This window comes from Mya arenaria, chromosome 8 (assembly GCF_026914265.1).
Source record: "Mya arenaria isolate MELC-2E11 chromosome 8, ASM2691426v1".
Lineage (NCBI taxonomy): Eukaryota > Metazoa > Mollusca > Bivalvia > Myida > Myidae > Mya > Mya arenaria.
Window position 1 is genome coordinate 1,697,364 of NC_069129.1, and position 72,089 is coordinate 1,769,452.

The window sequence follows — 72,089 nt, forward strand, 5'->3', positions numbered from 1 at the left end:
GAAAATGGCCATATTTATGCACTAGGTTGGTTGAGATATATATGGGTTGTATTTCTTAGTAATCTTGGGGAAAATGGCCATATTTATGCACTAGGTTGGTTGAGATATATATGGGTTGTATTTCTTAGTAATCTTGGGGAAAATGGCCATATTTATGCACTAGGCTGGTTGAGATATATATGGGTTGTATTTCTTAGTAATCTTGGGGACAATGGCCATATTTATGCACTAGGTTGGTTGAGATATATATGGGTTGTATTTCTTAGTAATCTTGGGGACAATGGCCATATTTATGCACTAGGTTGGTTGAGATATATATGGGTTGTATTTCTTAGTAATCTTGGAAAAAATGGCCATATTTATGCACTAGGTTGGTTGAGATATATATGGATTGTATTTCTTAGTAATCTAGGGGAAAATGGCCATATTTATGCGCTAGGTTGGTTGAGATATATATGGGTTGTATTTCTTAGTAATCTTGGGGAAAATGGCCATATTTATGCGCTAGGTTGGTTGAGATATATATGGGTTGTATTTCTTAGTAATCTTGGGGACAATGGCCATATTTATGCGCTAGGTTGGTTGAAATATATATGGGTTGTATTTCTTAGTAATCTTGGGGACAATGGCCATATTTATGCACTAGGTTGGTTGAGATATATATGGGTTGTATTTCTTAGCAATCTTGGGGACAATGGCCATATTTATGCACTAGGTTGGTTGAGATATATATGGGTTGTATTTCTTAGTAATCTTGGGGACAATGGCCATATTTATGCACTAGGTTGGTTGAGATATATATGGGTTGTATTTCTTAGAAATCTTGGGGAAAATGGCCATATTTATGCACTAGGTTGGTTGAGATATATATGGGTTGTATTTCTTAGTAATCTTGGGGAAAATGGCCATATTTATGCGCTAGGTTGGTTGAGATATATATGGGTTGTATTTCTTAGTAATCTTGGGGACAATGGCCATATTTATGCGCTAGGTTGGTTGAGATATATATGGGTTGTATTTCTTAGTAATCTTGGGGAAAATGGCCATATTTATGCACTAGGTTGGTTGAGATATATATGGGTTGTATTTCTTAGTAATCTTGGGGAAAATGGCCATATTTATGCACTAGGCTGGTTGAGATATATATGGGTTGTATTTCTTAGTAATCTTGGAGAAAATGGCCATATTTATGCACTAGGTTGGTTGAGAAATGGCCATATTTATGCACTAGGTTGGTTGAGATATATATGGGTTGTATTTCTTAGTAATCTTGGGGACAATGGCCATATTTATGCACTAGGTTGGTTGAGATATATATGGGTTGTATTTCTTAGTAATCTAGGGGACAATGGCCATATTTATGCACTAGGTTGGTTGAGATATATATGGGTTGTATTTCTTAGTAATCTAGGGGACAATGGCCATATTTATGCACTAGGTTGGTTGAGATATATATGGGTTGTATTTCTTAGTAATCTTGGGGAAAATGGCCATATTTATGCACTAGGCTGGTTGAGATATATATGGGTTGTATTTCTTAGTAATCTTGGAGAAAATGGCCATATTTATGCACTAGGTTGGTTGAGAAATGGCCATATTTATGCACTAGGTTGGTTGAGATATATATGGGTTGTATTTCTTAGTAATCTTGGGGACAATGGCCATATTTATGCACTAGGTTGGTTGAGATATATATGGGTTGTATTTCTTAGTAATCTAGGGGACAATGGCCATATTTATGCACTAGGTTGGTTGAGATATATATGGGTTGTATTTCTTAGTAATCTTGGGGACAATGGCCATATTTATGCACTAGGTTGGTTGAGATATATATGGGTTGTATTTCTTAGTAATCTTGGGAAAAATGGCCATATTTATGCACTAGGTTGGTTGAGATATATATGGGTTGTATTTCTTAGTAATCTTGGGGACAATGGCCATATTTATGCACTAGGTTGGTTGAGATATATATGGGTTGTATTTCTTAGCAATCTTGGGGAAAATGGCCATATTTATGCACTAGGCTGGTTGAGATATATATGGGTTGTATTTCTTAGTAATCTTGGGGACAATGGCCATATTTATGCACTAGGTTGGTTGAGATATATATGGGTTGTATTTCTTAGTAATCTTGGGGACAATGGCCATATTTATGCGCTAGGTTGGTTGAGATATATATGGGTTGTATTTCTTAGTAATCTTGGGGAAAATGGCCATATTTATGCACTTGGTTGGTTGAGATATATATGGGTTGTATTTCTTAGTAATCTTGGGGAAAATGGCCATATTTATGCGCTAGGTTGGTTGAGATATATATGGGTTGTATTTCTTAGTAATCTTGGGGAAAATGGCCATATTTATGCACTAGGTTGGTTGAGATATATATGGGTTGTATTTCTTAGTAATCTTGGGGAAAATGGCCATATTTATGCACTAGGCTGGTTGAGATATATATGGGTTGTATTTCTTAGTAATCTTGGGAAAAATGGCCATATTTATGCACTAGGTTGGTTGAGATATATATGGGTTGTATTTCTTAGTAATCTAGGGGACAATGGCCATATTTATGCACTAGGTTGGTTGAGATATATATGGGTTGTATTTCTTAGTAATCTTGGGGACAATGGCCATATTTATGCACTAGGTTGGTTGAGATATATATGGGTTGTATTTCTTAGTAATCTTGGGGACAATGGCCATATTTATGCACTAGGTTGGTTGAGATATATATGGGTTGTATTTCTTAGTAATCTTGGGGACAATGGCCATATTTATGCACTAGGTTGGTTGAGATATATATGGGTTGTATTTCTTAGTAATCTTGGGGAAAATGGCCATATTTATGCACTAGGTTGGTTGAGATATATATGGGTTGTATTTCTTAGTAATCTTGGGGACAATGGCCATATTTATGCGCTAGGTTGGTTGAGATATATATGGGTTGTATTTCTTAGTAATCTTGGGGAAAATGGCCATATTTATGCACTAGGTTGGTTGAGATATATATGGGTTGTATTTCTTAGTAATCTTGGGGAAAATGGCCATATTTATGCGCTAGGTTGGTTGAGATATATATGGGTTGTATTTCTTAGTAATCTTGGGGAAAATGGCCATATTTATGCACTAGGTTGGTTGAGATATATATGGGTTGTATTTCTTAGTAATCTTGGGGACAATGGCCATATTTATGCACTAGGTTGGTTGAGATATATATGGGTTGTATTTCTTAGTAATCTTGGAAAAAATGGCCATATTTATGCACTAGGTTGGTTGAGATATATATGGGTTGTATTTCTTAGTAATCTAGGGGACAATGGCCATATTTATGCACTAGGTTGGTTGAGATATATATGGGTTGTATTTCTTAGTAATCTTGGGAAAAATGGCCATATTTATGCACTAGGTTGGTTGAGATATATATGGGTTGTATTTCTTAGTAATCTTGGGGACAATGGCCATATTTATGCACTAGGTTGGTTGAGATATATATGGGTTGTATTTCTTAGCAATCTTGGGGAAAATGGCCATATTTATGCACTAGGCTGGTTGAGATATATATGGGTTGTATTTCTTAGTAATCTTGGGGAAAATGGCCATATTTATGCGCTAGGTTGGTTGAGATATATATGGGTTGTATTTCTTAGTAATCTTGGGGACAATGGCCATATTTATGCGCTAGGTTGGTTGAGATATATATGGGTTGTATTTCTTAGTAATCTTGGGGAAAATGGCCATATTTATGCACTTGGTTGGTTGAGATATATATGGGTTGTATTTCTTAGTAATCTTGGGGAAAATGGCCATATTTATGCGCTAGGTTGGTTGAGATATATATGGGTTGTATTTCTTAGTAATCTTGGGGAAAATGGCCATATTTATGCACTAGGTTGGTTGAGATATATATGGGTTGTATTTCTTAGTAATCTTGGGGAAAATGGCCATATTTATGCACTAGGCTGGTTGAGATATATATGGGTTGTATTTCTTAGTAATCTTGGGAAAAATGGCCATATTTATGCACTAGGTTGGTTGAGATATATATGGGTTGTATTTCTTAGTAATCTAGGGGACAATGGCCATATTTATGCACTAGGTTGGTTGAGATATATATGGGTTGTATTTCTTATTAATCTTGGGGACAATGGCCATATTTATGCACTAGGTTGGTTGAGATATATATGGGTTGTATTTCTTAGTAATCTAGGGGACAATGGCCATATTTATGCACTAGGTTGGTTGAGATATATATGGGTTGTATTTCTTAGTAATCTTGGGGACAATGGCCATATTTATGCACTAGGTTGGTTGAGATATATATGGGTTGTATTTCTTAGTAATCTTGGGGAAAATGGCCATATTTATGCACTAGGTTGGTTGAGATATATATGGGTTGTATTTCTTAGTAATCTTGGGGACAATGGCCATATTTATGCGCTAGGTTGGTTGAGATATATATGGGTTGTATTTCTTAGTAATCTTGGGGACAATGGCCATATTTATGCACTAGGTTGGTTGAGATATATATGGGTTGTATTTCTTAGTAATCTTGGGGAAAATGGCCATATTTATGCGCTAGGTTGGTTGAGATATATATGGGTTGTATTTCTTAGTAATCTTGGGGAAAATGGCCATATTTATGCACTAGGTTGGTTGAGATATATATGGGTTGTATTTCTTAGTAATCTTGGGGACAATGGCCATATTTATGCACTAGGTTGGTTGAGATATATATGGGTTGTATTTCTTAGTAATCTTGGGGACAATGGCCATATTTATGCACTAGGCTGGTTGAGATATATATGGGTTGTATTTCTTAGTAATCTTGGAAAAAATGGCCATATTTATGCACTAGGTTGGTTGAGATATATATGGGTTGTATTTCTTAGTAATCTAGGGGACAATGGCCATATTTATGCACTAGGATGGTTGAGATATATATGGGTTGTATTTCTTAGTAATCTTGGGGACAATGGCCATATTTATGCACTAGGTTGGTTGAGATATATATGGGTTGTATTTCTTAGTAATCTAGGGGACAATGGCCATATTTATGCACTAGGTTGGTTGAGATATATATGGGTTGTATTTCTTAGTAATCTAGGGGACAATGGCCATATTTATGCACTAGGTTGGTTGAGATATATATGGGTTGTATTTCTTAGTAATCTTGGGGACAATGGCCATATTTATGCACTAGGTTGGTTGAGATATATATGGGTTGTATTTCTTAGTAATCTTGGGAAAAATGGCCATATTATGCACTAGGTTGGTTGAGATATATATGGGTTGTATTTCTTAGCAATCTTGGGGACAATGGCCATATTTATGCACTAGGTTGGTTGAGATATATATGGGTTGTATTTCTTAGCAATCTTGGGGAAAATGGCCATATTTATGCACTAGGCTGGTTGAGATATATATGGGTTGTATTTTTTAGTAATCTTGGGGACAATGGCCATATTTATGCGTAAGGTTGGTTGAGATATATATGGGTTGTATTTCTTAGTAATCTTGGGGACAATGGCCATATTTATGCGCTAGGTTGGTTGAGATATATATGGGTTGTATTTCTTAGTAATCTTGGGGAAAATGGCCATATTTATGCACTTGGTTGGTTGAGATATATATGGGTTGTATTTCTTAGTAATCTTGGGGAAAATGGTCATATTTATGCGCTAGGTTGGTTGAGATATATATGGGTTGTATTTCTTAGTAATCTTGGGGAAAATGGCCATATTTATGCACTAGGTTGGTTGAGATATATATGGGTTGTATTTCTTAGTAATCTTGGGGAAAATGGCCATATTTATGCACTAGGCTGGTTGAGATATATATGGGTTGTATTTCTTAGTAATCTTGGGGAAAATGGCCATATTTATGCATTAGGTTGGTTGAGATATATATGGGTTGTATTTCTTAGTAATCTAGGGGACAATGGCCATATTTATGCACTAGGTTGGTTGAGATATATATGGGTTGTATTTCTTAGTAATCTTGGGGAAAATGGCCATATTTATGCACTAGGTTGGTTGAGATATATATGGGTTGTATTTCTTAGTAATCTAGGGGACAATGGCCATATTTATGCACTAGGTTGGTTGAGATATATATGGGTTGTATTTCTTAGTAATCTTGGGGACAATGGCCATATTTATGCACTAGGTTGGTTGAGATATATATGGGTTGTATTTCTTAGTAATCTTGGGGACAATGGCCATATTTATGCACTAGGTTGGTTGAGATATATATGGGTTGTATTTCTTAGTAATCTTGGGGAAAATGGCCATATTTATGCACTAGGTTGGTTGAGATATATATGGGTTGTATTTCTTAGTAATCTTGGGAAAAATGGCCATATTTATGCGCTAGGTTGGTTGAGATATATATGGGTTGTATTTCTTAGTAATCTTGGGGAAAATGGCCATATTTATGCGCTAGGTTGGTTGAGATATATATGGGTTGTATTTCTTAGTAATCTTGGGGAAAATGGCCATATTTATGCACTAGGTTGGTTGAGATATATATGGGTTGTATTTCTTAGTAATCTTGGGAAAAATGGCCATATTTATGCACTAGGTTGGTTGAGATATATATGGGTTGTATTTCTTAGTAATCTTGGGAAAAATGGCCATATTTATGCACTAGGTTGGTTGAGATATATATGGGTTGTATTTCTTAGTAATCTTGGGGACAATGGCCATATTTATGCACTAGGTTGGTTGAGATATATATGGGTTGTATTTCTTAGTAATCTTGGGGACAATGGCCATATTTATGCACTAGGTTGGTTGAGATATATATGGGTTGTATTTCTTAGTAATCTTGGGGACAATGGCCATATTTATGCACTAGGTTGGTTGAGATATATATGGGTTGGATTTCTTAGTAATCTTGGGGAAAATGGCCATATTTATGCACTAGGTTGGTTGAGATATATATGGGTTGTATTTCTTAGTAATCTTGGGAAAAATGGCCATATTTATGCACTAGCTGGGTTGAGATATATATGGATTGTATTTCTTAGTAATCTTGGGAAAAATGGCGATATTTATGCACTAGGTTGGTTGAGATATATATGGGTTGTATTTCTTAGTAATCTTGGGGAAAATGGCCATATTTATGCACTAGGTTGGTTGAGATATATATGGGTTGTATTTCTTAGTAATCTTGGGGAAAATGGCCATATTTATGCACTAGGTTGGTTGAGATATATATGGATTGTATTTCTTAGTAATCTTGGGAAAAATGGCCATATTTATGCACTAGGTTGGTTGAGATATATATGGGTTGTATTTCTTAGTAATCTTAGGGACAATGGCCATATTTATGCACTAGGTTGGTTGAGATATATATGGGTTGTATTTCTTAGTAATCTTGGGGAAAATGGCCATATTTATGCACTAGGTTGGTTGAGATATATATGGGTTGTATTTCTTAGTAATCTTGGGGAAAATGGCCATATTTATGCGCTAGGTTGGTTGAGATATATATGGGTTGTATTTCTTAGTAATCTTGGGAAAAATGGCCATATTTATGCGCTAGGTTGGTTGAGATATATATGGGTTGTATTTCTTAGTAATCTTGGGAAAAATGGCCATATTTATGCACTAGGTTGGTTGAGATATATATGGGTTGTATTTCTTAGTAATCTTGGGAAAAATGGCCATATTTATGCACTAGGTTGGTTGAGATATATATGGGTTGTATTTCTTAGTAATCTTGGGGAAAATGGCCATATTTATGCACTAGGTTGGTTGAGATATATATGGGTTGTATTTCTTAGTAATCTTGGGGAAAATGGCCATATTTATGCACTAGGTTGGTTGAGATATATATGGGTTGTATTTCTTAGTAATCATGGGAAAAATGGCCATATTTATGCACTAGGTTGGTTGAGATATATATGGGTTGTATTTCTTAGTAATCTAGGGGACAATGGCCATATTTATGCACTAGGTTGGTTGAGATATATATGGGTTGTATTTCTTAGTAATCTTGGGAAAAATGGCCATATTATGCACTAGGTTGGTTGAGATATATATGGGTTGTATTTCTTAGCAATCTTGGGGACAATGGCCATATTTATGCACTAGGTTGGTTGAGATATATATGGGTTGTATTTCTTAGCAATCTTGGGGAAAATGGCCATATTTATGCACTAGGCTGGTTGAGATATATATGGGTTGTATTTTTTAGTAATCTTGGGGACAATGGCCATATTTATGCGTAAGGTTGGTTGAGATATATATGGGTTGTATTTCTTAGTAATCTTGGGGACAATGGCCATATTTATGCACTTGGTTGGTTGAGATATATATGGGTTGTATTTCTTAGTAATCTTGGGGAAAATGGCCATATTTATGCACTTGGTTGGTTGAGATATATATGGGTTGTATTTCTTAGTAATCTTGGGGAAAATGGTCATATTTATGCGCTAGGTTGGTTGAGATATATATGGGTTGTATTTCTTAGTAATCTTGGGGAAAATGGCCATATTTATGCACTAGGCTGGTTGAGATATATATGGGTTGTATTTCTTAGTAATCTTGGGGAAAATGGCCATATTTATGCACTAGGCTGGTTGAGATATATATGGGTTGTATTTCTTAGTAATCTTGGGAAAAATGGCCATATTTATGCACTAGGTTGGTTGAGATATATATGGGTTGCATTTCTTAGTAATCTTGGGGACAATGGCCATATTTATGCACTAGGTTGGTTGAGATATATATGGGTTGTATTTCTTAGTAATCTTGGGGAAAATGGCCATATTTATGCACTAGGTTGGTTGAGATATATATGGGTTGTATTTCTTAGTAATCTAGGGGACAATGGCCATATTTATGCACTAGGTTGGTTGAGATATATATGGGTTGTATTTCTTAGTAATCTTGGGGAAAATGGCCATATTTATGCACTAGGTTGGTTGAGATATATATGGGTTGTATTTCTTAGTAATCTTGGGGAAAATGGCCATATTTATGCACTAGGTTGGTTGAGATATATATGGGTTGTATTTCTTAGTAATCTTGGGGAAAATGGCCATATTTATGCGCTAGGTTGGTTGAGATATATATGGGTTGTATTTCTTAGTAATCTTGGGGAAAATGGCCATATTTATGCGCTAGGTTGGTTGAGATATATATGGGTTGTATTTCTTAGTAATCTTGGGGAAAATGGCCATATTTATGCGCTAGGTTGGTTGAGATATATATGGGTTGTATTTCTTAGTAATCTTGGGGAAAATGGCCATATTTATGCACTAGGTTGGTTGAGATATATATGGGTTGTATTTCTTAGTAATCTTGGGGAAAATGGCCATATTTATGCACTAGGTTGGTTGAGATATATATGGGTTGTATTTCTTAGTAATCTTGGGAAAAATGGCCATATTTATGCACTAGGTTGGTTGAGATATATATGGGTTGTATTTCTTAGTAATCTTGGGGACAATGGCCATATTTATGCACTAGGTTGGTTGAGATATATATGGGTTGTATTTCTTAGTAATCTTGGGGACAATGGCCATATTTATGCACTAGGTTGGTTGAGATATATATGGGTTGTATTTCTTAGTAATCTTGGGGACAATGGCCATATTTATGCACTAGGTTGGTTGAGATATATATGGGTTGTATTTCTTAGTAATCTTGGGAAAAATGGCCATATTTATGCACTAGCTGGGTTGAGATATATATGGATTGTATTTCTTAGTAATCTTGGGAAAAATGGCCATATTTATGCACTAGGTTGGTTGAGATATATATGGGTTGTATTTCTTAGTAATCTTGGGGAAAATGGCCATATTTATGCACTAGGTTGGTTGAGATATATATGGGTTGTATTTCTTAGTAATCTTGGGAAAAATGGCCATATTTATGCACTAGGTTGGTTGAGATATATATGGATTGTATTTCTTAGTAATCTTGGGAAAAATGGCCATATTTATGCACTAGGTTGGTTGAGATATATATGGGTTGTATTTCTTAGTAATCTTAGGGACAATGGCCATATTTATGCACTAGGTTGGTTGAGATATATATGGGTTGTATTTCTTAGTAATCTTGGGGAAAATGGCCATATTTATGCACTAGGTTGGTTGAGATATATATGGGTTGTATTTCTTAGTAATCTTGGGGAAAATGGCCATATTTATGCACTAGGTTGGTTGAGATATATATGGGTTGTATTTCTTAGTAATCTTGGGGAAAATGGCCATATTTATGCACTAGGTTGGTTGAGATATATATGGGTTGTTATCGATCGCTAAATAACATTTTGTTTAAATGTGTTCGCGGTTGTCTCCCTTTAATGTTTCAAATGTTCAGTAAGTTGAAATATGGAACACCGTGATTACGCCGGTAGCCATTTTATTACTAAAATTTTCGCTCTCGTATTGGGGCGAGGCCTGACATCCAAAGAAATCCATTGCAAGTATCCCGTATTTGGCGTTTTAATAGTTCAAGAAAAGGGTAGAAACTCGTTTAAGCTGACTTTGCCTCGTATTTAGTGAGGTGTAGTGTTTATTATTGTTAGTAGCTTGTATTAGCGCTTTGCTGTTGAAGTACATACTTTTGTTAGTATCTTCCATAAGCGCTTTGTTGTTGTAGTAAATATTATTGTCAATAGCTCTCTTTTTACAGTAAATATCATTGTTAGTATCTTGTATAAGATATCTGTTGTTGTAATACATATTCCAGTTAGTAACATGTATAAGCACCCTGTTCTTGTGGATGTAATATATATTCCAGTTAGTAACATGTATAAGCACCCTGTTCTTGTGGATGTAATACATATTCCAGTTAGTAACATGTATAAGCACCCTGTTCTTGTGGATGTAATATATTTTCCAGTTAGTAACATGTATAAGCACCCTGTTCATGTGGATGTAATGTATATTCCAGTCAGTAACATGTATAAGCGCCCTGTTCTTGTGGATGTAATATATATTCCAGTCAGTAACATGTATAAGTGCTCTGTTCATGTGGATGTAATATATATTCCAGTTAGTAACATGTATAAGCGCCCTGATCTTGTGGATGTAATATATTTTCCAGTTAGTAACATGTATAAGCACCCTGTTCTTGTGGATGTAATGTATTTTCCAGTTAGTAACATGTATAAGCACCCTGTTCATGTGGATGTAATGTATATTCCAGTCAGTAACATGTATAAGTGCCCTGTTCTTGTGGATGTAATATATATTCCAGTCAGTAACATGTATAAGCGCCCTGTTCTTGTGGATGTAATATATATTCCAGTTAGTAACATGTATAAGCGTCCTGTTCTTGTGGATGTAATATATATTCCAGTTAGTAACATGTATAAGCGCCCTGTTCTTGTGGATGTAATATATATTCCAGTTAGTAACATGTATAAGCGCCCTGTTCTTGTGGATGTAATATATATTCCAGTTAGTAACATGTATAAGCGCCCTGTTCTTGTGGATGTAATATATATTCCAGTTAGTAACATGTATAAGCGCCCTGTTCTTGTGGATGTAATATATATTCCAGTTAGTAACATGTATAAGCGCCCTGTTCTTGTGGATGTAATATATTCCAGTTAGTAACATGTATAAGCGCCCTGTTCTTGTGGATGTAATATATATTCCAGTTAGTAACATGTATAAGCGCCCTGTCCTTGTGGATGTAATATATATTCCAGTTAGTAACATGTATAAGCGTCCTGTCCTTGTGGATGTAATATATATTCCAGTTAGTAACATGTATAAGCGCTCTGTTCTTGTGGATGTAATATATATTCCAGTTAGTAACATGTATAAGCGCCCTGTTCTTGTGGATGTAATATATATTCCAGTTAGTAACATGTATAAGCGCTCTGTTCTTGTGGATGTAATATATATTCCAGTTAGTAACATGTATAAGCGCTCTGTTCTTGTGGATGTAATATATATTCCAGTTAGTAACATGTATAAGCGCTCTGTTCTTGTGGATGTAATATATATTCCAGTTAGTAACATGTATAAGCGCTCTGTTCTTGTGGATGTAATATATATTCCAGTAAGTAACATGTATAAGCGCTCTGTTCTTGTGGATGTAATATATATTCCAGTTAGTAACATGTATAAGCGCCCTGTTCTTGTGGATGTAATATATTTTCAGTTAGTATCTTGAATTAGCTCTCCGTTGTTGTAGTTTTTATGCTTTGCTCTTATTTTGTATTAGCTCTTTGTTGATTGAAACTAAGGAAACCATGATATAGTATATATTTATTTGAAACATTGTATAAGCGCTATGTTTCCTTTTAGTATCTTTCATTAAGCTCTTTGTTGTACTATATATTCTTGTTAGTATATTGTATGAGCGGTCTGTTGGTGCGGTATATACTTTTGTTGTTTCTTGAATTAGAGTTCTGCTGGGATAAAGACTTGACTGTGTATCGCATACCTCGGATAAACAATTTTTCGACCTGGGATATAATTACATCTGTTTCAATTAGCGAACGAATGTGCCCATGGAAGACGATTATTGCATGTTCGCTCGGAAGGTTACAGTGGTCAGTGTAAGCAACGGTTTTATGAATACCATACTTTCGATAAGAAAATGACACTTGTTTGACCTGGGATAAAATACCTCATTTGTATTTTATATTAGAAATGTTTTAATGTGCCCGTATTAAGCACCACCATCAGCGGTTAGATAATAATAAATTTGGTACGCATAGCATCATCCCTCTGATGTACTAGAATGGATTTAAGACGAGCATAATTATGTATTCGACAGTATGGTAGCAGCCATCTGAGTTCAAGAAAGACAAGGGAATTTTTTATATTGAATAGGCAAACCACACTGTCGTAAAAAACAGTCGTTTGAGATAGGATGAAATAACCTCATTAAAATTACGTGACCAACATACCCGCCTACGACGAGTTTTCATGCTCGAACGCATGGTAACAGCCATCCAAGTGTGAGACAGACTTGTGACTGATTTTGAATCTTTTGATTTTAATTCAGGCATCATATACTTTCAATGAAAACAATATTTTACTTTGGATGGAATAACCAAATTTGCATTTAGCTACCAAATGTGTCCACAGAACGAATGTTGCTTGTTCGCACGCATGGAACAGCCAGCCGAGTGTGTAATTGGCTTCAGGCCGGTTCGACTCTCGTCTAGGCATTACAATCGTTCGGTAAAAGAAAATCGTAATGACCTTAAATGGAAATATATAAATTGCATTGAACGACCAAAGCTGCTCTCGTAAAACGAATGTTCGCACAAATAATGAAATCCATGCGAGACGGACAGGGACTTTGTTTAATCTCGTTTAGGCATCACATGAATTCGATAAGATCAATCGTTTGATCAGAATTTGAATGAAATAACCACACATAATGTGCACTGATAACAGGATTGGTGACTGATCGTAAGATAGCTAACATGTATTTTATTCAGAAACAAATGTAGCTATAATGTCCATGAGTATACATTTGTGAAAATATATAAATATATACCAGCAGTCAATACATCAATGCTGTATTAGTAATATGCATATAAAGAAAATATAACTTTGCATGGTTTACAAAATCAAATGAGTATTATATGTAGAGATATATACAAAACAAAACATGTCAATATATCAAGTATTGACAGTGCAAAAAACCAGCGTGCATTACGTTTTATATAGTTTATCCATAATAGTAATGGCACGTTTTTCCTAAATTAAATACATAATTAATATACATAGAATTTTCTTTTCACTTTTTCGGATTGCATTTATTCAACAAACTCTGTTATAGTTAAAGACATGAAGTAAATTCTTAATGAACAAGAATGGGATGAAATAGCGAAGCGAACGAGACCTTCTTATTCATTAAAAAAATTCTTTAGGCCATCTAACTGACTTAGAATACAACCTCATTTGTATCATTTATTCTGGTCTTTAATAAAGACAAGATATGATTTCATCACCAACATATTGATTTAACCAAGAAAAATGGAAGCATAGAGATATCTGAGCTAAGAAGTTGTAATAAAGTACACACAGATGTTGCCACTGACTTACAAATCGGTCTTGTTTATAGGTAACTACATACATGAGTGTAAACTCCATTTACATATTAACGAACCTCTAATTTAGTTATTTTCAACCAGTATCTGATTACAATTGCAGCTCTTCTACTAACTAATGAGGATTTACCAAGTTCTCCACTGGTGGAATTATTCTGAGTTTGAATTTTAACACCTTAGAGGGTTTTTTTAAAAATGGACTCAACTCAACTCAACTCAACATCTTTATTTCCCCCATGGCTGGAGATATTCATGGTATATACAAACATTTATAGACATAGAACCTATATAATATATGTATAATAATAGTACAGTTCTAAATTATTGCGTATTGGTGTCAAAATATTTATACAAACATTGCAGGATATAGCTTCATATCTAAGTATAAATAGAAAGCTTATATTCTACATGCAAATAAGATTAGTCTATTTGACTTCCATGATAGTATAGTTGTATGTGATTCGCCGCTTGGATGCAAAAATCTTGTCAAAACGAAATACAAGAGATTTGCAGCAGCGAGTTATAGCATACATAATTTTGTTTACGTTAGAAGGATAACATGAGCATAGATTAATTGATAAGAGTAATCCATAAATTGCCTAGCAGTTTTATATGAAAAATGTCACTATGTTGACTCCCGCCTAGACGAAACAGCACTATCGTCTCATAAGGTAGAAATACCGTGTTTTCTGCACCTTTCTTTCAAATTAAACTCGGTATACTTCAAAAGAAACATTGTTTCCGACATTTATTTATCCATGTTATTGCATATATACAATTGTAGAAATTGAGATACATCTTATTTTGGAGTAAAAGTGCATCTTTAAACAAGACCTGAGTATGTCAAATTTATGAAAACTGTTTCTAAAATTTCTCCCTTATATAAGAAACTAATATTGTTCTTTAACCGTCCACATGTGTTAAACATCATTACTTTTGTCTTGGTATGGTTAACACTTTAACTTCAAGTAACACTTAACCTTTCTTTAATGTATATCAACAGAAACAGCTCTAACATACCCATATCTATACCATTGTAACCATTCAGAATATAATGCTCTTCTAAATCATTTAAATACGTAGGAATAAACGTCCCTCACACCTCAGCAGGATGTGGAAAATCTTCAATACGTTTTGTTTTATTAATTTTATTTCGTAATTTAACGTTTTAATACATAGATTTTAAAACATTAAACATGTTTCCTCTCACTCGCTGTTTCGAAAATGTATACCATACGATATATCTCACCAAAGATCGAACGCCTTCGTAACATCAAAATAAACTGCAAACAATCTCGTTATATTCTTTAATAAATAATAATAAATCCATGAAGAATTAAAAAGAGTGTCAACAGTATCCATATTATGCCAAAAACCTGCATGAACATCAATATACACATGGTACCTTTCAGCCCAACCATTTTAATCTATTTTTATCACTTAAATAAACAATTTACCGAAAGTACTTATTTATGAAGTTGCCCTATAATTATTAGTATTATCTTTATCCTCTTTCTTGCGTAAAGGAACTATGAAGCCTTCTGTCCATGCCTTTGGAAAATACCTACTATAAATAAAATGCATACAACAGTCAAAAAGCTATTACAATTAATACCATACTTAAAATCAAAGCGCGAGGCGCTGAAAGACTATCTGGGGGCATATATGTGAGAGTTTCAAATTTTATTTGAACTATGGGAATGGGTGAAGGGCACATAGATAAAAGATAAAACTGTGCCGAGGGCCAAGAGCGCTTGTGCCCACACTGGGCGAAGAAACAAACATATCTATATCTATTTTATGACGTCTTGTGTCATTTTGTTTATGTAAATGTCACTTCAATGGTCGTAATCTCCCATCCCCATGTAATTAATGTTCTAATGTATGCCCCTTTCAATCGTTTATAAAGGTTTTTCGTTGCTTTGATTAGATATCATACGATAGGAAAATACAATACATCATATATATCATTTCCTTTTATGAACATACTGGGCAGTTGCCTAATTCCGGATTTGCCTAAAAAATCGGAAATCGTTAAAAAAAAAAACGTTTCGACGACCGTGATTAATATAGAAAGATCCCAGTCAATGAAACTGACCTCCATAGCAACAGAAACAACACAAAGGTGCAGCTATGTGAGTATAATCACAGAATAAATACCTCATTAATGTCGCTTTTCTGAATGTCAATATTAAGTCACGTGGGGATGACGTCATACAGCGCGAGCTTTTATATTGAGGTTCCGTAGGGGTATCTTTGAATACGAGACCTACTATACGATGTTTGTGACATATCTTCAATCACGAAATGCAAAAATAAAAAATAAGTAAATAAACTGCTGATACCATTGTGTTTGTGTTGTGTAGCATTTGATATGAAAACGAAGAAAATATGTAACAGATTTGTACTTTCGAAATATTGCAAATTCGGACAAAAGAGTAGTTCGGATAGGCCGAAAATATACATACAAATAATTCGGAGACGTATAAAATATATATACAGGTTAAACATTGAATGCCTGCTTTTCAATTAAATAGCATTTAAATATTTGTATATTGACTTGATGATGTTTTCTATGTTCTTTAAAAAATCCGAATTTTTAGGCACTAAATGCATGTTTTCGGACCTCGTTTATGTCCTCATTTCGTACTGAATATTATATTATAACTAATTGATTTTTTCTTTGATTCGCTGTTTATTTCAGTTAATGTAGGACCCAATATTTTTTCTGTCAAAATTTCATGCACTTATGTTTAGTAATTCCGACAGAATTTTAAGACAACTGCAAGATTGATCCGGAATTAGGCAACTGCCCAGTACACGTTTTGTTTAAGGAATATCATTTTTTTTACAAACAACTTCAGCAATAATTCCATTCAAAATGCACAGCTTATCACTTCAGTCGACGTATCCCCATGTATTTAAAGTTACAATGCATGCCCCGGTCAATCGCTTCTAAAGGTTTTTCGGTGCTTTGAATAGATATCATACGTTAGGCAAGTTTTTTTAACATACACGTTTTAATGGTTTAAGGAAAATTATTTTATTTTTGCGAGCAACTTAAGCAATTATTCCTATCAAAATGCAGAGCTTATCAGATGGTCGTTTTTCCGCGGTGAGGACAAACATGTGGTCAGTTAATGTATGTTGAAACTATTTGTAGAAAATCGGTCAGTTAATGTAGTTGAAACTATTTTTAGATTATCGGAACTTGTCTGTTCTAAGAAAGGGAATATGATTGTGCTTTTTTAAGTTTTATTGATAAATAAATGTTTATTTATGTTTTATGTAAGTATCTGTGTAGAAATAATACTAGTGCTGTTATGAATGCTTCGCACTCTTTGGATGTTTTACAGGTTAAATCCAAACTACTTTGCTTCATCAAACGTATGCATAACTCACTGTCGTATCAGGGCATGGGTGTTAGAATAAACTGAAAGCTGATGTCCAAAACTATGCCAAGAATACACCGGAACGAAGCTTTTACACAAAAAATGAAAACATCTTATTAGAAAAGTATACGCCTAAAAATCATAGAAAGAATAGTATTTTGTTATTGTATAGCAGGCAAATCATAGTTTTTGAAGCATTAGCAACGCGAAACCGGAGATACAACTATTTTGACTTTCAGACAATCATTTATGTTTATTATCTGATAAAAGTAATATCAAAAATACACAATTACAAATAAGCGTGCTTAAGGGTCACACCAGGTTATAATAACAAACCTTGCAGGCGAAGGGACACTTGCGGTCGGTTATAATTTCTAGAACATCTTGGGCTAAACTCAGAGTGAATATCAGTATGTTACCTTCCTACCAGAGCTTCCATTATTTTGACCCACATTAATCTGATAAATATAACGATCTAAAAATAGTTATATTTTGCTAAAAATAAAACGCCGGGATACAGAAATACAGCGCGGAAATAGCCGAAAAAGCAAGAACTCATACTTGGACCGCAATACAACTAATCTATTTTTATTATTTTGTCGTCATTCTGCTAAATATAGAGCGCATTGAGACAAAAAATGGGTTAAAACGACATGAAAAGAAGTAGTTCTTTGGATTTTGTGGTCTTACGACTACCTGCGCGCATGCGCAGATAGTCTAAAAACCTCATTTATCAAAAAATCAGGCCCGTTAACATAACCATTATTGAATTGCTTGCATGTCTTGACAATTTCAGCATTAGTAAGTCATTGTCAATGTATGTTACCAACAATAAATAATCATTCCGATTATTAAAGACATGCCCATTAAAATTATACCTGTTACTTTTAACAAACTCATAGTCTTATAAGACAATAATTATTATGTGTTAATACTTAAAGACATTAGGAAAAGTTATATAAGCAAGTATTCCACCAGTAACGCAAGTATGTGGAAATTGATTAAGCTGTTTTTCTCAAATAAAAAATCGGTGTTAAATCGATTGTGTAATTATATAAGCAAAGCTAATGATATAAGAAGTTTAAAAAATACTATCCTTTAATTACACTTGTATGTCTTAATATATTTTGTTTCTGTATTATTTGTATTTATTTATCAACCTTTTGTGTTTTGTGGATGAGAAACAATATGTTTAAATCCAAATAAATCATCTTTCTGTTTCTTTAAGTCTAAAGTCTGACACTCAGGACATACATGAATTTTGACCCTGTTTTATCACGTTAATGTTATAATTTGACATCCGAATCCATGTTTTAAAGACACACTTTTGACATGCACCGATTTCAATTTCAAAATATAACAAAAACGTGACATGAAAGGGTTACAATTCATTTGTTATTCTTATGTTACTCTAATATCCTGTCGTTTGTTAAGTTTAAAATATCGTAATTGTTTTTTCTGTGAGTATTTCAGAAATATTCTTCTTTAATGTCTTTTGATTATCCGCTTTACTTCGGAGCCAGAGATGAATCCATTTATGTCCTGTAAATGCCAGAAAGTTCATTTGTCTTTTCATCTCCCTGTTTAGAAAGTGGCCACAAGCTTGTCTCACAAGATTAGAGGAATCGGAGACATTTTTACAGACTTTATGAAATATTTTATGCTGCAAAGTAGAATCAATCTCATCAATAAAGAATGCAACATTTGGGACGAAAATGTTGAGAACAAAGTCTTCTTCTGATACATGTGACACAGAAGTACCGCTGCTGTCATTGTTAATGATGACAGATTCGTTTAATATACGTACGTTTACATAGGAATTAAACATGCTCTCATCGCCCTCCTACTTCGCGGCAGCTGGCTTCTGATTGGCTGTCTCTGTTCCCACACCTATCACCTTGTCCAGTTTTTCGTTTCCCAAACCATTACGCGAAGTATTTTCCTGGGACCACTGGGACAGTTCCTCGCTCCCAAACTTTTTTTTACCACTTACACGCTGTTTATTGTTTTCGCGCGACGAAGTTAGTTTCCCACTGACATTTTTGGGTGTTGTTGATATAGTTGAAGGCATTCGGGGGTGGGGGCATAGTTTCCAAGTGTTATACTTGCTGTTCTTCTAATCGACATTGATTGTAGCCGAATATGTGGTGATTAAATAGATTGCTCGTGATTCGGAATGTTTCTACTTAATTTAATGGCAATGCTACTAACCGGTAAGTCCTCGTTTACTTTGTGTACATCATTAATGACGTTGCTCATACTCATTGACTCAGTTTCATTCCGAATGTTTCCATCTGTATGGGCATGTTTGTTTTGGTTTGTTCATTATTTTTTTCATTGCCCCATTCGGTTTGTGCCTAATACTTTTAACCAGTCTAGGGATTCGATTTTCACACATTTGCCATCAAAGCATTGTTTGGTAACGAGTTTCGACCTTCCTCCTCACATATCTTGCCTAAACCACTTCTGCTGGCGTGTATTATGCAGATCGCGAATTTGATGTGGCCTTGAGGTATTTCTATTTTTCACAAATCTTCTGTTTTAAAACAGGTACGCTTTCTTCGTAATAGTTCCTGTGTCATAATAGTCTCTTAACCGTGTCTGAAATCATTTTATATCCAAAATTCCCGATTTCTATTAAATGACATTCTTCCCAGACTATGTGCCCTATCAATTCAAATATCGTCATTATCTAGATTTCTCCGTAATGCCATAGAAAATAATGTTGTTCCTCGTTCTTCGGCCTCACTGAAACTTTATCTTACAAACAATAAGTTATTCCAATTATAAAAGACATGCCCATTAGAGCAAAATTTCCCTTTTGAGTATAGAGTCTGACACTCTTAAAATACATGTCACGTTTTTTATATTTCGAAATGGAAATCGATGCTCAAAAAACATTGGCGTTTAAAATATATCGATATTTATGTAAAAAATAACTACAGAAACAAGTTCCGTAGCCAAAATTTCAACATAAACACCGTTTAATGGCACTGGGTAAACGCCAAAGACATAAAACACAAAAAACAAAACAATCACAAACAAGAAACATGGAACAACAGCACAAAACTCCACAAGCAGCACAGTGCATATAATTTATACTATATAAAGAAAATAGGTATGTTTATCAAGGATTGTTAGAAACCGCCTTGGAGCGGTCAGTAATATGTTTAATTTACTGGGGGTTTAAACCAGTTTAAATGCACACACTTTACTCTTATCCTTACATTCCGGAATAAAATTTCGATTTCAAGTTATAACATGAACACGACAAAAAAAAGTTACAATTCATTTGTTATTCTTATTTTTACAATACAACGTGTCTAATATCCTTCTACCGTTTGCATTAGATGTACAGGGTTTAAAATATCGTAATGGTTTTTTCTGCGAGTATTTCAGAAATATTCTTCTTTGATGTCTTCTGATTATCCGCTTTACTTCGGAGCCAGAGATGAATCCATTTATGTCCTGTAAATGCCAGAAAGTTCATTTGTCTTTTCATCTCCCTGTTTAGAAAGTGGCCACAAGCTTGTCTCACAAGATTAGAGGAATCGGAGACATTTTTACAGGTTTGTTGAAAACCTTTATTCTGCAAAGTATAGTCAATCTCATCATTAAAGAATGCAACATTTGGGATGTAAATGTCGACAATATAGGCTTCTCCTGATACATGGAAAACAGTAGTACCGCTGCTGTCATTGTTAATGATGACAGATTTGTTCAATATACGTTCGTTCACATAGGAATTAAACATGTTAGTCAAAAATATCGGACCTGTTGCAAACAAAATATTTTTATGGTTCATTGAACCTTCTAGTCCATTCATTAGTGCCTTCATTATTGGATGTTTTGCTCGACAAAACATGATTGCATTGTTCAACAGCAAAGTCATGTTGTACAACAATGCACTGTGCTCTATTGGCTCTGGTGGGATAATACATCCGTATTTGTATGTTATCCGGTTAAACGAGCGATATGCCTCAACGTCAAGGTCCAAATACGCACCTCCGAATTCATACAACACAACGTAGCGTAACGCGTCAGCTCGCATTATGTTTCTTTTGTATTTATCCCAAATATCAAGTAAATTTGGGTGTCTCTCTTTTACTAGATTTCTAGCTGAGACATCTGTCCAAAAATAGTATGTCCAGTTGGCGTTCATGTTGACAACTGTGCGAATGTAACTCTCCAATTCAGAAGGAATCATTACCGTCTCAAACGTCTGGTGTATAATGTGTGGAATAAGTGGGTTTCTCGCATCAGCGGGTGCCCGAAGATCTTCAGCAACAGCAGAATATGTTGTTTGTAAAATAACAGGTAAAATGATTTCGGAAACGCTTTGTGTCTTTTGTGCAAACATTTGCTCCGTTTGATAACCACCCGTATGCAAACCTGATGGGATAAAAACTAATTTATAAATTACTTTTGTATAATAATCCCCAGGCTCAAAGTAGCCCGAAACATCATAAATGTAACGGATATTAACCCTTAAATATATTAGTATCTTATTTTATTTAAAAATAGTTGGCTTAACCTGATTCCGCTATATTGGATTTCAGAAATTTAAACCTGCGCTGTACGAGTATCTGCAATCTGTTTAAAAGTTTCAGTTTCATTTAAGCTTGAGCCGAAACGAAACATGATTTTATATTTGCTTGTTCACAGTATCATGATTTAAAAAAACAAAACAACTTCATTTTGAAATAAATACTTATATCATATATGCATATATTGACCAACCTGTCAGCCTTAAGACTGTCACAGAACTAACAACAAATATAAATCCTAAGAGAACAACAGTTCTCTTTCTCAGCACTAGCATTATGAACACGGATGTACTCCAAGTTATATGTCGCATGTGATACACCTAACCTAATGATATATGTAAAGTTTACAATAAATGTTATAACACAGTAAATATACCCCCGCTCCCATATACATGAATATTTGAAAATAATCTCTTGGGGCTACATAAAGGCAAATCAAAAAGCAAATGAAATTTGCCCCTGAGGGTAAATCTCTTAAATTAACAGCGCATGAGCTTTTTTTGTTTTTCTTTTAGGTTGGCATCCCTTCAAATTGAAAATGGTTCTTTTTGATGCAATAATGTGAGTACAAAGCAGCTGATTTTTTTCCAGATTGAATTTGTTACGAAAAGCAGTTTCTGAAAATAATTTGTTATTGATACGGTATTGGGTATTGTAAGAACTTATAAACAGCAGTTTTCAAAAAGCAGCAGAACATGCCATACTGTTGATACGAGGCAGCATGAAAAGGCGTGATGTTAATAGGTAAGGAAAGGGACAATGAATTATAATTTATCAAAATATCTAATAACACTCATAATGTATGAGTTAGCCCATAAATTATAAAAGGGGTTAAACCAAGAACATATAAACCAATTATTGGTCCGTGGTTTAACAGTTTCTAACACTGTTTAACCATCTGCCATATGGTGTCAATTTCAACGAGACGACAGCCAACTTCATATGGCGAAATGTTGAAGGTAAAATCCTTGTTCGAAACCCATTGTTTTTTCTAGTTTTCCAATATAGTAATTGTTGTATAATATTTACTCAAAATGCAATAATGGTTATGGTTGTAATATATTTAGAGCATATTAGGCAAACTCTAAATGACTTTTTTATATGGTTTTAATGTCTAAGGATGTAAACTGTTTCTCATCAGGCGCGGAATAAAATTATGACCCTATGTCTTTTTGTCAAAACACTACAAATCCTATCAAATAATTTAAGAATGGCACTTTATAAAGGATGAAAGGCTATTATATTTGGCTGGAAATACATTCGATTCTTACATTCGTCGTTCTTATTTGATAACTACAACACTAATCCGAACATTGGTATGTTATGTGTGCTCTATAATAAACCTCCCATATTGTCGTTACCATGGAAATTAATGTACAGTAAAATATATTTTGAACTTATAAACAAATATTTACCGGGTAGTTGTAACATTTATTGATTGCTTTTATTTGCGATCGTCAAACGATTGTTATTTATATCGTCCTTGGTGTATTTATTGCCTTCACGGATGTGAATACGAACATATCTCAATTTTATCACACGCGCAACATTCAACCAGCTCTCAAATAACACTTTAACAAACTTATCACTTATCAGATTGAAAATCTTAAGGGTCTTCCGCAGTGCAAAAGTCGTTTGAAAGACAACAATTAAAAATGTTAAGGAAAACATTTTTATTTAGTTTTCAGGCTCAATATTTAGCAAGGATTATTCATATATCCGTTGCAAGATGTGTAGCATTAATAGGAGTTGAGACAATCTAACGAAAGAATTTTTTTATTAGATTTCCAATCCAAAAGCTATTACATTTTTTCAGAAATATCTTAATACAAACAATATATGTCTTTGGGTCAAACCTGTCAGTACTGCCAAATCAACAGTATCTTGAGGCTTTGTAATGATTGCAGCTATTTTAAAGAAAGATATTTGCATTTTCGTACCAAGGAAATGAATTTAATCCACTATTTTAATAATCTTATTGAATATCTTTCTTATTTGAAAAAGGTATCACCAAGAACTTGCAAGACCTTGTTGATAAGATAGTCTGGGATATGTTAAAGCTGCACTCTCACAGATAAACTATTTTTACAACTTTTTTTTATTTTTTGTCATGAAAAGAGCAAATTATTGAATAAATATCTGCAAACCAATGATATAAGTTTGCTGACAAAAAATCAGATCGTAGATTTTCATATTTCCGATAAAAAAAATTATGTTTTATGACTTGAACCGTTACTAACGGTTTCAGTAAAATGCATAAAACATCATTTTTTACCTTAAATATAAAAAACTGCGATCTAATTTTGTCAACATTCTTATATAACTGGTTTCCATGGATTCTCGCAAATATTGGCTCGTTCCAAGACAAAAAAAAATAAAAAAAAAATGTCAAAACGTTCAATCTGTGAGAGTGCAGCTTTAACACAAAATCAAAGTAATAAAGTTTACAGGTTTTTGCGAAATTATGTGAATGCTTTTTTTATCCAAAATCTGATAAAATCTTCTTTCGTACAATTTGGTCAACTGTTTAATAAACCAAAACATGACACAAAATATGTATGTTTTACTATAGCAAAAGATCGTTCATCAAAATGAAATAAAACATGAAATTTTGAAGCGTTTTTTTTTTCTTCTCCGACCACTTTTGCATTGAGGAAGGCCATTGACTTAGTTGAATATGTAACTTTTTACAATGTCTTTTTGTTACATGACATCTACTCATTTCAATGCTCTGTCAACAAAATTGTGTCTACTCTGTTCCATTTTGTGCTTTATTAAACGGCTATAAATGTGCATTCATTGATCCATATTGCACTTTGTTGTACGACTATAAATGTTCATATACCTTGCAAAGCTGAATAAGGATATGTTATGTTATGTATTTATGATACAAATAGGATTGTGATGCTCTGTTGCCTTTTTGTAAAATGTATGAATAATTAACAAAATCTATATTTTCGCCTGGCTTAAAGGGACTAATTTATTTTTCACGGTTATGCATTTGAAAACACTTACATTATTGCTTACTCTTTGATAAAAAAATGCAGAAGAAATACAATTAAAGAATAAAATAAATATTTTGGTTTAAGTGTGGGTTAAGGAAAACCGACGTCGTATCTACTAGGCCACAAAGTTTAACTCGGCGGATGATGGATAATTCGACGTTTTAAGAATTCATTGATAACATTACGTTGTCATCGCAATCAACCAATCACCTTACGAAAATCGCTGAATCTCGTCAGTAACAGTATTCAAAACTTTGATCTTCAAAGACAATATTTAGGCAAATATCAACATTTGCTAAAGGGTTCCGGCTGTCAGTATCTTAGTTTTAACACTCCTTATAATTTGTAACACTTTAATTCGTCATAAAATGTGCATTTCACAAAACATGAGAGGGTCGGTTTAATATTTTTTGTGAGGAGTTTACCGCAAGCATACAGTTTTTGTTCCATGTACTTCAATACCACGTGTATCAGTAAACTGACATCTATACATTAGATCAACATTCAAATATATTATCAAGCACTTGTATCATATTAAGTTCTTTTATGTCCAGTAAGGTGACACAAAAGTGACATCCGCAACACTTTTTTATATTGTGGCCTCAACTAAGTCATCTGTGGCCAAAACTTAGCAAACTGAGGCCATAACTTAGTAACTTGTGGCCATACTATAAATTGCTATAATACTATAAAGTGTTGCGGAAGTCACCTCTGACCTCTGTGTCACCGTACAGAAGATTCTCAAGCATGATACAATTGTAGTTGTCAGACAATATTCTCATGTAACATAAAATATATGGTTTATGACTTTTCCAGTTTAATTTAACTATCACATTACTACTTTTGCATTGGTTAGGAAAAAAATCAATCCGCATGTTGTAAACAAGTCACTTTTATATATATATTTTTAAACTTGCAATATTTCAGCGATTCATACAGCCGTTTCTAATTTTAGCCTATGAGATAAAAGCTAAATTTAAATAAAGAAGTTCATTTCCCATATAAGTCTTTAAGAGGCTATCGTGATATCCATTAATATTTTGATTATTATTTCATTTAAGTTCAATTGTATAATTTTGAAAAATAGCAATTGAAATTACGAGCCGAAGTAATTGACATTTACATAAGTAATTATTTCCTTTGATAACCATATGTTGATATAAATGATTGTAATCATAATCGTATTCAAATCACATCCACAATACAATCTTATGATACCAGAAGATATTGACGGAAGTCGTTAGCTGATCGAAACTGTTAATGAGACTGTCGTACGTCCTAAAGGATGCAACTATAAACTTGTTACACAAAGTACGATAAAAGGTTTACTTGTCTTATTGTTAACTTCATACTACTAATTATTGTTGTGACAATGATAAAAGTGCAATGTGATCCATGAAAAAAAACAATCCCAGCAGCCACAAGTCTAATGATCCTGGCAGCTACACATCTAATGATGATCACAGCAACCACACGTCTTATGATGGCCACGGCAGCAACAAATCAAATGATAATCCTAGCAGACACATATCTTATGATGATTTTAGCAACCACACGTCTAATGATGGTCAAAGCATCCACAAGTCTAATGATGGCACCAGCAGCCACACGTCCGCTGATGACCCCAGAAGCGTCATATGATGGCACCAGTAGCCACACGACTAATGATGGCCCCAGCAGCCAAACGTCTAATGATGACCCCAGCAGCCACTCGTCTTATGATGTCCCCAGCAGTCACACGACTAATGATGACCTCAGCAGCCACATATCTAATGATGGCTTCGGCAGCCACACATCTAATGATGGCCTCGGCAGCCACACATCTAATGATGGCCACAGCAGCCACATATCTTATGATGGCCCCAGCAGCCACAAGTCTAATGATGGCTCCAGCAGCCACACGTCTGATGATGGCCCCAGCAGCAACACGTCTAATGATGGCACCAGCAGCCACACATATTATGATGGCCCCAGCAGCCACAAGACTAATGATGGCCCCAGCAGCCACACGTCAAATGATGATCCCATCAGCCACACGTCTAATGATGGCCCCAGCAGCCACACGTCTAATGATGGAACCAGCAGCCACACATCTAATGATGGCTCCAGCAGCCACTCGTCTAATGATGGCCCCAGCAGCCAAACGTCTAATGATGGCCCCAACAGCCACACGTCTAATAATGGCCCCAGCAGCCACACTTCTATTGATGGCCCCAGCAGCCACACGTCTAATGATGGCCCCAGCAGTCAAAAGTCTAATGATGACCCCAGCAGCAAAACGTCCAATGGTGGCCCCAGCAGCCATAGGTCTGATAAAGGTCCCAGCAACAACACAACTTATGATGGACCCAGCAGCCAAACGTCTAATGATGGCCCCAGCAGCCACACGACTAATGATGGCCCCAGCAGCCAAATGTCTAATAATGGCCCCAGCAACCATACGTCTGATTATGGCCCCGGAAGCAACATGTCTTATGATGAACCAAGCATCCACACGTCTTATGATGGTACGAGCAGCCATACGACTATTGATGGTACGAGCAGGCACACTTCTAATGATGGTACGAGCAGCCACACGATTAATGATGGCCCCGGCAGCCACACATCTAATGATGGCCCAGGCAGCCACACGTCTAATGGTGGTACGAGCAGCCACACGACTAATGATGGCCCCGGCGGCCCACGTCTTATGATAGCGCCAGCAGCCACACATCTAATGATGATCGCAGCAGCCACAAGTCTTATAACCACAACTCTTATGGTGGCCCTAGCAGTCACACATATAATGATGACCCTAGCAGCCACACGTCTTATGATAGCCCAATCAGCCTCACGGCTTATGATGATCCTATCAGCCACACGTCTAATCATGGCCTCAGCAGCCACCCATATAATGATGATCCCAGCAGCTACATGTCTAATGCTAACCCGAGCAGTCAGACATCTTATGATGGCAAAAACAGTCGAACGGCTAATAATGGCCCCAGCAGCAACACGTCTAATAATGTCACCAGCAGCCACACGTCTAATGATGGTACGAGCAGACACACGTCTAACAATGATTCCATTAGCCAAACGTATAATGAGGATCCTAGCAGCCACACATTTTATGAGAATCCTAGCAGCCACACATATAATCATGATCCTAGCAGCCACACAGCTTATGGTGATCCTAGCAGCCTCACGTCTAGTGCTGATCCTAGCAGCCACACATCTAGTGCTGATCCTAGCAGCCACACATCTAGTGCTAATCTTAGGAGCCACACATCTTATGATGATCCTAGGAGCCGCACATCTTACGATGATTCTAGCAGCCTCACATCTAGTTCTGATCCGAGCAGCCTTACATCTAATAATACTCCTAGCAGCCACACGTCTAGTGCTGATCCTAGCAGCCACTCATCTAGTGCTGATCCTAGCAGTCACACATCTAGTGCTGATCCTAGGAGCCACACATCTTATGATGATCCTAGCAGCCTCACATTTTATGATGATCCTAGCTGCCACACGTCTAGTGCTGATCCTAGCAGTCACGCATCTAGTGCTGATCCTAGCAGCAACACATCTAGTGCTAATCCTAGGAGCCACACATCATATGATGATCCTAGCAGCCACGCATCGTATGGTGCTCCTAGCAGCCACACACGTAATGATGATCCTAGCAGGCACAAATGTTATGATGATTTAAGCAGCCACTCATTTTATGATAATCTAGTAGCCACACATCTTATGATGATCTAAGCAGCCACACATTTATTGACGTTCCTAGCAGGCACACCTTTATGATGACCATAGCAGCCACACCACGTATAATGATCCTAGCAGCCATACAAACTTATGATATAGTTTGACCTTAAATTTATGAGAATTGTGTGTTTATACATAAAAGTAGATCATCAATTATTTGTTAATATCATTATATTGAACATATATTCACAATATAAAATCACCAGCTTTCAAAATATTGTAAATCCTCCTTCCTGAGTAATACATGCTTCAATCCTACTGGGCTTTCTCCCTATCAAAGAAGTTATCAAGACAGAGTCCATAGTGTCCCAGAAACTGGGTTTCTGGTTGATATTGTTCTCCATTAACCCCCATATGTTCTCAATAGGATTCAGATCAGGACTGAAGCTTGGCCACTTTTTCCTCTAAATATTAGGATTATGCATGTTCGGCAGTATATTTCGGATCATTATCTTGTTGCAACCCCCATATATTTCCATACAAAACAAAAGCTGTTGGAAGCCCAAATTTTTGTGCAAGTTTGTGACAGATCAAGTAGTTATATAATTTGTAATGTATACCGCCAACCCAATACATCTGCTGAAATGTGGGAAAGATTACATTTAGGTATTGAGAAAGCTTACGAAAGTTCGAACCAAATCATCATCGTAGGTTACATAAATGAAGATCAACTCAATACTTCAAATCATAAATTTAAGGATATTCTTCTTTTTAATAATTTGACAAATATAATTAATGCTCCTACGCGAGTGACAAATACCTCTGCAACACTTTTGGACCAAATCGCGATAAGCAATAACATAAAACTGCATCACGCTGGCATACTTGATTCAAATAACTCGATCAGTGATCATCTAGGTACTTTTGCATACATTGATTTTAACTTTCCGGAAAATAATACTTACCAAAGGCGAGTCTGGAACTATAAACGCGCAGATTTTACTAAACTAAATGACCTAATTAATAATTATGATTGGTCTTTTTTACACCCGCTTGATATAAATACAGCAACACGTAAATTTACAGAAATATTCATAAACTTAGTCAAACAATGTATTCCAAATTATTTAGTTACTATACGATCCGACGACAAATCATGGTACACAAACGAGACAACGCGACAGGTTAAAGAAGGTAGCAACCGTAAGTGGTAAAACATTAGATTGGAATAAATACAAAACTTTTAGAAACAAAGTTAATAACATGAAAAAGTACGCTAAAACAATTTTTTATAACAACATTGAGGAGTCTTTAAATGATTTCAAAAACAACAATCAAAAACAATATTGGAATACCGTAAAGCTCTTAACTAAAAGCAATACAAACTGTGACCAGAATATACCACCACTGCAAAACAATGACCAGTCATTTTCATTTACTGACACCGATAAAGCAACTACTTTTAATAATTACTTTTCGTCAATATCTACTGTTGATGATTCAACTTCTTCTCTTCCTTCATTTGCCTTTAAAACCAATTCCTCTTTTACCAATATTATTATTAATGAACAAGAAGTCACAGACATTCTTGGTATTCTGGATATAAATAAAGCAACAGGACCTGATCAAATATCTCACCGCATGTTAAAAGAAACAAAAAATACAATTTGCAAACCACTCACAATATTATTCAACAAATCGTTAGTAGAGACCACTTTTCCTAGCGATTGGAAGTTAGCTCATGTATTGCCATTATTCAAAAAAGGTGAAAAGTATTTGCCCTCAAATTATAGACCAATTTCCCTAATTAGTTGTGTTGGCAAGGTTATGGAAAGTGTAATACATAAACATATCCATAATTATCTTATACAAAATAATCTCATATTCAAAAACCAATCAGGCTTTTTACCAGGACATTCGACAATATACCAGCTCGTAGATATGTATAATCAAATTTGTAAATCGTTTGACGACAAAAAGTCAACATGTATTGTATTCTGTGATATAAGTAAAGCATTTGATAGAGTATGGCAGTAAGGTTTATTATTTAAATTAAGACAATACGGTATCAATGGTGATGTTTTAAATTGGCTTTCAAGTTACCTTCAATGTAGATCACAAAGGGTTTTTGTAAAATCATCATTCTCTCAAAAAATGTCAATAAATGCTGGAGTCCCCCAAGGGTCCGTGTTAGGCCCTTTATTGTTCCTTATATATATTAACGATATAGCTGATCCGTTATTAAGTATAACACGCCTTTCCGCTGATGATAGCTCGCTAGCTGTAACTTCAACTGATGTTAATTACATTGAACATACATTGAATCATGATCTTGATAAAATACATCGTTGGGCAGAGCAATGGCTTATAACTTTTAACTCTGCTAAAACGCAAGTTATGTTCTTCTCAAGAACCAATGATAACCGTCCAACTCTTATTTTCAATAACAGCCAACTCAACTTTGTTGAACACCATAAACATCTCGGAGCAACACTTAGTGAGAATGGAAAATGGCATGAACATATTAACTCTATAATTAATTCTGCAGGCAAAGTATTGGGCTCTATGGGACTACTTAAATATAAACAGAAGCGGAACACTATTAACCAAATATATATTTCATACCTTCGTCCAATTCTAGAATATGGGTCAATAATCTGGGACAATTGCACTAAATATGAGAAAGACATGTTAGAAAGAATTCAGTATGAGGCTGCAAGACTAGTCACTGGACTTACCCGTTCCGTCTCTATTAACAATTTATTAAATGAAATAGGTTGGGTATCTTTAGCTGATCGAAGAAAAATGCAAAAACTAATACTGATGTATAAATATAAGGAAGGTTACTTGCCACATTATTTAATTGACGATATGCCTCAACTTGTTAGAAATAATACCCCATATAATCTTAGAAATAATGATAACCTTGAAACACTTGCAAGAAGAACTGAAATGTATTCTAATTCCACGATACCATCCTCAGCCAAATTATGGAATGATCTTAACCCAGAAATAAAAATGTCTGACACACTAGCAGCTTTTAAATATCAGCGTAAAAAGATGTACAAACCCCCAACAGTCCCAAACTACTACTATCATGGTGAGAGATTAATGCAAATTCAACACACTCGAATAACAAACAAATGTAGCAATCTTCACGCAGATCTTTTTAACAACTTCTACGTGACGATCCATTTTGCGAATGTGGCAATAGTTACGAAGATGCTGAACATTATTTCTTCAGATGTCCTTTATATGAAAATGCGAGATTAACTTTATTTACAAAAACTAGACCCTATCACCCTTTAAGTCCTGATAAACTCTTGAATGGTATAGCCAGTGTAACTGATGACGATAATAGTAAACTCTTTCAACAAGTCCAAGCCTTTATTAAACATACAGGAAGATTTCACCAGCAAACTACCTAAGCGAGTATACGAATTAGTAAATAGCCATGTGGAAGCGTAAGCGCTGTAACATTTGATGTAATGCTATGTGAGGGTTGTGCTTGGGTGTGTGCTTTTGTCTCCTTTATATGTTTTTCTCTGTCCTTTTTTTCTCATCAGTTTTTCTCTTTTTTTCTTCTTCTATATCAATTCTTCATTTTCTTGTTTGATACAATGTTGTTGTTTTTCTTCTTTTTTCATAATAATATAACGAATATTACTTATACATGCAAATTCACAAATTAAATACATTATATACCTTTAGCATATTATGCTCTTTTTAGCATATACTACTTTACATATCAATCATCTTGTTAACTCTAACGAAACTATAAGGGGAGGGCCGTAACTAATGTTGTTGATAACTTGTGGCCCGACCCTTTTGCATACAACTTTGATAACATTTATTTCAAACTTTTCTATATACATGTATGTAAATATTTTGACAATTGTAATAATGTTTATAAATATGCAATAAAATATTATTAAGCTGTTGGAAGCAAATGTCCTTGAAAAATGTCTGTACACCGCTCACTGGTAAAATTACCTTCGAAGAAACACAGTGGCATCACTTCAAACATACCTACCCCACCCTACACATGGAACTTGGGATTGTGTTCTGGTCGCTGGTAAGGAGATATTTGTCGTCTTTAGGCCACATTTTCATGCCATTTGGATAGAGCCAAAAAGAGCTTTCATCAGAGAATATCACATTATCCATGTAGTCTCCGCGACGCAAACACCAATCCAACCTCTTCTGTTTTTGCTCTGGCCTCATGAGTGGGAATGGTGTTGCATTTTTTTCCACAGCCTTTGGAATCAAGCTCTTTCCGTATGGTCTCTTTGGATAACGGCACAGTCCCCCTGTAAATAATTTCACCTCCGATCCTGGAAATACTCCATCTCATGTTTTGGGATGTGACTAAACCCAACCTCCGATCATCAACTGTCAAACTTCGAGGCCTACCTGCTCCCTTCTTATCCTCTATTCCCGTTCATTCTCAATATTTCTCACAACCCTGTATACAGTCGATAGAGGAATGTCTGCAGTTTCTGAAATGGTGCTTGCAGTTGTAATCCCATCACCATAGAGTTCATAAACAATCATTCTTTTTGTCAGATGCATTCATTTAAACACTCAACTCTCAAGGTCGTTTGCTCAAATGTAAACAAAGTGAGATCACTCTAACATACTACTGGAAAATTTAATGGAAGACTTACATCCTCTAATATTATTAAGAAATTAATTGATGTTAAGCACAAAACGAATATGTTGTCACATAATTGTTAATAAAAATGCTTTTTGCAAAACTTTCCTTATAATGTTTGGTCAAACTATAATCCTTGCAGCCACAAATCTTATGATGATTCTAGCAGTCACACATGTTATGATGATCCTAGCAGCCACACATTTTTTGATGATCCTAGCTGTCACACAAGTTATGATTATCCGAGCAGCAACACATCTTATAATGATCCTAGCAGCCAATCATCTAATGATGATCCTAGCATCCAAACATCTTATAATGATCCTAGCAGCCTCCCATCATATGATGATCCTAGCAGCAACACATCTAATGATGATCGTAGCCGCCGCACATCTTATGATGATCTTAGCAGCCACAAAACTAATGATGATCCTAGCCATCGCATATCTTATGATGATCCTAGCAGCCATACATCTAATGATTCCCTGGCTACCTAACAACTTATGGTGATCCTAGCAGCAACACATCTTATGATGATCCTAGCAGCCGCTCATCTTATGATGATCCTAGGTACCAAACATATAATGGGGATCCTAGCAGCCAAACATATTATGATAATCCTAGCAGCCTCACCACTTATGATGATCCTAGCAGCCATGCATCTTATGAAGATCCTAGCAGCCATATATCTAATAATTATCATGTCGCAGGGTGCAAGACCTTACATACATTGAACAAGAGACGACGTTCAAGACTTAACATACATTAAACAAGAGACGACGCATAAGACCTTACGTACATTTAACAAGAAACGACGTTCAAGACCGTATGCACATTAAACAAGGGACGACGCTTAAGACCTTACATACATTAAGCAAGAGACATGGTTCAAGGCCTTACAGACATTAAAAATATGCACGGTACAAGGCTTACTAGACATTAATCAAGGGACACGGTTAAAGACCCTGTGAAATAAAATCCATTGAACAAGGAACAAAGTCAAAGCCTTATACACATCAAACAATTAAACAGTTCAGTGCTTACATACACATACAATATCATGGGTTCAAGGCCGTTCATGCATTATACGAGAGACATGAATAAAACTTTGCATACATTAAACAAGCAACGATGTTCAAAGCTATACAAACATTAAACATGGTACAAGGCTCATGACTTTGCATACATTAAACAAGCAACGTGGTTTAATACCTTACACACATTAAATATGAGACAGGGTTGAATTCTTTGCATACAGTATACAATCAAAGAAGTTCAAGGCCTTAAATACATTTAACACGGCACACGATTCAATGCCTTACTTACATTAAACAAGGTACAGGGTTTAATGCCTTACATACATTAATCAAGGTACAGGGTGTACAAGGCCTTATATAAATTTAACAAGCAACGGGATTTGAAGCCTATCAAACATAAAACAAGGGATAGGGTTGATGACCAAACATACATACAACAGGCAATGAGACCCAATGCCCTACAAACGTTAAGCAAGGGAAATTGTTCAAGAATTATAGAACACAGTTCAAGGACTTAAAAACAATGATGTTTAAAGCCTTACAAACATTAAACAAGATTAGTATTCAATGCCTCACATACATAAAACATGGGACGGGGTTCAAGGCCTTATAAACATTGAACAAGGGACATGGTTAAAAGACTTACATGTGTTAAACACAGCATTCAGATAAAGGCCTCAAATATATTGAACAAGGGACAGGTTGCATTGCCTTACATACTTAAAACAAGGGACAAAGCTCAAGGCATAACACACATTAAACATGGGACTGGGTTTAAGACCCTACATACAATAAACAAGCTCACGGACTTTCATACTTTAAACAGGCAAAAACGTTCAAGGCCTTCAAACATTAAACAAGGGAAATGGTTCAAGAATTAACATACATTAAATGAGGTATATGGTTCTGTGTCATACATGCATTAAACAAGGGACATGCTACAACTTTTTACATACGTTAAACAAGGGACGATGATCAATGCCTTACATGCAACAAACAAGGTACAAGGTGCAATGCCTTTCATACAAGGTGGCAAGGTTCAAGGCTTTACAGACATTAAACAAGAGTCACAGAACATCGCACTAAAACAAGGACAGACAAAGTAGTGGTAAACAGCAACCATTTATTATTAAACGTTGGATATTACCGTCCTATAATGCTTATCAAAACAATTTGTTATACTAGTTTAAAAGTACCATATTTTACCTGTATGTGTGTAAACTTTGTGGTTCCTGATTTCATGCATACTTTTTCAAGCACCGAATTTGGTATTAGCGCTTTATTCTTAAACAAAGGTATTTTTTTCTTTACCAATTATAATGTAACATGCCGCAATTTACGCTGCAGAAATTATGTGAAAGCAGCAGATTTTGTAAATGCAAAAACATTTACTTGGATGCGCGGAATGCTGGCAAGTTTGAACTCCATCCGAAGATTATTTACTGCTGTGACGGACGTGTGGTCGTCGGGTTTATCAGTTATCTAGTTTTATAAAGGTGATAATGCAGTTATGGTATTGTTCGGTACTTGTACCTTGCTAGTAGATTAGTCCAAGGGAGATAACTGGGAACCAGGACCTGGAAAGAAGGGAGACGAATCCGAGGCATAAGGCCGGGAGCATGCTTGCTGTAGTTGAAGGTAAAAAGCCACTTACATTGACGAATATACGGGTTATACATATACCATAAGGAGAGGTAATTGTCCCAAATAATCTATGCTAATTCGTATATCAAAGTAAGCTGAAAAACACCACACAGTCATGAATTCATGTTGTTATTATTTCAAGCACTGACTTTCAGAAGGCATAAGTATAGGTACTCGCTGCTCGTTGCTATTGTAATTGTGACTTGACTAACGCAGCTGTTGGTTACATGATGTAAGTTAATTTAGGGGAGCAATACCAGAAGAAACAAATTTGTTTTTGATTTGATATCTGCCCATTTGAAAGAGGTAAATGAGCCATTTGACTAAATGCCTAGTAGCTCATTTGAAGTCCAGTGCAGCAATGTAAGAAAGAAAATCATTTGTAATGCCACAATTTTAGTTAGCGTTTATAAAACAATGTTGGCTCTCATGTGCTCGCAAAAGCGATAAATTCCCTGATCTGAGTTTATAGTTTAGAAGTTGATAGTTTAGAAAGCATTCGACGAAACAACCGCCCTAGTTCCATTAAGTCATAAATGTGTTGTATTAAGTGGGTTGCGTATTCGCGCTGATTGTATTATAAGTTACGGGGTAAGTAGGTGACCCGATATGGGATATACGGGGCAAAGGAAACCATATGAAATCACTTACTAACCCCGTAACGTATATATTACGTCGACAACATGTTAACATGTTTAAATGTTTTACTTATTCATCGGAATCGGAATATAGACGCCATTTTGATACGATATACGAAAATCTTTGATCACCGCGTGACCAGTCCTGGACCAATGGCGTTGCGTCATTTATGTTGGAGGCGTGATATAGGGGCATTTTGGACCAAACACTAAGACAGTAATTATACATTTCTTTGGCATTTTCATTTATGTCATCGATTACAAAATGGTTTAGGAGACCAACAATAAACAATACGTTTTACACAGAGATCTAAACCTGAGTCATACGTACTGTATCTATTGGTATAAGAACCACTATACCGTCTGCAAATGATTTTTTTCCCAAACAGTCGTTCAAACAGTGTTAGAGTAAACATTATTGTAAACTGGATCGTTCTTTTTTTAATTTTAAATCTTTAATACTCTTAATGTGTGACGGATACTCATGTAATCTGCAGAACTTAATACAAATATTGAGAAAACTTATTATAACTTGTTATACTTAGATATACCATCTTATTATATGCCTATAGGGGATATTATGATAGGACGCTTTTATAGTGACCTGTATCACGTCGAGTTCGGTGTGTAAACAAGTATCCGTCGAGACCGCAGGCATATAATAAGTCATCATATTATATGCCTATCAAATTCCATTTCAATATTCATCAGTGAAAATTCCGCAAGCCGTATTGAAAATTCGTATCACCATACTGTCGTTTTCTAAATCCGTATCATGCGAGTACCGTGTGTAATCTCGGAACTACTTTCGCGTTGCTAAAAATAGCGTGTCCTGGTAAAAACCTTTTAAATACAAGAAATAATCTAACTTTACCCACGCTCCAGAAGCATGTAAATATTCAGGAACATGGTTCTCATGTTCTTTTAAGAACCATGAGGATAAGCACGAAGCAGAGCACACTTCCAATCTATCTAGACAGCTACTTCAGTGAACTAGTTGTTTGCCATTTCGAAGGTCATAAATATTGTTGTATTATCCATGTTTATTATCATTAATATGAGCAGCTCGCCAATACAAAGAAGAGGGCGAATTCGCGTCATCGATAGAAATAGCGATTGACTCACGAACGTTCCTAAATTCAGCATATTATGATCGTCAAAAAATCCCAGGAATATTTTCTTTGGTAAAAATGGCCGCGGTACGTCTACAGGAAATGACGAATAGTGTATACTCGTAAAGTAAGTATCGATTTTTGTCCATGTTGTTCTTTTTGTGCTGTGACATTTATTCTTTTTTTCGTTTTAAGAATTTTTTAATTTAGTCTTTTTTTGCAAAAATAAAGTGAATTCTGTAACTTCTGACTTCATTTCGCTGTAGTAACATCCCTTGACTTCATTACACAAAACTACGTAACACATTCGAATTCAAACTGAAAAATAAAAGGGAATAATTAAATAGGCAGGTATATAAAAGATGGAATATTACGATAAAACGATGTTCTGGTGACTTGCATCACGTCTCGTTCGGTGAGTAAACATGTATCCGTCTCGACATGCGGTAACGCCGGATACGTGTTTACTCACCGAACTCGACAAGTTGCAGGTCACCAGAAAAGCGTACAATCATAATATCCCCTATATATCATCAACTATTTCACCTTTAATAGTTAACTTCGATGTCGTTACGAAAACTAAAGTTCTGAACAATCAGCCCAATATTTGCCGTACGCTCTAGAGAAAATGGGCGCCAATATTTGTACAATGACTGCTTCCAGAATGAAATGAATAATTGATCGAATTTGATTTATATTTGTTTACTGCTGCATAGCCTAAGGTACCCTATGGCAAATTGGAAACTGAGGATAATTGAAATATTTACAAGCACATAATTATTTACAAGCACATAATTTTATCAATTATGTATATTATTTGCGTGCGTATTCCTCATGTATCAGTAAATCGCTCTCTGGAGCTTTGCAGAATTGAATACACTTATATAATCAGTTTATACCCAATGCTATATTATCCAGGGTACGTCAGAGTGGCTTGCTCATTAAGCACTTCACAACGCCCGCTGCGTTAATAGTTCAAGCTCGGAATAAATCGAATAACACTTAAAGGTTTTGTGACAAAGCTTTCGGAATGGTGAGTACATACTTCCTCTGTTCGATTAAGTATTGTGCTCTACAAATATTGCAAACATTATGCTATATTGATTTAGTTTCTTTATATATATATTTACTCAAATATGATCATGTTTTGTAGCGTTTGAAATTTTGAGAATTTACATATTTTATTTTGTTGTTGTTTACAAGGTCGGCGTTCTTGTCCGTTTACATATTCTCGTTCTTACACAACATAAAACGTATGTTATTATGAATATAAATAACAATTAATGATACATAAATATTACAGTTAAAATAATTTAAGTGACATAATATAACAGCACAAACGATGTAGCTTCTGAGAATTATTAATTTTATAATGCGATTCAAGGGATGTGTTATATGTTTGTATCTATGTTTAGGGGTATTATTATCAGATACTACATAACTAGCAGCCACTATCTGCGATGATTTTGCTAAGGCCATTAGTATGATATTAAGCAGAAACTGTATTTACATCTGAAAATCTTGCTCTCTGTGAGCTGTCAAAATTGATTACAGAATATTTATATCAAGCAGCTAGCGCATACGTTGTTAACTGAAAAATGGTATTTTGCCAAAATAGTTTTTTCATGGTAACGGTTCTTTATGAAATAAATCAACAATTTTGCGGAACCTTATTGTTTATAAGTTTTTTTTACCCATGCGATCAGCCCTATATTGAAAAAATACTGTTTTAATATAATGAGATAGAAACGAAACAAATACTGTTTAACAAAAACATTGTGAGAAGAAATTATTTTGGATTAAACCATTAGCAAAATATTGTTTTTCAGTTCAAATATTCAGGAAAACTCACCTATATTGCGCTGTTCTCACTTTTTCTGACGGTGGTTGACTGTCGTCCGAAGAGAAATGGCTTTCCTGTTGACATCGCGTAAGTTTAGAAGCACAGTAACGGTGGTATTTACAGTCGAACCCCGTTGGCTCGAATCCCAGGGACCGGCGAAAACACATTGAGCCTCGGAAAATTCGAGCCAAGCAGGAAAGCTACCTTTCAGTGTAAAGAAATCGGCCCTTTACATCCAGTTCGAGCCAACGAGTTATTCGAGCCAACGAGTTATTCGAGCCAAACGAGTTCGAGCCAACGGGGCTCGACTGCATTTACGTTTAAACGTATGTATTTTTAACACAACTGGTTAATCCCCATTAGGTTTAACTGCAATCTTTAATAATTGTAGAAAAGGATTAAGTTAGAAACGTAAAAGCACCAGTTGTATTACGAATGCTGTAGATAATATGTCCATGCTATTTAAAACTGCACTCTCACCGATTGAAGGTTTTGACACCTTTTTTTATTTTTTGTGTTGAAACGAGACAATTTTTGCGAAAATCCATGAAAACCAGTTATATAAGGCTGCTGACAAAAACTTAGAACGCAGATTTAAATATTTAAGTTAAAAAAATGATGTTTTATGCATTTTTTTTAAACCGTACTAACGGTTTAAGCCATAAAACATTGATTTTGGAACGGAAATATGCAAGTCTGCGATCTGATTTTTTGTCAGCAATCTTTTGTTATTGGTTTGCAGATATTTACGTAAAAATTGCTCTTTCCAAGACAAACAATAAAAAGTTGTAAAAATGGTATATCTGTGAGAGTGCATCTTTAAGAAATTGTGTGCGCTACTGTCAATGAGTATCAGAAGGCACGAACACCTTTCTCTACGCCCCATTTTCAGGGACCAAGGGCCCAATTGCCCATGTGAAGATCTAGCGGGCGAGGTGTTGAGGTGTGATGTAAACTGTACAGGCCAATACTACAAGCTGAGCGATCGTCATAAAGAATGTCTCGAGGAGTGCTCCATGATTTTCCTTCAATGTTCAGCCCAATGTCGACGATAATAGAACACCATGTATTTTTTTTCAGTTGTTAAATGTTGTTACAATAAACACGATACATAAATTTGAAGCAAAGATCTGCATCCTTATTAAACGCTTAAAGCTTATGAAAGGTTAATACTTGAGGTGATTAGTATGAAGTATGACCAATTAGTTACTAAAACGGTGACTGAAGTGCGCGATCTTACTTGCATCCGGTAAGGACTGCCATCAACCTTTGAAACCCATATTGTACATGATCTCGAAGTCCTACATCAATATTTATAGCTCAGTTCGTGTACTGAATCTGTAACGATTTACCATTCAATACACAGAGGATATTTGTTGATTTCAGTGAAAAATCGTATTTTATTTCACGAGTGTCATAGAATAATATATTTTTACGAGTGGCAATTTTTTTTCAGTTTCAATTTTATTTTTGGCAACATTTCCTTGTTCAAAAGCTTAGTTTAGACCAAGGGGAATTAACTATAATATATTTTAAAAGTAGTTCTTAAAATTGTTTTTTTTTTCATTCGTTAGTTTGCAGTGAATACATCAAACTGATATTTTCACTGTTGTTATTTCACTGATAAAACTCCATATTTTATTTCGAAAAGCATGAAAGAAACAGTTTTTTATCAACTCGTCAAGGGTACATGTAAATTAATGTGGTTGTAAGTTCACCTTTGTGTTCTGGTGAGTTTCAGGTTTTCCCATGTTTTTTTTCTGTAAATAAATAACAAAAAGACCAACCTGTGTCAATGCTCTGACGACGAGCCGAACAAAGCACTTCCAATTCCTTCGCAGAAATGTAGTTCCCAGAATAATTTAAGACACAATATATAGATATATAGATCTGAGCAGTTTGTTTTTGTTTATTAGTATAACTAATTATGTGAGCATTTCCAGAAAAAAAGTACAACATTAACTTTTAGCGAAATTTGCTCTCTTTTTAAATGTGAAGTCATACCCGGTAATATGACGTTTTAATTTCGTAATATGTTCAAGACGTCATTTCCTGTTTATAGGAATCATAATATCCCCTATATATCATCAACTATTTCACCTTTAATAGTTAACTTCGATGTCGTTACGAAAACTAAAGTTCTGAACAATCAGCCCAATATTTGCCGTACGCTCTAGAGAAAATGGGCGCCAATATTTGTACAATGACTGCTTCCAGAATGAAATGAATAATTGATCGAATTTGATTTATATTTGTTTACTGCTGCATAGCCTAAGGTACCCTATGGCAAATTGGAAACTGAGGATAATTGAAATATTTACAAGCACATAATTATTTACAAGCACATAATTTTATCAATTATGTATATTATTTGCGTGCGTATTCCTCATGTATCAGTAAATCGCTCTCTGGAGCTTTGCAGAATTGAATACACTTATATAATCAGTTTATACCCAATGCTATATTATCCAGGGTACGTCAGAGTGGCTTGCTCATTAAGCACTTCACAACGCCCGCTGCGTTAATAGTTCAAGCTCGGAATAAATCGAATAACACTTAAAGGTTTTGTGACAAAGCTTTCGGAATGGTGAGTACATACTTCCTCTGTTCGATTAAGTATTGTGCTCTACAAATATTGCAAACATTATGCTATATTGATTTAGTTTCTTTATATATATATTTACTCAAATATGATCATGTTTTGTAGCGTTTGAAATTTTGAGAATTTACATATTTTATTTTGTTGTTGTTTACAAGGTCGGCGTTCTTGCCCGTTTACATATTCTCGTTCTTACACAACATAAAACGTATGTTATTATGAATATAAATAACAATTAATGATACATAAATATTACAGTTAAAATAATTTAAGTGACATAATATAACAGCACAAACGATGTAGCTTCTGAGAATTATTAATTTTATAATGCGATTCAAGGGATGTGTTATATGTTTGTATCTATGTTTAGGGGTATTATTATCAGATACTACATAACTAGCAGCCACTATCTGCGATGATTTTGCCAAGGCCATTAGTATGATATTAAGCAGAAACTGTATTTACATCTGAAAATCTTGCTCTCTGTGAGCTGTCAAAATTGATTACAGAATATTTATATCAAGCAGCTAGCGCATACGTTGTTAACTGAAAAATGGTATTTTGCCAAAATAGTTTTTTCATGGTAACGGTTCTTTATGAAATAAATCAACAATTTTGCGGAACCTTATTGTTTATAAGTTTTTTTTACCCATGCGATCAGCCCTATATTGAAAAAATACTGTTTTAATATAATGAGATAGAAACGAAACAAATACTGTTTAACAAAAACATTGTGAGAAGAAATTATTTTGGATTAAACCATTAGCAAAATATTGTTTTTCAGTTCAAATATTCAGGAAAACTCACCTATATTGCGCTGTTCTCACTTTTTCTGACGGTGGTTGACTGTCGTCCGAAGAGAAATGGCTTTCCTGTTGACATCGCGTAAGTTTAGAAGCACAGTAACGGTGGTATTTACAGTCGAACCCCGTTGGCTCGAATCCCAGGGACCGGCGAAAACACATTGAGCCTCGGAAAATTCGAGCCAAGCAGGAAAGCTACCTTTCAGTGTAAAGAAATCGGCCCTTTACATCCAGTTCGAGCCAACGAGTTATTCGAGCCAACGAGTTATTCGAGCCAAACGAGTTCGAGCCAACGGGGCTCGACTGCATTTACGTTTAAACGTATGTATTTTTAACACAACTGGTTAATCCCCATTAGGTTTAACTGCAATCTTTAATAATTGTAGAAAAGGATTAAGTTAGAAACGTAAAAGCACCAGTTGTATTACGAATGCTGTAGATAATATGTCCATGCTATTTAAAACTGCACTCTCACCGATTGAAGGTTTTGACACCTTTTTTATTTTTTGTGTTGAAACGAGACAATTTTTGCGAAAATCCATGAAAACCAGTTATATAAGGCTGCTGACAAAAACTTAGAACGCAGATTTAAATATTTAAGTTAAAAAAATGATGTTTTATGCATTTTTTTTAAACCGTACTAACGGTTTAAGCCATAAAACATTGATTTTGGAACGGAAATATGCAAGTCTGCGATCTGATTTTTTGTCAGCAATCTTTTGTTATTGGTTTGCAGATATTTACGTAAAAATTGCTCTTTCCAAGACAAACAATAAAAAGTTGTAAAAATGGTATATCTGTGAGAGTGCATCTTTAAGAAATTGTGTGCGCTACTGTCAATGAGTATCAGAAGGCACGAACACCTTTCTCTACGCCCCATTTTCAGGGACCAAGGGCCCAATTGCCCATGTGAAGATCTAGCGGGCGAGGTGTTGAGGTGTGATGTAAACTGTACAGGCCAATACTACAAGCTGAGCGATCGTCATAAAGAATGTCTCGAGGAGTGCTCCATGATTTTCCTTCAATGTTCAGCCCAATGTCGACGATAATAGAACACCATGTATTTTTTTTCAGTTGTTAAATGTTGTTACAATAAACACGATACATAAATTTGAAGCAAAGATCTGCATCCTTATTAAACGCTTAAAGCTTATGAAAGGTTAATACTTGAGGTGATTAGTATGAAGTATGACCAATTAGTTACTAAAACGGTGACTGAAGTGCGCGATCTTACTTGCATCCGGTAAGGACTGCCATCAACCTTTGAAACCCATATTGTACATGATCTCGAAGTCCTACATCAATATTTATAGCTCAGTTCGTGTACTGAATCTGTAACGATTTACCATTCAATACACAGAGGATATTTGTTGATTTCAGTGAAAAATCGTATTTTATTTCACGAGTGTCATAGAATAATATATTTTTACGAGTGGCAATTTTTTTTTCAGTTTCAATTTTATTTTTGGCAACATTTCCTTGTTCAAAAGCTTAGTTTAGACCAAGGGGAATTAACTATAATATATTTTAAAAGTAGTTCTTAAAATTGTTTTTTTTTTCATTCGTTAGTTTGCAGTGAATACATCAAACTGATATTTTCACTGTTGTTATTTCACTGATAAAACTCCATATTTTATTTCGAAAAGCATGAAAGAAACAGTTTTTTATCAACTCGTCAAGGGTACATGTAAATTAATGTGGTTGTAAGTTCACCTTTGTGTTCTGGTGAGTTTCAGGTTTTCCCATGCTTTTTTTCTGTAAATAAATAACAAAAAGACCAACCTGTGTCAATGCTCTGACGACGAGCCGAACAAAGCACTTCCAATTCCTTCGCAGAAATGTAGTTCCCAGAATAATTTAAGACACAATATATAGATATATAGATCTGAGCAGTTTGTTTTTGTTTATTAGTATAACTAATTATGTGAGCATTTCCAGAAAAAAAGTACAACATTAACTTTTAGCGAAATTTGCTCTCTTTTTAAATGTGAAGTCATACCCGGTAATATGACGTTTTAATTTCGTAATATGTTCAAGACGTCATTTCCTGTTTATATACATAAAGTGGCGAAGGTTTTAAGATTATTCTTTCTTGAAATGTAGAGAAAATAACAAGTCTTCCTTTTCTAACATTAATTAAAAATTAATGTATTTATTTAAATAAATCTTTTTCATAAAAACTCAACGAGAGATAAGCCTATAACTGTTTGGAATATTACCAATTTAAGAACTACACAAATTGAAAAAGTGACATTTAAGCAAACAAATATATTTGTGTGGACATTTTTAAAAAGTGACGGAGGGATAGCGATGGCCCTTATAGTGTTCCGTAGGCATCGATGGTGTTGACGTTAAATTGCCTCTTACGTTTTTCATGCGATTTCTACCAAACTTTCACAGATTGATGATCATAAAGTGGAGCACCGCATATTGTCCGCTTTCGCGATTCGACCATGTTTGAAAGAGTTATTGCCCTTTGCTTATTTTACATTTAAAATTGGTTTCTTCGCAACTCCTCTTATGTTTTTATGCGATTTCTACCAAACTTTAAACAGATTGACGATCATAAAGTGAAGCAGCGCATATTGTCTGACTTTTGCGATTTGACCATTTTTGAAAAAGTTATTGCACTTTGCTTATTTTACATTTAAAATTGGTTTCTTCGCAATTCCTCTTACGTTTTTCATGCGATTTCTACAGTTTTACAGTTTGATGACTATATGGTAACGCAGCGCAAATTGTCGGGTTTTTGCGATTCGACCATGTTTGAAAGAGTTATAGGCCTTTGTTTATTTTACATTTTAAATTGGTTTCTTCGCATCTCCTCTAACGTTTTTCATGCGATTTCTACCAAACTTTCACAGATTGATGACTATGTAGTGATGCAGCGCATATTGTCGGGCTTTCGCGATTCGGCCATTTTTGAAAGAGTTATTGCCCTTTTTTACATTTAAAATTGGTTTCTTCGCAACTCTTCTTACGTTTTTCATGCAATTTCTACCAAACTTTCACAGATTGATGACTATATAGTGACGCAGTGCATATTGTCCGGATTTCGCGATTCGACCATTTTTGAAAGAGTTATTGCCCTTTCTTTATTTTACATTTAAAATTGGTTTCTTCGCAACTCCTCTTACGTTTATGACTATATAGTGACGCAGCGCATATTGTCAGGCTTTTGCAATTTGACCTTTTTTGAAAGAGTTATTGCCCTTTCTTAATTTTACGCATTTCTTATGTTCCTGAGAAACTACCCTTACCATTGATTGGCTTTCGTTACAAAAATGCCCCCATGAGGCGGGGGATATAGCTTACCGCTCTTGTTCTTTGAACCATTTGCTTTGTTTTATGAGTGTGAATTTTCGATTCAAGTGTTACGTCTGTGGCACACCTTTATCTGTTTTAATTTGGTATTATTAATCAGGTTAAACAGAAATGATTTATGGTTGGTGTGTAATGGAGTTTTATAAACAATGTTAAATTTATAATAAATAATTTTAATATTAAATGCCGGAGCGCGTTGAAAATAAGTACTGCTGTAAATATAGTTTCAATTTTTAAACTTCGCTAGTAATCGTGGCTATTATTTTCTGAATGTACAGTTTCCTTTTTATAGTTTCTGTCACGGGAAAAAAATCATTTATGAAAAACGTTATTGTCATGATATGAAAAGCATCATTTGCGGAAATCTTGACTGAGCGCACAAATTGAGCGCAGTCTACTTAAGCGCAATAATCGTGGATTGGTTTTTCATTGTAAACCACACGTCAGCAGCAGTATTGCCCCTTAGTTTATGCGCTGAAAGAAGAGCGTTTCAAGCAGATCCTGTGCTGATTTATTGACTTCAAGTTCTAAACATTTCTTCTACAGAAATTTCGAAGGAAACTTGATATTGTGAACATAGCCCAAGAGTTTATACTCAAGATTGTATTACAACAGTTATGGTTTAGGTGATAAGTGGGTTAATGGTCAAATATTAGACAGCTGAATATTATTGAAGGCCTTTGCCCAGTTTTAATAAACATCGTAAGACTTATAAGCATGGCCCCGTTGTTGGTGTTTCAATAAAAAAATTGTAAGAAAATGTATCATTTAAATGCTGCCTGCTACATCACTGTCGTCTGTTAGCACCGTATGGTTACGACTAAGATATCGTAATACAGTCATGGCCGTAGGTCTTTCTCTTTACATTTATGGAAATTTGTGCAGGGATGTATACTCAAGGGGAAGGACCTAATTTCGTTTCATGCAAACATTAAGTGACAATGAAAAGTATCGATTCTGGTACCAGCTTTTGTCTGGTAAGTGGACTTTTTCTTTAAATTTTGAAAAAAATGTATGCGTCCAGTATGTTGATTTTATCCACAATTGTTGCACTGGGGTCACAGCAGATATGCCATATTGCCGAGAAAAATACGAACAATTGTGGATAAAATCAACACGTCTATTTGTAAACATTGCCACGTTAGCCACAATCTGTTCAATAACTTTTTTATCTTTAAAGTTATGTTACCAAACTAAGATGTCGATCGAAGAATATATTTTTCGCTACATACTGGATGCATACATTTTCAAAATTTAAAGAAAAAGTCCACTTACCAGACAAAAGTTGGTACCATAATCGGTACTTTTCATTCTAAATCTGCCATTTTGTTTGTCAAGAAACATTTTTCGCACTTAATGTTTGCATGAAACAAAATTACGTCACCCCCCTTGTATACTACTGTTTGCGAATGTACTTAGCATATCAAAATTCTGAAGCATCATATAACTGTGTCTTTAAGACCGCACAAATTGACGTTTCACCAGGAATAATCTTTTGAAGAGGCGAATTCACCATAGTACCCCCGCAAATTAGCCTTACATGTTCTGTTTGCATTGGTTTTAAATTAAGCGACTAATGATATCGTAAGTTTAAATTACGCTCGCGAGAAAAGTGCTTAATGAAAATGTTTGAATTACAGAAGCCAACTGTTGGAAGCCGCTTTAGGAACGGCACACATTCCGAAATCTTTATTAAAGTGACACTCTTATTCAAAATCAATATATACCGTTTCTTGTATATCCACGTACAGAAACTAATTTAAACTCTGGTCGCTTCGTCGTTCCCTGAAGTAAAATCATTTGAACAATACAATAAGCTTCATGCCAAGTTTCGCAAAAAAAGAACATTTTCTTTTAAGCGTGTGTTTTAACGGACATTTGCGGCAATAATGGCACGATATGAGCTGTACGTGTGAGGTGAGCAAAAACAGGATGGGAAATGTTTACGATAAATGTAATTAAATAGTAAGCGGCATAACACAAGGAAGCGGTCAGTACACGAGTTTAATGTATTGGTGCAATTAATTTGACGACAGGTGAGAATTAATATGAAAATTAAATACAGTACACTATCGGTACGTGCAAACCCCGGGTAAGTGCACGAGCACGGACAATCGTGAGGATATGGCATACCGGGCACTGTTCCAATGTTTGAATACACCAATGAACCCCAATTAAGTGCAAAAACAACTTATTCGAGATGAAAACACGTTAATTACTCATTGACTAAACGAGATAAAACGAGAAATACCAACTTTGACCAACAAGGAAAAACATGTTTACGTTCCTATCAAATAAAAAGCATTTCCAATCGATATGAAATGTTGTTAAGTAAATGGATGTCAATAGTGAGCAGATCAAAAAATTTAGTAAGAGATTGTCCATGTTTTCCTTTCGTTATGTTTTTATCGATAAACCGAAACAAGTCTCTACTTTTAAATGATTTCATTGGGTTAGCAATGTTTAAATGTTTAAGAAAACTAAGTCTCGGTGAATGTTATTACTTTTCGACAAGCCCATTTACAACAAAAAAAACACCTGGGCATTCAACCAACTAATTTATTGATAACTAGAATAAAGTTTGTAAACATGGTCTGTAGCAGCCACTTGCATTAGAATGCATTCTGAAAGATAATAAAAAATTATAAATACGCATTCGTCTTATGAATGTCTTAGCTTTCCATTCTGTCATAATCCTGTTGAGCATTACGGTTGGTTGTATTCCCGGTATATTTTAACTTACAGAAAATGTTCCTAAAGTCATGGGATGGACCAATCATAAAAGTTACTGCCAAATACGTATTTATATCCTGAACATTAATATTTTTACCGGAATTGACATCGTTCACAGTTATGTATTCTTATTTCATATTTTAGTTATCACTACATTAAGCGCCTTTTGCCCTTATGTGTTTTGATACGGCTTATGTTGCCTACATTTGTATATTCTGTAAGGAACGGATCAAATTTTGCGGTTATTTTTGTTTGAAATTCATTTCATCCTGAAGCTCAAGATTGAATTGCCATGAAACGCAAATTTGACCTTTCATTAAAATTCGCACATACACCACCGAGATGTATTCCAACCCTTACATTGACAGTTTGTCTGTTTTAAAAGTTCGTGAAACATAAGGTTAAATTTATCAGATCATACATGAAATACAAGTTTTTAACACAATATAAAATGTACACTAAATATACACCGACGAACATAATAAAATGATTTATGTTCCAGATTTTTCTTAATTATTCACAATGATTAAAGGGACTGTACACCAGATTGGGACAAAAAAAAACGAATCTCAGGACAATCATGTAATAAAATGTTTTACTCTTTGGTATCATAATTGTAAAAAAAATACCGAAAGGTAAAAACGAAAATCGAGTCGTAGACCTGGTTCGAACCGGGGTCGCCAAAATTGCAGTTTAATGTTGTATTCACTGTGCTACGAAGGCTTACCCTCAACAGTTGGAATATTTCAGCTATATACCTAAAATAAATTGATTGTAAACTATGTGGTAATTCAGTTAGTTAGTTTCAATGCATTGTACACATCGATACCAAGTTTATATCAGTTTTCGACAATTTTTCTTTTTCTCTCGCTATTTCATCATACGGAGTACAGCCCCTTTAATGAAAAGAAAAATATATATATTGCGTAGACCTGATTCCAAATCACTTATTGTTACCATGTTCGGCGACAAAAAAAAACTGATTATTTATTTCATTCCTATTTCATTTATAATTAGCTAATTTGCGACACTCGGAGAGTACGTCATTTTTTTCAACGCAGGAGTGATTTTCGATTTTAATTTCGCTGTTTTGCTGTTTTTGAAAATGTTAAAGAGTTGACAATGGTGACGTTTTGGTCCAGGAATTCTTGATAATCATAAAGCATAAACACTTGACCTACGTTTTATTTATTTCAAAACTAGTGTGCAGTTCTTTGGATGAACATGTCCGAATATGTCCTCACAGCGTCCCGATCCTCTCGAATGCAATCGGACAGGGATCAGTGACAAGAACTATAACCGACGCTGACAGACTACATCCGTAAAATCTGGTTGCAAATGGACGCAATCGGCACGAAATGACAATGTGAATATTCTTCAAATCATTTCCGTTCCACAGGACATATTCCAAACTCCGTTCAGACAGCACATTACCTTGTTTTGATTCGATACAACAGAATGTGTAACGATACAGGCATGATTGTAATCAGCCTAGACAAAATCAGCTGTGTAACGATACAGTCATGATTGTAATCAGCCTAGACAAAATCAGCTGTGTAACGATACAGTCATGATTGTAATCAGCCTAGATAAAATCAGCTGTGTAACGATACAGGCATGATTGTAATCAGCCTAGATAAAATCAGCTGTGTAACGATACAGGCATGATTGTAATCAGCCTAGATAAAATCAGCTGTGTAACGATACAGGCATGATTGTAATCAGCCTAGATAAAATCAGCTGTGTAACGATACAGGCATGATTGTAATCAGCCTAGACAAAATCAGCTGTGTAACGATACAGGCATGATTGTAATCAGCCTAGACAAAATCAGCTGTGTAACGATACAGGCATGATTGTAATCAGCCTAGACAAAATCAGCTGTGTAACGATACAGGCATGATTGTAATCAGCCTAGACAAAATCGGCTGTGTAACGATACAGGCACGATTGTAATCAGCCTAGACAAAATCGGCTGTGTAACGATACAGGCACGATTGTAATCAGCCTAGACAAAATCGGCTGTGTAACGATACAGGCACGATTGTAATCAGCCTAGACAAAATCAGCTGTGTAACGATACAGGCACGATTGTAATCAGCCTAGACAAAATCGGCTGTGTAACGATACAGGCACGATTGTAATCAGCCTAGACAAAATCGGCCGAGTAACGATACGATTGTAATCAGCCTAGACAAAATCGACTGAGTAACGATACAGGCACGATTGTAATCAGCCTAGACAAAATCGGCCGAGTAACGATACAGGCATGATTGTAATCAGCCTAGACAAAATCGGCTGAGTAACGATACAGGCACGATTGTAATCAGCCTAGACAAAATCGACTGAGTTTTACTCTTTGCTAAATATTTTATCGCCTTACTCAATTGACACTCATGATTGAACGTGGATCATTCGGAACTCCTCGGCCATTTTTTTCAAAAACAACCTCGGATGTATTTGGACGGTTTACATACTCAAAAAGCGGTACGTTTAAGTCAACTGCCAGTAGATCGCGTAGTAATCTTATTTAGCAGTTAAACCTTATGACTTAACTCTTGGGAACAATTAGCGCCAAAATCGGCCCATAAAATGAGAGCTTTGAATTTTGTAACCCTTCTCACGTTATAGTTACATGGGTTACAGTCAAATAAATAGAACATATTATATACAATGAAAACAAAGTCAAAGTTCAACCACAAAAATCTAGTTTTCAGGTCGACATATGATCAGAGTTATGCGGTTACATTAGTTACAATGAGTTACAGCACAGTTTTTGAAAAGTTTGAAAAAGTGTTGTTGTTTTTCTATCTCAAATATCGGGTTACGCGGTTACATTGGTTACAACTGGTTACATCGAAAATGTTCATCAAAAATCGAGTTTTCAGGTCGACATATGATCGGATATGAGGTTGCATTGGTTACAATAAGTTACAGCACAATTTTTGAAAAGTTTGAAAAGGGTTTTTTTTTCTTTCCGAAATAGCGGGTAACGCGGTTACATTGGTTACAACTGGTTACATCGGTTACATCGAAAATTTTCATCAAAAATCGAGTTTTTAGGTCGCCATATGAAAACTCGATTTTTGATGTAAATTTTCTTAATTTTTTAATTGGGAATCTTTATTATGTTTGCAATAAAACACTTCACTGGCAATCAATTTAAACTGAGATCAATAAATACGACTCTTAAACACTACATTTAATTAATGATATAATTCAAATATTTACGAACTACTGATGTACCGGCATACATCCGAGGTTGTTTTCGACAAAATGGCCGAGGAGTCGCGAATGAACGTGGATAGGTTAAAAGGTTACACATGGGTTTGGTGGGAATAGTAATCCGACAAATATAAAGCCTCAAACTGCAGACTGTACATGAAATCCGGTAGCACCGGAAGACATCACAGATCGACTGTGCTGGAGGATAATAACCTGAAAATGGACTGAGGACATGATGTAAGGAACAGTTTAGCCGGATGATACATCCAAATGAATTATGGCACCGGAATTCACAAAAAGGAATACACACAGGGAAGTGTCAGATTATATCATATGCGTCCTACGTGCCTGTTTAGGAGCCCGGAACGTTGACAATTTATCGCAGTCGGCATCCAGATAAAGAAATTGCGAATAATCATGAATTAGCAGGCGGCCTTACTATATCCGATTATTCTTCTAATCAAGTAATTGTTGTGCACACTGTCTTGTAGGTAGCATACACGCGTAGCTGTTCAATTGTTTGGAATCAGTATTGCCATTGGCCAACTAGTTTCTGAACAGTCGAACGGTAATACTGCTGCAATATTTTGACGTAGGACTTGCAGGATTGTTGTTTCAAAGATATGTAATTACATACAAGCTATATGCATACCAATATGTTCTCTCGATCGTTTTTCTTATTTTAATTGCGTGACATGATTTCATAGCGGAATTTTTAATTCGAGAATACTGATAATCAAATTTTGACTTTGATCGTTTATATATATATGAAACTCGTATAATACACTGCTCAGTCTGTTTTCATTTCACGTCATTACTGAAGCATTTCAGCACGGTTATATACATCCCATCTATATGTGTTTGTTATCATTTACTTTTGGATGTGTTGAGCTCATTATATATGTAATTTTCTATCCACATATCTTCCATTTGGAGGCAATAAAGTATTGAATTTAATTGCACTGCATTGTTTTTCACGGCCCGAAAGCGAGGTTTAGCCCTGTCTTTTTTTGTGTGTGTTTTTATTTTGTTTTTGTTTTTTTCTAAATATTTGTATGTTGTAATGTGTATTTATTATTGTGTATTATCATTGCTCATACACGTTGACAAATTGTATTATAATATGTATGTGTTGTGACTATGTACTATATGCAAGTCAATAAACTGTCTGTCTGTCTGTCTGTCTGTCTGTCTGTCTGTCTGTCTATTTTAATTGACAACGTAAGTGTTAAAAATAATGAGACCTGATAGCAAAAGCTCTTTTTATAATGAATATCCAATGTGAGTATGATGAATGTGATATTGACCCCATATAATTTATATTTTTCCACACTAAATGAACATGGATATCGCTCTGTCGCGGTTTGTGATGAATATATTTTGTGTTGCATATGAACCTTTAATACATGGCATGTGTTTATGTGACATTCAAAGTATGATTTCACACGATCTGACTCAACGTAGATTGAAAACATTGTATGCATTTAATTCACTGTTGCAAATTATTCCATTGAACTTAAACAGCTTACGCCAAGATATTTCAGATCAAGTATTCCCAAAAACTATTGTACATGCTATTCCAGCTTCGATAAATACTAGGCTAATGAACTAAGGAAATCGATCAACAATGAAAGCTTTCCCTAAGGGCGTTTTTGTTGGTTATAAACTGGTTTCGGTTTTAGATCGGTTCCACGAACTGTGCATTTGTTACAGTTTCAATTAAAACCAAAACCAGTTTTATCATGTTTTTTTAACGAAAACCGAAACCGGTTTTCGAAACTATCGAAACCCCTACCGTAGGCGGTTTCATCGGTTCGTTCCATCCGAAAACTAGTTTACTTTGAAACCAACATGGCGGAAAGTGATCAACCACCTTTGTTGGAACTCAATCCTTTTGATTACAATGCCTTACAATGGGCAAATGAGCTAAGTGACAACAGTTATATTTATAACTAGAAATAATGGCTACATGCAGTAGCTCCACCATGTTGTTTAAACTGTACACAAAACCATTCATTTGTTACTTCAAGCCAAACTATCAAAACCGAGTTTGAAACTGCTTAAACCATTGACACCAAAACTGAAACTGGTTTGGTATCAACAAAAACGCCCTAAGTAGTGTCATTAAATACGAAAAGATGAAACACACGGAGGATAAGTCTTCAATGAAAACGAGGAAAAGTGGTTTAAGCTCCCCCATGTTAGCCATACTTCAAACACGTGCAATAAATTCTGTGTATAGCTTTCGATTATATTTCGAAAATTGATTGACTGTGCCTGGAATCGGCGACAATTGATTGTATTTGATTCTAATCTTTCATCGATTTCCCCGGCGAGTTGTTTAATTCTTTTCACTTGTTATTTGCGTTCGGTAAATTTCAACAATTTTCTCCTTAATGTTCATTTATACTTTCAGATATGTTCACATGTTATCGTTAAAAATACTCTTGAATGCAACAACAACATTTAATAACTTCAAACATGCACGCGCCATAAGCATTGTTCAGGATAACGAGCTATTGTACAAGAATAAAACTACAAGAAAGGTTTTGTTAAAAAAAAAATTGTACTATTGATAGCCGGTTTCTTAAGTGGAACCGATTATCGATAGTCAAAGTAGAACCTATTCCACACGCTAGACTATTATCAATCTAAAGAAATAGTTTGAATATTGACAGGCCGGAAACACATTATACGCAGACGATATAACTAAGATTGGTTTGTCCCACCTGGAACCTTCAACACATAATGGTTATCTTATATACATACTGTCTATCCCAGTGAGTCAATGTCAATGTGAAATATTTGAAATTATTGTATGCAGCAAATAACGCGAACGTCCTCATGTCGCGATTATGTTCGGTAACAATATTAACACACTTATTCGGCAACCCACCAGGAATTTAATAAGTTACTCCAAATTATATATCTCTACTGTTATGTTGTGTGTTTCTCGGTCAAGTGTCTTAAAAGCCTTGCACTTTAAAATGACAGGAAAACAAACATCTATCTCATTATATATAGTGGGTTTTTTTTCGTCATTAGTATGAAGGAACAATTTTATGTCTTCATCCAAAACACTGATGGTCTTGATCAATTCAGACTAAAATAATGACGATTTGCCATAATAAGTAGATAAGTTTTTTCTCTTTTGCATATCGCTGACAATAATGATATTGGCAGCCCAGAATAGAAACGAGATGTCGGAAAAGTGGAAACGCTTTTACGTAATGACCGCTCAAGGTGTCCATATGGTGTCCATCCATATAATTATATCCATACGCGTCTACTGACCTGGCCCCAATTTTTCGAACATTCGAAGTCCTTTATTCCACGATCAAGGTAAGCACGCTATTTTTATATGGGGAAATGGGGGGGGGGGCTGTATTTCAAAATATTTTTGCCAATTGTTCTATATTGTAGTGAATTATGATAAAATATCAGCTCTAGCGACAATCTGACAATTAATCGACTGTTAGAAAATACAAGATTTCACTTAGCAACTGGATCTGATATGTTTGAGTTCATGCGTCTAAAAATAAGGAAATTGTTGTTTGTATATTCAATTGTATGTCTTGGCTCTTAACGTAATAGTAAGAATATATAATTAGGACGATACTTTCAATACGTCCAAGATGAGAATGTAATTTTTCGGACGAACGTTTAGGACTTTCAAAATGTTGCACCCAAAAGTTTCCTAAGCAACTGTGCAATATATGTTTGACACGAACTCTTTCAAACACATCAGAATGTTTATTGCTAAGCTCTGTGCAAATTTGCAACGAACTGTCAACTCTGATGAATTTGAAATATATTTCGTTTGCAAATGCAGAACGTGACGTCAGTTTGCCAATAAATTGTAAATCCCCCCACAGGTCCGCGGATATACCGGGGATAGCCGTGGAAATGAGCCGTATTTTTACCTTCCAGGTGGTCCCGCAGTGCCGGGTGAATGCGGTGGTTTTGTCTTTGCGCGAATTATAGCGGGGATAAGACCTTATTTAGGGTCCCTGTGGTGCAGGACATTTGGCGGTGATTTTACCAGCAGTTCGTCCCAGCAGGGCGGGGATATTACCCGAGCTTGGCTGGACAGAAAGTCAAAGTCCCCGCTATTCCACGGACCTTGGGAGCATGTTCGCAATTGATTCGTGCATAAACACCTCTTGATAACCATCTTATATGTTTATTTGTCTAAGACATGAAGCTATGTTTTTAAACATGTGTGCGACATAATGCTTTTTGCATTGTAGATTTGTATTCATTGCCAAAGTGAAACGCTTATCTTCACATTTTGAACAGTATTGTCATTTCCATTATCAATAATTAGTTTTATATAATATGAATATCACCATGTAAGGTGGAAAAAATGAGTTAAGTTGAGCAGGGTGGAGATGAGATACGCATTCAAAATTTACAAATCGAAACCTAAAATAATATGTGTGCAATTGTGTTTCTAACGCTTTTCGGCAATTAGCATTTTTGTCATATGACGTCAAAATAACGCGGGGAAAACGCGGGGGAAATAAAATCACTTCATAAATGATTCGTAAAAAAACTTTTTAACGTAAAGTTGAATCGCTTACAACACCAATACAATTAACAAATCATAAATTAATACTTATCAACGTGTTGATTAATGTTGTAAGTGGCCAGATGGCATAATACAAAATATCACAAGACAAATCCCGGAAAAGGTTGCATTCTTCGCAAAATATTTGCAATTGCCGAAACGCTGTTCATTTGAGGAGTATATAAGAGTGTTTTATAAACAAGTTTCTTTTGAAAAAATTACGTGAAATTCGCATATTTTCACGAAAAAAAACGGTTTTATTAACTGTTAATAAGAATCATCTTTCAAACAAGTGGCACATTACGTAAAAGCAGTTGGAGACAACACGAAGAAAGCGTTCTTATTACTAGGGATGATCTGAATATGCTTCTCTTATCATGTACAAAAAACACATTTGCTATGGATTATTGACTATGATATATATTCATGACATCATTCTATTATTCAAACATTCGTTCTATAAAACGACACTAAATGAAACACATGGTGGTAGAAATTCCACAATCAATTCTTCTGAGAAAGTTACAATAACGTTTGTGATATTTAATATATCTGTATCCATACATTGCTTATTTAAGTTTATCGACTTGTTGCAAATAGCGAAATGTTTTTCTCTCTATTTAAATGGCGCATTTAATGTGTGTTTGTCTCATTGCTTTTCTTGTACATACATAAAGAGCAACAATAACTCGATAATGGCTGTACATTATTGAAGGCTTTATGTAATTTTCCTTTGTATTCAAATGCCACAGTTCTTTCCAGTAGTGTTCGTTATTTCTAACGATATTTGAAAGACATTTTAATGTCAGATTTTGCTTCTCCAGAGATAATGTCACAGACTTTGCATAGTAAGACAAAATTATATTAAACGTTATTACAGAGTTAGACCTAGTATGTTTAAACTTGTTCAATTGTTTAATACACAAAATAAATCTGAAGCATTTATGTTAGGTAAATATATATATCGGAAGCATTAATTGTTCATCGTAATAAGTAGTTTTTTATCATTTAGAATATTTAAATCACGTTTTACTCTTAAGTTATGATATTTAATTCTATAGTCGTCATGTATTCAATTATGTAATGAAAATGATTGTTCCACCATGTATACATATACAAATGTCAAATAAAAACCTCAATAATACTTGTCGCTTTCAGCTAAGTTTAGTTGTAATATTGATATGTTTATATGAAAACATAACACAAAAACTGTAAAATTTACGGGTTATAAAATATGTTCTGTTCTGTATACTTTTTAGTTTGATAGATTTGTGATTTACAATTCCAGTTCATCCTTAAAAAAAGTTGATTATAATATTTATTTAATATTTCACACTACATTGTATAATTTTAATTGTAATATATTTAATATGTCTATGAAACACAAAAAACTGTATAGTTTAAGTGTAATAAATTCTGTTCTGTTCTGTTCTGTATGTATGTACATGAAAAAAGGGTAAAAAGTATAGCGAAAATGTCAATTAAGCGCTCGGAACAAACACTAAATATATACAAATAAAAACAAATCTTTGTTGTGAAAACTTGATAGTGTCACGAATGATAACCATAGGCACGCTACTGGCTATTGAAGAAGGAAGATTATACGAATATGATTTAAAACGAATACCATTTTCAACGTGTATACCCATTTTATAATGATATAAGACATATGTATTTACCTATGCCCCTGGCCAACATAGCAAAAACATGTAGTTTGTTATGTGCTAAGAATACATAATTAAATCGAAAGCTTGTTAAGTTTACTTATATTGCAATTGAAAAATTTAGAAACGCTGTAATTTGACATTTGCATGTTATTTTAATGCAACCATATAGTATTGCACTTTTTCCTATAATTATGGTATTCTCATCACAAAACTGATATTTTTCCGTCGCCAATGTGAATTTATATATGTGTTGGCTAAGAACATCTTTATTGTTTATGCCATGTAAAATTTGTGTTTTATTATGTCTGTAATAACTGATGAAAACACATATTAATTATTAATTGATATTAATCGGACTATGGATAATATGATGTGTTTTTGTCGATTAAAGAGCAAAAATGATTTCGATCCAAGCGAGTTCAAGCCACCGGAGTTTGAATGTAGTTAAAGTACACACTTGTGAGTTATTCGTAGTTGTCACGTACATTTCGCACTGCACAAAGAGATGAAGTTTAACTGAGTGTATATTTTAACAACTATATTCAAACTCTGATGGCTTAAACTCGCTTGGCTCGAAATCACCTTTCGCTCAAACTGGATGTAAAGAACCCATTTGTATAAATTGAATGTAAGCATTCCCGCTTTGTTAAAATTTTCCGACGCTCGAGGTATTTTTGCCGGTCCCTTGTGAGTTCGAGCCAACGGAGTTTGACCGTAATAAGCATTCCCTCTGGAAACGTCGATTTTACTTTACAAAAGCAAACAGAAGCAATAAAATGTTTGAATTAAACATATGATAAAAGGAATCACTATAGCTTGTTTTTTTATTGTTAATAGAAGTGGTGTTTAGTAGTTTGACATAAACTGTTATATATAGGTTTTGATAGAATAAAGCGTTTTTTTGGTTAATGCACTTTATGATGGAACATATAATTAATTGTTGTTTATTAAAACGGCGAATACTTACGATTAAAACAGACGAAAGGAAAACAAAACCAAAGACGACAAGTTCTAAACAGATTGAGGTAAAAAATGTAAGAATATGGGTAACAGTAGCAGTGAAGCTGGTGGTACGGCCAATGCCAGTGATGATGCAAAACCTTCGGCAAACTTGTCAAACTAGCATTACCTGAGAACGCATTTAGTGACAAGGAAAGGGTGTCTAGAGTATTGACAAGGTTGTATAGGAGAATGGGAATTTTAGAAGACCAGAGCGAGGAGCTGAAATGGAAGCTTAAGACTGCATAAAAAAGGCTAAATCATTACAAAGCAATGTAAATTCCAGACACACCAAGTCAAGTAGTAAAAAATGTAGGCTATCCGGAATAAAGCCCAAGCAGATACATTAAGAAGAAGCTAATAGTGAGTGTCGAATGAAGAAATCAAAACTGATAAACAAGCTTATGATAAAAGTTTTGTGCTGTTCTATGTTTCTTGTTTGTGAATTTGTGGTATATGTCTTTGGCGTTTGCCCATTGCCACTAAACCGGGGTTATGTTTAAACTTTTTGCTACTGAGCATGTTTCTGAAGCTTTTTGCATATATATTGTAAGAAGAACGAAATTGTAATTCGTTTCAGGAAGTATAATTAAGCAATAGAGAACGGTATAATCCCTTGAAATGATGACATACCATAACAGAAGAAACTCATGTCGGAATAAGTGTGTGAATCAAGTTAGGACGTACAGGTTAATAAAGCGCAGGAAAAGGAATTTAGAGGAAGTAGTATCATTTCTGGATATGGGTGACAATACAAGACAACTGCCAGGGAAAACTGACGCTGTTTAGCATGGTAAAGCAAGGATACAGATAGTAACGGTTTAAACCATAAAACATTAATTTTCGAACGGAAATATGAAAATCCATGATCTGATTGTTTGTCAGCAATCTTTTATCACTGGTTTGCAGATACCCACGCAAAAGTTGCTCTCTCCAAGACAAAACATTAAAAAAAGTTGTAAAAATGGTAAATCTGTGAGACTGCAGCTCCCCTTGTTTGTATGATGCGCTTGTGGGTGGAGTTATTAATAGCATGGATTCAATAAACTTAACTGTGTTAGGATGTCGTATTTCAACACTTATGGTTGGGATGAGCCTATCTTACACGAACGGCTATGGTAGATGCTTTTTCTCCCGCCTCAGTTAAACAGAATTAAGTAAAAATGTTTTTTTTGCTGGAACTCGTAAGACGTTTGTGCTTAGTGAAAAAAATTGCGTATGGATATGCGATAATTCGTGGTTGTCATGGATATGCGCGTAGTGATTCAGTTCATAATAATACTCAGATCGCTCTTTAAATAGTTCTAAGGAAAGTGAAGCATTATTTCTTAAAAGGTGCGTGAAAACTGTTTTATGGTGACATTTGAAGAGAGAAATAATTATTTATCGTTCTAAATATTGCCACAAGACAAGGTTTCCACGATGCTACAGACGACAGTCTTCAACAAGGGAGGTAATTACAATGTGATGACCATTAAAAATGAGTTCCATACGGGCATTTTATCTTCGCCCGTGGGCAAGATAAGAATTTCTAGCATGGTTAAATTATTGGATCTACTTATCTGGGGTGGGAGAAATGTTTATCAATGACATTTTGCCTTAAAAGCAAAATCAAGTGTTGCTCCTAATGTTAACACTTTCAGTAGTATTAGTTCGTTTCCTTGTTTGAAATTGTATACATCATGAACTGTGTTTTGTTGTAAATGAAGTTCAGTGCTTTTGCCAAAAACTTATAGTTTAAGGGACAATTCAAAACAGTCAATGCTGGTAATAGTATTTATCATTGCAAAACATCGTATGATTGTTTCATACAAAATATTTCCAAACATTATGATAATATACAAAATGAAAATAAGACTCAAACACCGGTATATCTATAGAAGCTCTTTTAATGACAATACGTTGTATAATTTTGTTCAAAACCTGTGTACAACAATTACCTATCCAGACTTTTGTCCAAGTCTCATACACTTAAGTTATATACTGGCATTTATCAACTTTTGTCTTGTAAGGTAGTTATCCGTTTTATACTCAATATGTCCAAGTCGATAATCAAATGTGTGTCGGGAAGATTTGGTTGGTCACATTCGTGACATATTCGAGTCACATACGTGACAACAATGAATAGATAATTATAATGTATTGAATATATGATTCGTGAGGGTCTTGCTTGCTAAGGAAGATGTCAGTAATTCGTACACAACAAATTCGGATGGATGTGTTTCGAAAAAAATCAAACTGATGGGAAAATAAAATGGCAACAAATTTACAATTGGCAACACTTTGCCTTTTGGCTTTTTCTCAAAAAGTAAATACAAATTCTGAGTAAGTTTACTAATCGTCGTTAAGCCTAGAGAAAATGATTTACATCTGGATTGCAGGTCAACTTTAAGAATAATGTAGTATATTTTCAAAAGAAGAAACAAACGTTTGTATTAAAGAGGCGGAGCTCAAAAACTCCCTTGACTTCATCCCAGGCTGTTATGAGACACTCGGCCCAAATATCACGCAACGGCCCGGCTTCGCCATGTATAAACCTCCAAGTAATTACCCGCCGCTCCTACGTCTCAGCGAGTATCGCGCCGACATTATATCGTGACTTAGAGATTCGTCCTTAATCACAAGTCATAATTGCTCGCCGTTCCCTACTTATGGTTTATAATTAGCCGACCGCTCCTTGCGATAGCATCACCATTAATGAAATTCATTCGTCATTCGTTTAATATATTTAAACGTTTAATCTACGACGGCATGAACGTGTTGACGTCATAATTCTTTTAAAGGTATTAAACACATACTTATTGATGGTATTTATCTTAAACGATATGTTCACGATTTGACCATGTCTCGTTTACTCCCGCTGAACGTTTTTGGTTAAAATTAATCATCGCCCCAATTTCTCAAAACTACTTAAGACCCTTATAATAGGATTAAGCTAATATCACTATTTTGTTGTTCCTATAAAATGTGTTATATTTACTTCTTCAAGAATGTTTAGATATTATGTAGAAATAATCTGTATGATTATCAGAATAAACCATTTTTCATTTATCAAAATCAATTTAAGTATGTATTTTGGCTAATTGAAATAAGCGACTTAAGCCTGTTAAGCTTAAGAAGTTTCGAGAAATCGGGGCCAGTTAAACAAAATAAAGTAAAAATGTATTTTTTTCGCTGGAACTCTTTTGTGCTTAGTGAAAGTAATTGCGTATGGATATGCGATAATTCGTAGTTGTCATGGATATGCGCACAGTGATACACATAATGTTAACAGCCAAATAGTTCTAAGGAGAGTGAATCATTATTTCTTGAAAGATGCGTGAAAACTGTTTTATAGTGACATTTGAAGCAAGAAATAATTAATAAGCGTACACACATTGCTATAAGACAAGGTTCCCATGATGCTACAGACGACAGTTTTCAACAAGGGAGGTAATTACTATGCGGCGACCATAAAAAAGGAATTCCATACGGGCATTTTATCTTCGCCCGTGGGCAAGATAAGAATTTCTAGCATTGTTAAGTTATGGGAACTACTTATCTGAGGTGGGAGAAAAATATATGTGAAGGAACTTAGTTTGAAGGGGCAGAAATAAGTTATAAGAAACTATTGGAGATATAAAACTAGCTTTTCTGTTGAAAATTATTGTAAACTTATAATGCCTCTTAGACATAGGTCCAGATGTGGAGTAGCGACAATTCGAGTTGAAACGGGATAATATACAAATATTGCTTTAAACGATCGTCTTTGCCCTTTTTTGATAATGTTGAGTCAGAAACTCACGTGTCGTTATATTATAGATTATAGGATACAATAAGAATGCCATTGTTAGAAAATCGTTAATCCATTATTTCAAACGTAAAATACGCATGTACCACATTAGGTTTGTCAACACGGACTTAAAGCAACACATGTGTTATAATTCAATCAAATATTACACACAATGTTGCTTTCTATATTGTTTGCATATTCTTTCAATATGCAGATGTCACGCAGCTGTTGTTGTTAGTTTAAGCATTATTCATTTTACAATGCTTGTGAAGAAAGTTATGATAACTTATACTATGCCACTCTCGTCTGCACGATGTTGCGCGAGAGTGTGGTCATGTAGTATGGGGGAAACCGGAGTACCCGGAGAAGCCCCACTTGTCCGGTTTGGTGACCACCAACCAAACTTACGTGCACTATGACTGGGAATCGAATCCGGGTCTCCTTGGTGAGAAGCGAATTTGCGCTAACAACTGCGGTTACTCTTGTTGTGACTTGACACTATTTCCTCCTGAGTAACGACACGTTCACTTACAATCGAGATACGTGTTTAAGATCGTTTCCATAAGGGATTCTATGAACAATAAAAATAGTATTATTATTTAAATGTTAAATGTTTATTTTTCATTTTATACACGAACTCTCACGTAGGGGATCGTCACGCGCAGCGAATGGCGCATGCCTCAGAACCTTATTTGCATATCTATGAATAGCTACAAGGTTTTCCTAAATTGACTCATATAAACGATGATCATTGTGTACATATTTGTTAACATTGTAAGTTCCTATAAGAAATGTAACAAATTATCATTGATATTCAGTGTCTTCCTGATTTTGGGAATGAATTGATTGTCGTAAAATTTAGGGTTTAATTTTTTGATAAATGCTGAAAATGAAATAGTATTTCTTATTATAGTCTTATTTAAAGTGATTTAAACACGTATGAATAATTCAATATTCTAAATTAAAAAAAAAAATAATTGTGTGTATGGCATTGTAAGGAGGTATCTTTCAAGGCCAAGTTCTTTTTTGTTAATTCTATAAAAAAATACTTTTACTTGCAATTTTCTATATTCGACGCCCACTCATTTAAATATAGATCACTTAGCCTTTACTTAAGCTTGTCCATAACCGCTTGGGATTTATTACCTCTTAACTTAGCCATAAGTTATTCAGACTGATTAGGATCGTTATAATGAAATACATCCAAGAATATTTTTTTCTTTAAAATGATATTGTCTAATTAAGATGCTATATTGTATATTCCTCTATATATCAGGGATGAGAGTTTGCCATGAGTGTAGTTGTTTGGAAAAAGTCATTTCCTCAAGAAGGCTATACTTTTTTCTTCTATATTAATAGATAATATCTTCATTCCTGTGTCGCCGTATATCATGTAGTTTGGCGTCGAGCGTTTCAATTTGAGTAACTATATATCTTAAATATTAAATACAACTCTCCAATATAGCATTGTTACCGAAACCTAGATTCCACCTGATTTGCGTGAATTGACGACAATCTCATTTTTATTTTTGGTAAATATATCATAACCTTTAATGGCTATTAAATCTAAATCATCGATGTGCTTTCTTCTAATCCAACAATGTCATTTTGAATCATTTAATCGTTTCACTCAGGACAATGCATTTGAGCTCTTTAACCGCATTCAGACAAAATATTTAAATTTCTAGTACTGTTATTTTGGTATGTGTATGTATTGTTAGGATATTGTCTTTGCCATGCATATGCATATCATTATAAGGCAGAAGGTCCGTATTCACAGTGTATATTATAACAAGAATGTATATATCGATAGAAATTTGCGTATTATATTTGAATATGCCTTATCGGAAACATATTAAATACAAGTGTCCTATCAAAAGGGGCTTAATTCTGATAGAAAACGAATCTTGACATAGACCTGGATTTAAATTTCAATGGTCCCTTGTGAGTTTCAGCGTTTTCGGCCATTGAAATCACCTCGCAATATCCGGATGCATACAGTCTCGTTTGTACACCGTTGTTGTGGTAGTTTATACGCTGGGCCCCGGCGTGAGCACATTGAAGGGTCCCAGAGTGACAGTTCAACCACCGCACAACTATCCTGGGCAGACTATCAGGCGGTTAACCAGTACTAGGTGCCTTCACATCTGCAAGGAATGACAACTCCTGTACATGCCAGGGGCAGTGGTACAGTGCGAATGGTCCCAGAGTGACAGTTCAACCACCGCACACCTTTCCTGGGCGGTGAACCAGTACTAGGTGCCTTTACTTCTGCAAGGAACTGACAACTTCTGTACATGCAAGGGGCAGTGGCACAGTGCGAATGGTCGTAGAAAGGATTTCATAACCAATCACAACAGAAGTGACCTGGTCCGCCCTGGAATCGAACCCGGGTTGTCCGATTAACAGTCCAACGCTCTACTGACTAAGCTAACCGGGCGGACATTACAATGTTGTTTACGTGTATATGGCTTATATATCGATGGTTATTGGTATATCGATTGATATTAGTATATCGATTGATATTGGTATATCGATTGATATTGGTATATCGATTAACACACAACTCGCTATTTAAGCTTATAGTGTCTTTTTTATTATTTCATTAAACAACTATCTATTTAAGCTATTAGTGTCTTTTACATTAGATAAACGTTATTTATGCATTTAACCATCATCTTAAAAATTCAAGTTGTATCGATTTACACACAGATCGCTAGGCATATCAAACAATTATCATACATGTTGCAATTATCTAAGCAATGCATATTGCATGTATTAACATATACATTAAATGCTTTCGTATTTAGGTAGCAATTAACAGTTACACTTTTATAGTATAACAATTTTGAAAATTTATTTACCCAAAATTACCCAGTTGATTTACACACTTTTAATTCATTAACATTGATTGTATCATAACCATTAAAACCAAAATAATCATCGCTATCCAATGAGACGCATTCTGGGCTGCTATTTTATATTAATCTTAGTTGGATCTAAGAATGATGTAGCTAATATGATAACTGGTTATCTATAACTGACAAAAACAGTGAATGAAGTAAATGATGTATGGCCATAAGGTTAACTTAAGTTAAAATAAGTATTGAATACCACCAAGAATATCTAGAGTGTGAAATGCACAAGTGATGTATGTAAATAAATGCGATAAAACAAGCACTATTGATCAACTGACGATGTCACCTCATTGATGAGAAAGTTGGCAACTCTAAGCGTTGCTTAAGCATGTGTTTTCCAAAACACATTAAAATCTATTTGGTGAATGACGACCATAGTAGATGCGATGATGAAACGTTCAGTGGGGGTGGTACTGTATGCCTTAGTCAACAGCAAACCGAATCGACCTGCTTTACTTAAAACTCCTCATGATGTTATCACTAAGGCACGCAATGACTTTTCAAATGTGGATCAGATTATGGTAGCATTAATTTTTGGAATAACCCATTTTGACAGATCGGCTATGAAACTTAAACAATGGTTACCTAAAATGGTCCGCAAAAAGAACGATTGGGTATCTGCCATGATGTTTAAACCGTCCAAACAAAACCAGTGGGCAGAAGTGAGTACTTCTTGTACATGATGATCAATTAGGACCATTGACAGCCATTTAAGCTGAAAAGGGACAGAAACGTAAGAAACGTCTTACCTTCCACCAGAATGTAACATCCTAATCCTGCATAGGCTGTATAAAAATAATTATAATGATTAAGTCGTTTAATAAACACTTACATGTAACAGTATGTGTATACCACGTGATAAATTACGTCATGTATCTTACGTCGGAAGGCAACATTATGCTCTAAATAAGGTCTTCAAACAAACATAACTTGTCTTTTTGTACAGCATTTTAAATGAAACAAAAGGCAGTCTATGCCGCTTGAAGAGCCCCGCCTTCGTTTTATTTCCGGAGTTTGATTAGATGATTAGTTTCGACAAACATGTTTCCAAAATAATGTTTTGACAGTGCTTCGTAAGGCAGCGGATTAGTGAAAATGTTTGTCGAGGTGTTTTAAGAAACTTAACTCTCAATCAAACTCAGGTAAAGGACAGAAAACGTGGGTCTGTAAGCGGCGTAGTCCGCGCTATTTTTTTTTTAAAATGGTGAAGAGATAGTAAAGATATCTTTGTTTAAATGCTTCATTCAAAATATTGCCTTCCGACGAAGCATTTATGCCGCAATTTATCACGTGGTGTAAACACCGGGTGTACTTTAATTATAATTGAATTAGCATGTCCTTTAAACAACCAAAAAGGGACCATTGCTATGTTTTTAAATATCTTAGGAGACCTTAAAGCAAGTATGATTCGCACATTGCAAATAAGGTCCTTTAACGGCAAGAAAAAGAGAGTGACAACAAGATCTCCAAAATGACTCGGAGACAAATACTTGCTTATCCTAATTCTCTTGAGACAAACTTACTTTACAAGAGAGGTTGGACTTTTTGAACTTTATTTCTTATCCAATTACACCCAATGCCTTTTGTTTCTTTTGAAATGAAACAAATGATAAGAGAGTACATATGAGATGGCTTAATGGCTGTAAAAAGAGTACATTCTATGTTACCTTGTTTTAGTTTTGCTCGAAATAGTCTTATATTGAGTCCAAAACTCTCAAATGCTTGGGGGAAAGTCACACCTACAACGACGGAGTTGTCATTCTCTCCTCAATAACATATACCAAACGACAAGTGCCCGTGTACACGACCAGCCTATGGGCGGCATTAGTAATGAGCGCTAGACACAAAATTTCGTCATTGATTTCAAGGGGGTCTCAGGTAATGTTTATTGTTTTCCTTCTTTTAAATCACAACAGATAGCAACAAGGTTCATTGGAATTCAATAAGGATATTCAAATAAGACCCAAACAAATGCTTAGAATCAAACTGGTTATGATGGTGACAATTGTTGTTTTTTTCTATGATGGTCACTAAACTCAATTTGTAAGCCAGAACATATTCCACGGCAGCAAGTGTGGAGTAAAAGTCTGCCAATACCAACACTAAAGTACTTTGATCTTGATCTCTTTGTCAACCAAACACCATTGCTGGTATTTAATATTGGTCATAATTGGGTCCAAGAGCGATGTAGCTAATCGGAGTACTGGCCCCAATTTCTTCGCGAAACTTCTTAAGCTTAACAGGCTTAAGTCGCTTATTTCAATTAACCAAAATACATACTGAAAATGTTTTTTGGTAAATGAAAAATGGTTTATTCTGATAATCAAACAGATTATTCCTACATAATTTCTAAAAATTCTTGAAGAAGTAAATATAACACATTTTATGGAATAACAAAAATAGTGAGATTAGCTTAATCCTGTTATAAGGGACTTAAAAAGTTTCGAGAAATTGGGGCCTGGTTATTAATAACCGACCGCTAAAGTGAATGATGTTAATGGTGTATGACTATAAGGTTTACTTAAGTTGAATATTGAATACAATCCCAAAACCGAGAGCACAGTCAGCCCGCCATGCATTTTGCCGCATCATACCGCATGATGAGTAGTAGTTTAATGCACTGTATTCGTTCACATAGCAGCAATGGTCGTACAGACATACACGTATCATTTGTGCAGTATTCTGGGTATTTTGCGTCAATGCTTTGTGGATTTCAGTCAATTTTTACAACTTATAGAATTATGCATAGAATCACTAGTTCTGACATAGATTTTTTTATTGAATATTTAAAGTGAATTGCTACAACGTTTCAGTATTCAAAAATCAAAATTTCTGAATATTATTTTAGAAAACGACTGTCACAGAGTATCTATTGACTTCAGTGACTATCTCTTACCAATATTTGTCATTGATGTTACATTCTGTAATTGACTATTAATGATGTGCAAAGTTATTTGTTGGAAGTAGCCTTTGTTTAGAATAAGTGATGACTCATTAATGTATCGTATTCAATCGATGCTTAGTATGGTTGTTTTGCTGTGTTATGGTGGGAAACGTTCATTTGCTTTATGATTATTTCATAGCATATACAAGTTTTATCCATGTTTACAGATCAAACAAACGTGATCATATTAAACACATACAACATGACTGTGGTCATTCTTAAAAAGAAACATCTTATAAAAAGATACTCGGTCGTCGTAAACCTGCGGTTGACTAAGACCGGTCTTGACCTCGGCGCATTCGTGGTTCCGGAAACATCTTCGAGTTGAACCCGTTGCAAAGTAACGTTTTGGGGGCACTTTGTGACGTTAGAAACCGGTGAACAAATAACGTCCCAGGGTACCCGATGGTCGCGTTACGTAGTGTTAAGAGATGCATAACGATATGACAACCAGACACAGCAGAAAAAAGGAAAACAAGAAACTAACTTTAAACAACAATACAATTTATTATCTTACAGTTTGATAAAAAGTTAGTTCAATATAAAAAAAAAAAACACGTTTAATGAAATGTTATGTCCAAAAGTTTATAACATATATTCTCACATTTTTGTAGTTTGATGTCCACAGAACTAAACCAACATAGAATATTGAACACACTATACAAGCACTAATCAAATCCAACAAACCTTTAATTGGATCCTATATTTGTTTCCCTCTTTAACTACTTAATATAGATACTTTAAAGATAATGTAACTTTATCAAAGACACAATATAAGAAAAAATTGCCATATTTTACAAAAATCAAAACATGGTATACTCCTGGAACAAATCATGACACACACATTTAACATAATAGCATAAGTGTAAACATGGTTTATTTCAATGAATCAAGGTAGCCATGTATAATACAGCGAGGTTCTGATTCGTCAAATACCTTTACATGTAACAATCTTGAGCGCAAAATGGTTATCCCTGAGAATACGTCTTAATATACTAAACTAGTGAATAGTGTTATCGATACAAACACTCATCAAGTTCTGTATATGACATACCGTTTTATCAAAATAACTATTTAAATGATCAAAGAAGTTTGAAACATGCATAAGATTAAGTTTAGTTCCTAGATGTCCACTGTTATTCAATATACAATGATTTCTTTCATGCTTTCGATGAAATATGGAATTTTATCAATGAAATAACAACAATGAAAATATTTTCACTGCAAAATAAGGAGTGAAAATATCAACTTCCAGAACTACTTTTAAAATCCATTGCAGTTACTTAACCCTTGATTCAAACATAACACTCAATCAAAAAGGTTGGCAAAAATCATTAAACATTTAAAGAAATGTTACATAAGTTTAAACAAATATATTTGGAAAATGACAACTTACCGTTTATTAGAAAATGGTTATCCCGTTTTCAAACGATTTCTAGATTTTGAAGCTGAATGTTCGAACATTTGCTGTCATACGAAATTAATTACAGACGAAAACAGCTGTTCGAACATAAATAGAATGTTATATCATCGTTCAAATGTATTTTGAGTTGTTTGTCCTTGTAATTCATAATACGAACTTCCCGGAAAATTCACACAACAATTTACAGATTAACTGATTTGTTTACCCCACCCACGCCTCAAATTGACTACACTAGCGTGGTCCTCTTCATTACCTGGAAAACGACCTGTTTTCAAGCGAAACATACTGGTCTCTGGCATTAAGATGACTGAATATCCATGTATCATGAAACACACTCTTTAATATATTTATAACTATATGTATTAAGACGATGTACTATTGCATAATACTGTCTGTCCTGTTATGTTCATAAAAAACTTAACATATTTATGTTCAATTAATGTGAAAAAGCCCCTTTGCAGAGTTGTTAAGAATGATTTCAATTCACTTGTTACGTATATTCCTTAGATGCAATGCAATATCATTAGATCTTGGCGACCATCTTGAATTTAAAGCATCTTTGGAACTCTATTCTCAGGGAACATAAAATATCAAACTTCAGACATAATTTTATATACAATAAACATTAGTATGTCCTTCGGAGGCATGGGACCCCTCTGGCTTATTAAACTTATTATGAATCAGGGGCGTAACTTAGGGCCAAAACCTTTTAAACTTGCACCCATCTCATAGAACCGAAATTTATTTGGTTTAAAGGTAATTTTTCGTTTAAAGTTTCTAGTCAGAAATGGTGCATTTGGGGCGTATTCTATTACCCTTTTCCTATAATGACATATATAGGAAAATATATATGTACATACAAAATTGCACTTGGAAGATTTTATCCGACTGGATCCGCTGGTGTGAATCAGTTGTCTATTAAAGTGTATTCTATTTTTAGTGATTGTGATTAATTTAGTGATTGTAATACATAGCTGAACATAAATGCTCTTGAACGTTCAGCTTGAGATGATAAAGACGCTTTATGATTCTTCATTAGTTATTACATAGTACATACGTTATTAGTTACAACTGTTTAGCAAAATTTTTGTTTTGCCAAATTCTCCCAATTTCAACGCAAAATGGTTGCAAATGAATGTTTGACAAGTCTCTTATTTGACAAGTCTCTTATTTGACAAGTCCCTTATTTGACAAGTCTCTTATTACGAACAAAACCATGAAATGTATACGTACTATAAGTCTATAACAAAAAAAATAATGAAACTTCAAGTTACCAATGAATCAGTCAGTAGGAAAAACAATAGTATGTATGGTTTCCTAAAAGAATCTTAAATGTCAGTCAACTCCATTTTTCGCTACGCCCTCAAAATAAAACACATACTTTCCATTTAAAAGATAATGAAAAAATATAATAGAGTTAGGGCTAACCGCTGATGCATGTACAAAATAATTGATATAATGTATTTGGTTATTTGTAATCCTTTCTGCGCACATTCAATTCTTTGATCTGAAGTTCTAA

General features: G+C 34.8%; 2 protein-coding genes and 2 long non-coding RNA genes across 4 annotated transcripts; 3 read left to right on the plus strand and 1 right to left on the minus strand.

Annotated features, from left to right (window-relative positions):
• Nucleotides 1–20,707: 20,707 nt before the first annotated feature.
• On the minus strand, nt 20,708–22,276 carry LOC128242323 (uncharacterized). Its single transcript, XM_052959428.1, has 2 exons — nt 22,167–22,276; nt 20,708–21,818 (listed from the first exon to the last, which is right to left on the minus strand). Exons 1-2 carry the CDS (start codon nt 22,246–22,248, stop codon nt 20,788–20,790), a joined length of 1,113 nt encoding a protein of 370 aa, XP_052815388.1. The 5' UTR covers nt 22,249–22,276; the 3' UTR covers nt 20,708–20,787.
• Nucleotides 22,277–26,569: 4,293 nt separating this feature from the next.
• Nucleotides 26,570–28,719, plus strand: LOC128242945 (sialidase-like). Its single transcript, XM_052960398.1, has 2 exons — nt 26,570–27,609; nt 27,750–28,719. Exons 1-2 carry the CDS (start codon nt 26,570–26,572, stop codon nt 28,717–28,719), a joined length of 2,010 nt encoding a protein of 669 aa, XP_052816358.1.
• A 9,928-nt stretch (nt 28,720–38,647) lies between these two features.
• Nucleotides 38,648–40,937, plus strand: LOC128242300 (uncharacterized). Its single transcript, XR_008262576.1, has 3 exons — nt 38,648–38,783; nt 39,580–39,680; nt 40,486–40,937. It is a non-coding gene; the product is annotated as an uncharacterized LOC128242300 (long non-coding RNA).
• Nucleotides 40,938–42,044: 1,107 nt separating this feature from the next.
• On the plus strand, nt 42,045–44,558 carry LOC128242242 (uncharacterized). Its single transcript, XR_008262561.1, has 3 exons — nt 42,045–42,180; nt 42,977–43,077; nt 43,882–44,558. It is a non-coding gene; the product is annotated as an uncharacterized LOC128242242 (long non-coding RNA).
• The last annotated feature ends 27,531 nt before the right edge of the window (nt 44,559–72,089 follow it).

What these genes read in the sequence shown, in the direction of transcription:
- LOC128242323 (XM_052959428.1), bottom strand. Translation starts at nt 22,248, where the DNA reads ATGCTAGTGCTGAGAAAGAGAACTGTTGTTCTCTTAGGATTTATATTT. An exon ending in GACAGTCTTAAGGCTGACAG is followed by an intron (nt 21,819 to 22,166) that starts GTTGGTCAATAT and finishes TTATCCCATCAG; the next exon opens with GTTTGCATACGGGTGGTTAT.
- LOC128242945 (XM_052960398.1), top strand. Translation starts at nt 26,570, where the DNA reads ATGGCACCAGCAGCCACACGTCCGCTGATGACCCCAGAAGCGTCATAT. An exon ending in GATGGCCCAGGCAGCCACAC is followed by an intron (nt 27,610 to 27,749) that starts GTCTAATGGTGG and finishes TGGTGGCCCTAG; the next exon opens with CAGTCACACATATAATGATG.